Below are 72,089 nucleotides of genomic sequence, written 5' to 3' on the forward strand. Positions count from 1 at the left end.
TACAAGGTGTCTCTATATATAACACTAGTGAGACACAAGTTTTTACAAACCAAGCGATGTGGGACTAAGCCCACACAAGTTTTACAGACCAAGCAATGTGGGACAAAGGAACTAAGACCACAAACTCTAACAAAGCCTATTTAAGATACTTTCATTCATTGTTTACTTCTGTGTTGTGCTAATACTCAACGATGTCGCTTTGTATAATTGAGATTCATTTGTAGAATTTATGAAGGTTTGTTGTTTATCATGGATCATCGAGTTTTATTTCGCTTCAAGCACTGCAGTTTTAATTCTTTTACACTGGTTTTTTACTATGTTCTTCACTTCTTCGAGAAATGTATTGAGTTTCATAAACCTGCAAGTTTTGATGTGCTTTTTTGGTCTTCATGGCTTTATTTTTGGGACAAAACTTGGATACAATTATATAGTTTCTTAGGTGCTTCTTAGTACAATTCTCCATTTAGAATTGGAGTTTCAACTTGGTAATATGCATAATAAAGGTCTACATTAAAGATTTACGCTCATTACTGAGGTGAAACTCCAACTCTAATTAAAGAATTGCACCAAAAAGTACCTATGTAATTGTATCTAAGTTTTCTCCTTATTTTCATTTTCACTTAATTACTTTTATGCTCTGCACCAGTCCTAATAGCTATATGTTAACTGTTAAAGGAATTCTTAGGTTCTGGGTATGTCTTTCACTAGATACCTAGTGTCAGCATGCATATTTTTGGATGCTTGTAAAGTAACAACTCATTGCAATAGTGAAAGGGATATTCAGTCTCCTATTTTGATAAGATTTTAGATCTTTCTTATCAGTTCTTTAATTAGGGGTTTTTTTATGGTTACTTGTTAAATAAGATATATCTTTTGTGAGTTCATTTGATGTGATCAACACAATCGTTTCAGATATCAAGAATTGACTGACAAATATAATGTGGAGTACATTGCTGGAGGTACTGCACTAGATCTGGAGTATTGGATTTCAGATAATTGCTTTAATATTTAAATATCATAAGCAAACTTAATAAAATCAGCACTTGAAGTGCATATTTCATAATGATAGCTTCTACAATTTTCTTTTTGTTTATGTGTTGGCAAGTGCCACTTAGAACGACTATACATTTACAACACCTTATTGTGGAAGTGGCACTATGGAGATTGATAAAGATCCTGTATGTGTTCCTTATTTGTTTCTCCACAAACTAATCTGATACCCTATATGCCATTTTTCATATATTTGAATCACGTGTACAATTTTGTTGTATGAGTTTTTTGATGCCCGCAGCTACATATTGGGCCTTTTGTTATAAGAAAATAAGGAAAATTGATTTAATATTTTTATTTATGCTTTATTCAAGATATTTATTTTTTTGTATGGTAGAATGAGGGGGAGAGAGAAACTTCTAAGGAAACCAGTGATATCCATTGGGAAGACTACAAGGTAGGTTTTTTAAGCTCTATTTTGTTTCTTCTTTTTACTTTTTAGTGTTGATTAACGCCTATTCACTGGTTTATGCTTCATTTTCATAAAAGTGGGTGAAAATTTGTTCAAGCATTTAACGTTGTAGCCATAACATTTTACAATCATCTCTACGATTCACCTAAAAATGGGTTGATGTCTTGAGTAAGGACTTTTACTGAGTTTTAAATATTGTAACATTCTCAACATTATTTTGCTCCCTTATTAATTAAAAGGGCTTTTGGGAAACCAATTCCGTAGACTCTCTCTACTTCGGGTAATGAACTTGTCAGCATGGAATATGATTAGTGACTATATTTTTTGTGACTATATTAGTGACTATATTTTTTGTCCATTATTAGTTAATGTGTAGATTTTTTTTCTCTGAACCATATTATGTTTGCATTCAAAACAATAGTAGAAAGCAATTTCTTTGGAAGTAACACCATTTTTTAACATAATTCAAATTATATGTATTATACATTAGAAACTAATCCCTGTTAATGAAACTTAGGTAGGTAGATGGACTCATTTGCTACTGTTAGAGGTGCCTCCCATGAAGCCCCTTTCTCACAACATGAAAGATCACTTGTGCTATTCAAGTCATTCTTGGAAGGCATGCCTTTACCTGATGTTTCCTGACACATCCTTTGTGTTTTCATATTTATTTTAGATTGTAATTAAGCATTATCCTTAATTAATAACATATCATTAGCAAAGGAAAGTATTAAGTATGCATAATTTCAAAAGAAGAGTTGGAAATAGCATTTATTTTTTCTTTTGGGTTTTCAACCTTTGTATGTTAGTTTTTGTGTGCTTGGTTCTTGACGTGTCAAATGTAATGGACCCTTAGGTTTAAGAGATTCTGTAAAAATGTTGTAAGAGAATATTGTTATATAATTTCTTCTTATGCACAAATCTTTTGTACAAATATAAGTTCTCTTTTTTAAAATCAGTTTTCATTAAAGGAACAACAATTATACATAATGTTGCATGTGCTTTGAACCACAATTTGTAATTTATTTCTAATTAGGTCCTTCCTAGTGTAAGATGTTCAATTTTTTTAATGATAATATTTTTATTATTTTAATTTTTAACTTTTTCTTTTTTTAAAAAGAGACTTTCTAAGATGGTTCTCAGAAATCAAAGGACTGTCTTAGAATCCTCACTAATTTTTTAATTTATTTTAAATAATTTTAAGACGATTCTTTAAAAAATCGTCTTATAAAATATACTTTCATGGATCTGTCACAACTGTCACGGAAGACCTTTTTCCGGTAGTGATTTGATCTCAACTTATATTAAAAAATTCAATTTAATCCTTAATTTTTTAAAAGATATATTTTGATACTCAAATTTTTTTAAAATATATCAATCCGATCATTTTGGTCCAATTAATTTCATTAGCATTGTGAATACCAGTGAATTATATTTAAAAATAATGATGACTTTTAACCCGAATTATATTCATTGTTATTTAAAAGTAAAATAAAAAAACAAATCAAGTCTACCAGATAGGCATCGACTCTTTCTCAATGCAATAATAGCAAGTCTAGTGACTTCTTGATAGCATTGGTCTTGGAGAGGCAGATATCGGAGAAGTCGTGGAGGAGGAAGCGGTTGTAGTAGTTGGGATCGAAGTCGACGTTGGCATTGGCAGCGGAGTAGAAAGACGATGGTTTGGCGACAGGGTCGTCGAACAGGGGGGGAGGGGTAGACGAAGTTGGTGCCGTCCTTGGCGCTGCATATGGCTCGTGTGACGCAGTCATAGGTGCATGCAGCCTCCTCCACCATATCGAAGGTGCCAAGCCAACGCCACTCCTTTGACTGTAGGTCGCGGACCTCAACGGCGTACCGACCCCAGCCAGGGGCATCGCCGCCTGCACATGGCAGCGGTGTCATGCAAGGCACGCTTTTCTTGGGGTGGTGGTCGAAGACATTGGTGTCAGGGTCTTGAGTGAGGGCCATTTCGTTGAGACGATGGGTGCTTCTTCCGTTATGTGATTGGAGCGTTACTGAAGAGAATATGAGAAGCGCAACGGTGGCAAAATCACCATATTGGGTCACTTTTACAAAATATTTACCAGAATGGGTCTGTTCCATTCTTATTTATCAAGGGGTGCTGTTTTGGTAATTGAAAGTGCTTACCTGAGGGGCGCTTACTTGAGGAACGCGACACATGGCGTTTCTTGCAGCGGGTTGCAGGCGGTGCTGACAGGGGCTGGAAGCGCCCTGCAACCAGGCGCGTACGGTCGCGCCCTGCATGCAGGCGCTAAGGGTCGCGCCCTGCACACAGGCGCGTTGACTGGTGACCTGCCCCGAGGTCCAGGCGCCCTTAAATGGTCCCTCCCTCCCCCAAACCCCCCCCCCCCCCCCACCCAGGCTGTCCCCCCTAGCATCCCCTTCGCGTTTTGCTTCCCCCCCCCAACAGTCCCCTTCCCTGAAGTTCCCCCCTCCCCAGCAGGTTTTTTTTTTGTATTTTTAATTTATTTAATTTATATAAATTGTTATATTTTAATATATATATATATATTGTAGCAAGCTTCTCCCCCCTGTTTGCAGGTTCCCCTTCTCCTGTTTGGTTAGTTTTTATTTTGTGTTTTTAATTTATTTAATGTATATAAATTGTTATATTTTAATATTTATATATATATATATATATATATATATATATATATATTTTTTTTTTTGCAGATAGGCAGTTTATATTTTTTAGTGGATTTATTTGTAGAGGTAATTATTATTAGTTTGATAGTGTGTTACATTTTTAGTGCTTTGTTATATATTTTTTTGTAGGTAGATAGGCAATTTAAATTGATATATATTTTTAGTGCTTTGTTTTTTATTTTATAATAATATAAAATTGTTAATTATTGTTGAAGATAATTATAGATAATAATATTGTTATTTAAATACTATATAAATTGTTATATTTTAATATTTGTATATATATATATATATATATATATATATATATATATTTTACATATAGGCAGTTTATATTTTTTAGTGGATTTATTTGTAGAGGTAATTATTATTAGTTTGATAGTGTGTTATATTTTTAATGCTTTGTTATATATTTTTTTTATGATAGATAGGCAGTTTAAATTGATATATATTTTTTGTGCTTTGTTTTTTGATTTTATAATAATATAAAATTGTTAATTATTGTTGAAGATAATTATAGATAATAATATTGTTATTTATTATTTGTTATTTAAATATTATATTATTATTTTTGTTAATATTTAATTATATTAATTATAATTGATGTTATTTGCAATTGTAAGACTTTGTTGTTGTTGGGTTGATAATTTTAATTTCTAGAATATAATTTTAATTAAAATTAATAATAAATATTACTATAATATTGCTATTGAGCGTATTTAAAAAAGAAAGGCATATTGAGTTTGATACAATATATCAATAGTTTAAAATTAAAATCAAACTCTAAATTATAATTAATAACTTTTAAAATAAAAAGTTAAAATTAAGAGAAAAAAAATTGCTGAAATTGCTGCTATATATATATGTGTGTGTGTGTGTGTCATTATAATTCATTTACTTAAATTATGTGTTCATTTCTAAAATTTAAATTATGTATTTTTTTAGAATATTATTTGCGTACGTATTTAAAGTGTATTTAAATATATTGTAATTTATTATTAATTATTTATGATATGTGTGATTATTAATTTTTTTTCTTTTTATACAGGAGTTTTAATATGGCAAATTCGTCATCATCTAATCATTATGATGTGGCATCTGGACCATTAGAGGATGATTTATTGTGGAGGCAAAAAAGTCATATATCACAACATATTTGGAATGGTGCTAATCAAAGGACGTTAAAAATTCAACGAGTTACACCATTGTATAATCATAGAGAAGCACCGCCCGAGGAAATTATTCCTTTATTACAAGTTTCGGGTTTGTACCCGATAATGAAATTGGCGCAGTTGAAGGTAAATGGAGCATTAGTTAATGCTTTTATTGAAAGGAGGAGGCCAGAAACACATACATTTCATTTGAAGTGTGGCGAGACAACTATTACACTTCAAGATGTTTCTGTGCTACTTGGTATTTCTGTGGATGGAAGACCTTTAACTGGCAAGTTAAAGGTAAATGGAGCATTAGTTAATGCTTTTATTGAAAGGAAGAGGCCAGAAACACATACATTTCATTTGAAGTGTGGCGAGACAACTATTACACTTCAAGATGTTTTTGTGCTACTTGGTATTTCTGTGGATGGAAGACCTCTAACTGGCAATACAAATATTGACTGGTTTGAGTTGTGCCATGAATTATTGGGTGTCATGTCTGACGATGATGCAGTTGACGGGAACTCACTTTTATTGAGTTGGCTAACTTCTCAATTTGCAAATATTAATGATTTTATAGGCAACCAACAAGGGCTTGAAAGATTTGCTCGAGCTTGGATCTTAAGATTCATAGGAGATGTGATGTTTGTTGACAAAAGCAGCAAAAGGGTGCCAATGAGAAGCAGAATCCCAAAATGGAGTCTGACTTCCACCTACAAAAACAATATACCAAAAATTTATAATTCAAGGGTAGCGAATTATTTAAATATTATAATATTTATTTATATATAACAATAAATATACCTTTTCCCGATTGCACAACTGTAAGTGGTTCGATCAAACGGGCAACTTCATCATCTGTGTCAGACATTTCATCAATATCCTCATTCTCATCTAATGAGTCCTCAGCGTATGAATTAGATATTAAATAATCATCATCATCAAAATCTTCTTCTGAATTTGTTCCAGCTGTTGCACTACCCGATTCATTGTGAGACATATTATTTTCACATGATAACAATGAATTTGTCAAATTAATTGCAGAAGCACCCGCAACATCAACTTCAACACATAATTCTATGACAGACATTTCTTGTTGTTGTTCAAAACTTTGAATCATTATTTCAACATCTTCATCGTCACAAATTTGCAGTGCAATATACTTACCTGCAACTAAAAATCTACAAGTGATAGTAGATATACTTTCATGTTTTTATAATTTTACCTTGTCGTGTATCCTTTTTTTTAAACTCTCAAAACTTATACCACGCTTTATTTGAATAGTTTTTTTAGGGCCTTCAAATGTGATACCATCATCAGTTTCGTACATCTTACCATTTAAATAGACGAGTGTAATAATTGAATTCATTTTTCAAAAATATACCTACAATAAATAATTAATGTCGTCAACAAACAATAATATAAAAAATATATTAACATAACATAAATTATTAACCTAAAATAAATTAACAACAACAAATTACTCTAAATAAATTAAATTACTGTCACAACAATTTCCTACTTCGCATACTCATGACGCAAAACAATCGGCATTTATTTTTAATGTCTATGTATAAATTTTGGCTATTAAAAAAATATACCAACAACATCAATAATTATGAGCTTAACTAATAATAATAATAATGTGCTAGACATAAAAACTACTACAATAAATAATTATTGTCATCAACAAACAAATATAACATAATTATAACCAAAAATTACTAATTATCACACAAAAAATATAAAAAAAAAAATACTATTTCATTTTATAGTTCGTGTCAATTTGTTTATGCACCTACAAAATAAAGTCATTATTATCATCAACAAAATAAATATTAATTAATGCTATAATGTATGGAAGATAAAAAATATTTACTAGTTTTGAGCAAAATTTCTAACCGGTATAAAGCACTTCAACACGTTTCAACTCAACGGGCCACCACTAGTGGGCGCGTCTTACCACTAGTGGTCGCGTCTGGGGCCCCACCACTACTGATAGCGCCTGGCAGGCCACCACTAGTGGTCGCGCCTGACAGGCCACCACTTCCACCCCTGTCTCATCGTCCTGTCAAGTCACGCCACGTGTCGCGTTCTGGTGGAACGCGCCCCTCAGGTAGACGCTTTGTAGTAAAATAATAGACCCCCTTAATAAATAAAAATGAAACAGACCCATTTTAGTAATTAATTTATAAAAGGGACCCAATTTGGTGATTTTGCGACACAACGGTAAGTTAGCACTATGGGCATCGTGTAATTTGAAAACTAACAATAAATACAGTGACGGCTTTTAGCAGTCACTATTCTTAAAGAGAAAACCGTTAAAATTCACAATACTAACCACGCGAATCCAATTTCATCCAATTTGCCGAAAATAACTAAATTAATCCATTTTAAAAAATTTAAAAACCAAATTAAATAATTTAAAGATCAACATTTTTTTTCTCCAAACAAAAAAAAATATTCTTATGCATATTTTTCTTCCTTCCAATTCACTTTCATTCCTTTGAAACGGACCCTTAAGTATTCTACTAATTTTTTTATAACTTTAAAAAACAAAAACTAGTTTATATTTATTTACAATCATGAATTTACCTACAAAAACTGATTTTTATAAAAGAATCCATTCAAAATAACTTGACTTCAGTCAATTTTTTTTTTCAAACTTCTTATTACTTTGAAAAGATAAAGCACATGCATGAAAAACTTTTAAAAGTAATTTTTTTAAAAAAAGTAAATCTTTTATGGAAAAAACTAAGGTTGCCAATAAAATAAAAGATCACTTCAACCAACTCAACATAGAGTTTAGTAATACATGAAGCTTTTTAACTTTAATTTTTTTCTTGGTTCAACAGATACATACTTTAGCAGTACAAACAGTAGTCTGTACTTTACTTAATCATACAAAGGTATTAAATGTCATGTAACAGCTACAAAGCATCTTCCAGGGGATAGATACCACAACAACCATTTATTCACCAACAAAGGGTCTCTCACTCTCAACAACACGCTCCCTTTACTTCCCCCAAAACATGATGATGATTCACTTTCCAAGCTTACGCTTCACGGAAAATCTGCCAAAACCACACAGCTGGCACACCAAAACCTACCTATTTTGCACATTCATTCTTTGTTTGATTCTTGCTTATGCTGCTGAACCAGCTTGTTCACATAGGTCCAACAGATCCAGAGTCTGCAATATCCAATAACAATAACAAATTCCACTCCATCAATGACAGAAACCAACAGGGACAAATCAATGTCATGGAATGATTCTTTTTAGTTTAAAATAGCAATATTCCTTCATACCTCTGGAACTGACAGTTCAAGACGAAACTTTGGCCCGTCATAATGATGCAATACTGGCCTGAAAGAATCTTCTTCCAATGCCTTGCAGAGCTTCCTGACACGGATTCTTACCTACAAGGAAGAGGAGGCACAAATTTTTTGTTTTATTCATTGATTTACAGATAAGCTCATACATGGTCTCCACCATTTCAAAGTCCTATATTCTACTACCTGAGCTGGAAACCTTGATTCCCCTTTGCATTTTTTATCCTCCCAGGCAGTTGGATCTATGTTAGAGCCACCAAAACTTGCTGCCTGCAACACAGGACTTTCAAAGTAAGCAAATAATCAACTAAATTTAATTTTGTCTATCAACAACTTTTTTCAATTTTAGTCATTATATTTAAATTCGAATAGTGGTTAAAAAAAATAATACTAAAGAATGCAAGAAAGAAACTATATACATCTTTTCAAAGATAGAAGATTATTCCCAATCTCTAATCAGACAAACATACCCAAGCAAAGGAGAAACCAAAAACAATGAGACCAAATTAAAACACAGTCATTTTCATCCTATGCATTGGGTAACCCCATCACTAGCTATGCCACAGCAGCTGAATACAATTTTTTTTAACATTTAACCCCACTAACATCAGCTTTTTTCTATCTATTAGATTATAATACAACAACAAAAGCCATCTAAACATGCTCTAACTGTATGAGTAAAGACAACAGAAGAATGTTCATCATTTCTGAAATACAGACAATATTTCCATGCCTATAACATATGTTTAACACAGATTCTAGCTATTGGGGAACACAAATAGGTTTCCTAGCTGTTCTTGGGTGCAATGTTTCTCCTTGAGAAATTATAATTAGCCTCACTTTTTACCAATATCATTTAAACTGGGGACATGATTTCAATATTTCATAGCCAAAAAAATAAGGTACATTCTGCATAGTCTGAAGCACAACACAATTAACTGTAATTGGAAATTTAGAATAGCTTACCTCAAAAATACCATGCAGCTGATGAGTAGTATAGTTATAAAGAAATAAAGGTAGCCCTGGTGTTATTGCCCTAACAGAATCTCGATACCTTGGAGGCAAACCTATCAAAAAACATAGAAAGAATCAGTCATCATGAAGTATTTGATTAATAATCTTCAAGATAGAAAAATAGATGTCATTTAATAACTAATAAGTACTCACCAAATAGCTGACGTTTCAAGTCTTCCTGCATTGTGTCATTGTTACAGACAAAGATGTATCCTCCAAGCACCTCATTGCGGGGGAGTGTCTCCGCAGCAGGCAAGGTCTTAAACCTTTTGTCAGTTGCATTTGTGTTGTTGCTTTCATTGGTGTTGATGTTGTTGCCAGTGTTGTTGTTGATCTCTTTGTTATGCTGAATACTGCCATTGTACTTGTTACTGATCACATTACTCACCAAGTTTGCATTGTTTTTCTGATACACTGCATTCATACCATAAACACCATTTCGAAGTGAGCTTTTGCTCACATTCTCAGTAAATTTAGAGTCCAGGTTCAACATGCTCAAGTTAAGAGAATCAAATTTGTTCTCTTCCTGGAACCCAAATTTATCCCTTGACCTTGTTTCAATGGGTCCCTTTGAAAGATCAAGGTTGTTCACACGCTCCCCCTTCAATCTTGTCTGTTCGGCCAGTTTCGAGGCAACCATTAACCACTTGTGATCCTCCGATGCTTTTGAGTGCCCACGGAGTTCATCACCCAATTGCCAGAAGCTCTGCATGTTTTCCATCCCTTGAAACCCTAAAAAGTTATCATAAACAAAATATAGAGCTTATTAAAGGAGTAAATTAACACAAACACAGCGAGAAACAGGGCATAGCAAACATGCAATTAGGGAAAAAGAAAATGCTTCAACAACATCTTCCTTTTTTATCCTGACACAGGTCAAACGCCTGACTAGATTTATAATAGTTCACAAAAGCATAATTCCTACTTCAAGTTTTAAATTACACCAATTTCATACCATTTCGTAGTATTCTAGTATAGTGGGGCTTTGCTACTCCTGATAACCCCAAAAATAAAAAGGGAAAACCATAATTCTAATAATTTCTAACCAACACATACAAAGCAAATAAAAGAGCTCCCAAATCTTATTTATCCATTTTAAAGAACATGGATTTGCACATTTGACTTCAATGCAACTCCACACAAAATCGACGCTACCAAACCCTTAGCAGCAACACGCCATCACAAATCTGACATCAAATTGCTAGGTAACAACTCAAGTTCAAAAAATAAAAAACAGAAATGGAACAAAAACAAAAACCTTCACTCACATCTCGCACAAACACCGGCACACACTGAAACTTAAACAGCAAAAGCAAGATCACAAAACGAAATCGAAGATCCGAAGCGAGCATTCACAGATACAATAAGAGCTTACCAAAACCAGCACAGTGAAGTAAGCACAACACAGCTTCAACGATGGAAAGTAAACAAAGACGAAGATTCGAAATCGGAAATTGATGACGAAAATTAAGACAGTGATTCAAGAAATTTTCGCAGACAAGAAGAAGAAGCCCTAGATTTGGGGATCCAAAGATGAGAGGAGAGAGAGTACCTTTTACGACTTGGCTGTGAAACTCGAAGAAGCAAATAAGAGAGAGAGAGAGAGAACGAAAGAGGAAAGGCCGAAAGAGTTTTTAATGAGGTTCATTTTTTTCGTGCTTTACGTAAATGTCCATTGATGTTTCGGGGAATTACGGAGGTGCCACTGTTAATTTTGACTTTTTTATTTATTTTAATTTAACTTTTGATTTCAGTCGGTGGCGATGAGAGGGTGTGGTGTGTACATTGAATGTGTGTAGTGTACTATTGAGGTTTCACGTGGCCCTCGCGCGCTCAGAGGTTGCCGGAGATGTCACGCCATAAATTGTGTTAGACCTACATAACGTGAGCGAGTGAGGTATGGTATGGATAAACTTCAACACATTTTTTTAATGAAAATATAAAGAGAAAAAAAAAATAGATAAACACTCTTGAGATTTAGTGTTTTTGTAAAAAAAAAAAATGGTCCCCACAAATTCCAAGTGATTTACCTTTAGTTTTGTCGGTTTTTGTTACAAAAACAATGACAACAAATAAAATATTGATACTATCATGCCATACTAATGCATGATGTAAAATCATCATTAATTTATAAAAACAAATAAAAACAAACGTACTAATTTAAAAGGAATAAAATAAAAAAATAATATTATATGTTCCTATTTATAATTAAGACGTAGTTTTAAAAAAATTATTCATTTTTATAAGATATTATTAGGATAGTTAAATATCTTAAATTATCTCTAGATAAATTTAAAAAAAAATATTATAATTATAGGTAAATTTGAAAATTAATATTTAAGCCTCAAATGAATTACTTCATTAGTCCCACAATAATAATTATCCTAAGTTATTTTTTACAGACTAAAAAAATATAATAAATAGATGAAAGTTGTAATTTTACAGATTTAATCTTAAATCATCATTATTCATTTTTAGATTTTATAATTCATCATTAATATATAAGAGATATAAGTAACAAAAATAATTAATATTACATTAAAAAATTATAATAAAAGTTATATTAAGACAATTTTTTTTCTTATAAATAATTATAATGAAATAATGGAAATATTAAATAAACCCTCAAATTAAATATTAAAATTCATACATTTAATAATGTGACACACTTAACACCATCAAGTTTTTGTAAATTTTTATCATAAAAAATGACTTATTAGCCTTGACACTATTTTCACCGCCGTTTATTGTATTGTCATTGAATTGAGACTCTAGGTGTATTTTCATCCTTGTATTAGTATTAGTCTCATAGGAAGTATTTTGCTGTTAAAATTATGTGTAACGGGAAGTTTCGTTTTAATAGGACGAGACGAGACTCTTAAAAGGATCATACCACAAGTCCTTTGGAAGTGGCTGCTAAGATATGTTGTATCTTGCGATGTTTTGGTATTTAGTTTTTGTACTCTTCTTAGTGCATCTTGTGAACTCTTAAGTTAAAAAGTGTGATAGCCTTGTGTCATATATAGAATTGGCTGTCACAATTTCGTTTTCTTTTGTCACGGTCTTCCTACTGATTTTCATCTTTGTCAATAATACTGAAAGCCAAGGTAAAATGGCAAAAGTGTGTTTTATTGGATTCTCACTGCATGTTCTTTGCACCTTGTTTCTTTGGTATAATTTCCTGTGTATATGAGGGAATATGGAACCCTGCAAAAGTTGTGCTTGTATAAATTGCCAGGAATCATGTAAAAATGCATGGTTCAGATATCGGCTGTTACATTTGACCACATGCATGAGAGTATGGTTTGACTTACTGATCATGGAATTTCATAGTAAAGCTAAGCATAATCCAATTATGCGCATTTTTGGTCCATGATTTTGGAATTTTACTGAATTTTGAAAATTTTGGTCCAGTAAACATATGTTCTATTAGTGAATCATGAATAAACTAACACAATTAAAGTGATCATTTTAAGAATTTTTTTTACTGAAATTTTCATATACACTGGACCAGACCAGTTCAACCACTAACAACTATTTTTAAGGATCTTCTGCTTCTTCATGTACAGAATTATTATTTTTTTTTCTTTTTTGAGGATACAAAGATAACACTTAAAATTTCATGTTGTCAATTTCTCTTTTTTTAATCAATTAATTTGTTAATATATAGTATGTTGTTTTGCACTGAAATTAAGTATTGTGTTTGGACGCTCTTTCATCTATGTAACATTGTCCAAATTTTTTTTTTCTTTTATTTTTTTGATAGCCAAATTATTCTTTTTTTTATATAGAAAATTAAACAATATATACCATGCTTTCCGATTGCGCACACAATTGTTGGCCAGTGTTTGCTGTGTGTTTGCGCCTCACATGTTTGAAAAGTAAAGGTTTTCTAGTGCACATTTTTTATGAGATTTATTCATATTGTAAAGGATATGAGGAACTAGTTGACTTAAATATCTGGCTTTTAAGGTCAGCTGATTGCTGCTATGGCTGGAAGTTTGTTGAGCCAGCTTGCAAGCAATTCATAGCTTGATTCCACAACAACTCAATAAGCAATGATTACAAAAGCTAATGAGTTGTGCTTACTGCCTAGCTAAGCTGAAAATTTTAACATTTTTTTTAAATGGACAAAGCTTTAGTTTTCATATGTTTGACTCATAATATATATATATATATATATATATATATATATATATATATATATATATATATATATATAATTTAATTTTTTTTGTATTATTTTACACCAAAATATATAAAAATTAACGAGAAAAAAATTTTGAGTACAAGATATGAGCTAGGCTAATCTAGCTCTGGAGTTTGGAGTTAGTTGACTTAAGACCATAAAATTCCAGGCTTAATTGGAAAATAAAGGGTATATATAGGATGGTTTCTTTTCTTTTCTATTAGAATTTTGTGTTTAATCATTTGGATTAACTTGCAATTTAACTTGATAGATTTCTTGTAAATAGGTTCTTAACGTACTGCATCAAATAGGCTAAATGCGTGGAACTTTTTTCATAACCAGTGTATTTCTGGCCTTTGAGATTGATTGGATTAATGCCCTTGTGAATTCTCCTTTTCAAAGGGGATAATGTTATATTTTTAAAGTATCCAATTTGTTAGAGATTATGTCACTTTCCTTTAAAGATCGACTACGTCTCTCTGTAACCAAGTAATTTTGATTATTTATGGTCTAGATTAAAAAGGATTGATTGTCTAATCAGTGAAATCATTGTTTTTGATTCCTCATATTATTCTTCTCTATTGACGATTCTATTAAAATATATTTAGACATTAAATATGAATATTTCTTTTAACATAATTCAACTTTGAATCATTATGTTATGAAATATTATACCCTTATTCTAAACTCAACCCCATAAATACCAGCAGTGATCATTGCTGCTCACTAGTACTCCCTAATTTTATTAAATTTTGGAAGGGCAACTGGGTGGAGGTTTTTTTTTTTTTTGGAAGCTTTTTTTGTCTTTCATCTCCCATCCGTTGATCTATTATATCAATCCTAGGCCATGCCCATTCCTTAATTGGGCTTTTACATAAGCTGCTTCATGGAGTTGCTATCTCAAATATGCATAGTGATTAAGTCATAACTACAGGATTAGCCAAATTCTTGTGAATTGTACGTGTACTGGATTCACCCTTTCATTTGTCCATTTTCTATCTATCTATATATATATATATATAAAAGAGTCTTGTAATATAATCACTAGTGGTACGGGTACCTATACTGCATTTCTGGTTAGTGACCATGGCTTATTGGCCAACTCCGTTGCATTCTTTTATTTTCTCATATGTATATATAGAATTTCTGTTGTAGAGGATTCCTCATTCTCTTCCAAGTTGTACTTCACCTTTTCTCTCCCTTGATAAATTTCTTTTTTTTTTACTTCACTCTTCTTAAGATAAGTGATTATTCTGTCTTGTTGAGCAAATCTTGAATTTGTTTTTCATTTGTTTTCTGACATCTACGTAGCATGCTGATGTTGGACATATTACATGTCAAGTAATACAATCCCAGGATATTCTTGTGTTGTGTTAAAAATAATCAAATTGTAGAAGAGATGCTATCAAAGTAGATAGAAAAGAAGCTGTTTTCTTCGTGTTTGAGTTATATGCATTTTTTTTCCTAATCATTTTGTTATTTTTTTCAAACTAAAAAAGAAAAGGAAGAACAATGATCTCTATAAAGTTGTACAGACATGTTTGGACGTATGATTCTGGGCTCTGGCTTTGGGCATTATTGCATGGGCTTGGCCCAAATATGGCCCATCAAGACTTCTGAGAATACTTTCCAAGAGCTCAATATGTGATGGACCATATTTTATCATCTTTTTTGTAAATAAAAAAATTGGGTAAGTTATGGGATTCCTCAAATTAGTACAGAGTTGAAGATCTTAAGTTCGTATTTGGTTTTCCGTTGAAAAATTGATTCTGAATTCACAATTAATATATGTTTGGTTTTATGTTAGAGAAAAATTTAGAATTGATTATAGATTCAAAAATAATTTTGAGTTGAAGTAACTTTGAGTATGTGTTTGAATGAATGTTGACAAAATTAATTTTGAAGTGATGTGGTTTATGTTTGGACATTTTATTATAAAATCAAATTAGGAGTAAAATTTAATACAAAATTTTGGATCTAACACAAAAGCTACTTAATATTACTTCAACCCCATAATCAATTATGGACCGAGAGTTAATTTTGAATTATTTTTCGATGTGAAATCAAACATGTGAAAATATATCAAAAATTAATTATGAACTTAGAATCAATTTCCCAACGTCAAACCAAACACACACATTGAGTATCTTCTGCATTGGATCCAAAATTTTGTACTAAATTTTATTCCTAACTTGAATTTATAATAAAAAATCCAAACATAAACTACATCACTTCAAAATCAATTTTAACCAAAATTAATTTTGCAAAATCAATTTTATTCAAAATTAATTTTGCCAACGTCCATCCAAACACTTTAATATTTTAAAAAAATATTTATAGATTAATTATCAACAATATCTTTACATTCATAGAAAATTCAAAATTTTAAATTTACATTCTTATGAGAAATGAGTTGTAATTTCTGCCAATTGAGTAGATAAAATGGATACCTCAAACTAAATGTGAAAAGTACTTGTTCAATTCATTTTCACTTGTTGAGTCTTGACTTTATTATTTTGTTAAATTAGGCATCAAAGTCCTTGTAAATGGTATCATCAGTATAATTGCCCCTAAAACATTATATTTGCCATTGTGTTTGATTCCTCGAATCCATGATTCATCTCTTTGAAGTCTTGAATGCTCACACTTGAACAAATGTAATTTGCAAAGTCGTAAATGCCATCTCCTCCATCACCTCATTGATAAGTGAAGCTTTAGATTTGAGGCTATTGCTAGGTACTTTGTTTACTAAACATGGATCACAACAGTAGATGTGTTATGCAAAATCACTTTTGGCCTACCCTACTGGAAAAAGTGCATTTTATGTCAGTTAATTTACACATACGATGACGATTATTGACCGTCGTTGTAGCCAACGTCGTAGAAAGTCTTCACTTTCTACAACGGTAAACCATCTTAGAAAAATGCATCATTCTAAGACGATTCTTACCTAAAAATCCTTCTAAGACGATTCTTAGTTAAAAACCTTCTTAAAAGGGTAGAATTCCTATGATGGTTTTTCAGAGAATTGTCTTAGAATGTCTTTTTTTAAAACAAAAAAAAAGTTAAAAAATTACTAGATTCTAAGACGGTTTTCCCAAAAATCGTTTTAGAAAATAGAGATTCTAAGACGGTTTTTCATAGAATTCGTCTTAGAATGTGTTTTTTTTAAATATTATTTTAAAAAATTAAAGATTCTAAGACGGTTTTAGCCTAAAAACCGTTTTAGAATGTCATTTTTGTAAAGAAAATAATAAATTTCTTTCTTCACTATTTTTAATACTTTTTTATCTTTTAATTATTATTGTAATGTAAACCACTTATTATTTTATTTTAACATGTCATTATACATTGATAAAAAAAAATCACACTAACTACATATACAAAAAAGTTCATTTCAAAAAAATAAAAAACACAAACAAGAACGATAATGACTACTTTTATGCTAGTTTCAAAAAAAAAATCTCTCCCATAACCCATATTGCCTAAACCTGCCAATTAAAATCCACTATAAGTCTATAACAATTATATAAACCCCTCTCTCTGTTACTAAAAATGTTAAATGAAGTTCAACAAAATAACTAGAAAGGATACAAAATTGTTCATAAAACTCGTTCACCTCAAAACAAAATTTATAATACTTGAGAGAAACTATTGAAAACAAAAATCAAGACTTCATCCTAAACAACCATGGGCCACACCCCAAGTTACACAATGGATACAAATAACAATTTATCAAAGAAACTTAAGTTGTTTCCACGAGTATAAAAAAGATAATGAAACTAGCAAACATGGACAAGCACTCACATTCTCTTCAATGTAGTTCAAGCAACCATCATTAGGGACAAAAGCGGCAATCTTCTTCCAATTCTTGATAAGTTGAACCCTGGCACACTTACGAATGGTAGAGTTGGACTACTTAGCCTTAATACCTCAACTAGAAAAACACATTAATTTCTTAAAATTGTATACTCTAACCAAATCAAATAAATATTCTAGTGAAAGATATACAAATCAAGTTAACCTAATCTTACATCTTTTCAAGAACAATTCCCTTGGCATGGGATGAACCAACAAAAGGATTCTTCCAATCATTTCCAAGATGGGATTTCTTGTATGACTTGTCTGCCCACTTTTGCCTCCTGTGGTGGGACTTGAGCTAGATTCTATAATTTAAAATTATGCACAGATTAATTATACTTTTTATTCTAAAACTCTTGTAATCTATTATTTTGAGACTAACTATGCTATGTTTGAATAAACTTCTTATAATAGGAGAAAAAAAACAAAATACAAAATAATCTTCTTCTATAAGCTAATAGCAATTTATAAGTTAATTTGTAAAAAATTTCTTATATCAGCTTCTCTAAAACACTTATTTTTAACTTATGAATAAGTTAATTTTAATTTTTGAAAGTAGTTTATTTTATTTTTTCTGCTATAAATACTTATAGATAATCAAGGAATCTAACTAGCTCATTTAATTAAACATAATGTGTGAGTGTTGTAAATTATTTAATACATATTTTTTATTCCTATGAATTAAAAAGAATATAGATAAATTTATTCAAACAAGACCTACTTAAAACCAATAAAAGAGTGAGAAGTGAAAGAGAACTTGAAGAGTAAGGTCGGGTATAAAAGGGCCTTGTAAAGTAACAGGTTTCATGAGGAACTTGAATTGTGCTAGAATTTTAACTATAGCACCAGCAACTTTACATGCACCATTCCATGCAGCAACTTTACCTGAAGAGTAAGGTTGTTATAATGGTTAGCAACAAATAAATTAATTCTCTTGGTTGACATGCTTGCACAGTTTGTGACATATCCTGCATAGTCTTATCAGACATTAACCTTGATAGCCAATTCAGATAGGCTGGGGTGAAAATTACGACAAGTTTGTCATTGAATAATGCCCCAAAGATTATGGTACCAAATCCAAGAAATGAATTACCTTGGAATTAAAAAGTAAGCATGATAAATTATTCAAAAGCATTTCTTCATTCACCCCTTTGTTGCGGCCTAATTATATCATTCAACCTGTCTTACTCTCCTACATCATAGACATATTATCTATTAGCTGCACACCAGATGATCCATAATTTCATTTTTCATGATACCTAAATTAAAATGGAAGTAGTGGACATAATACTATTTTCTAAGCATTGAGGCCTATAGACATGTAATGTTATGGGAAAGTTAGTTGCTCCTCATAAATGTACACTAGATTAACATTCATGTGATGCAATTATATTAAAAAAAGAATTTAATATTTAAAAATTTGAATTATGTATTAATATATTAATAAATTATTTCCGTCAGAAAGATATTAATGAAGATTTAAATTTTAAATTGATTGCAATAATTTATAGCTTTGAGTTGAGTAATCAGATGTTAATGAATTCATTCTGTCAATAAGATATTAATGAATTCATTTTTTGTTAAAGAAGGCTATAGTTAAAAGAACTTTCCACGGTGACATCTTCTTTACTAGACATTAATAGAATTTCAAATATTAATTTTAATTTATACCTTCTTAGATCTTCTAGTAAGCGTCAATCGCTCATCCATTGCTCGACATCCCAGCCTCTAAGTTGCATTTCCAACTTCCTGTAATAGGGATAAAAGAAAACATATCTAACATGTTGCAACAATAAAAACATTAAAACTAGACTATCAGAGTTTAATTAAAACTTGCAGCATTAGTTAAGTACATGCACCAGAATATTTACCTTCACAAAACTAAGAACACAGATCAATAGAAACATCGAATCAATGACAGAGCTTGACTATATTTTTCAAATGAAAAATAAGGTATCATTCTATGATTATAAGGATTTGCACAAATTAAAAGCAAGGGGAAGAAGAAGGAGTTAAAGAGAAGGTAGTTAATGAGAAGTTACCTGGAGGAGAATGTTAAGGAAATAAACAAAATCATTCATGAATTTAGAAAAACATCCAATACATACGTTTTTGTGTCATATCAACAATTTTAAATCAAATACTGCAATTTAACTTGAAATGTGAAAAGGGAGAATATAAATTATAAAATAGTAACTAGAAAGTGATTAGTGATTTAGTGCAATATGAAAAAACCAAATACTAATATACTGTACAGAAGTAACACAACCAGATTGATCGTTAACCAAATCTCAATTGGCAGCAATTTATTTTCCAGATGACAACTTATAAGTTCTAACATTTCGGGACCATAAAACAACAATAAGATAATGAGGATTTGTAATCATACAACGATTAAACGGAGTAGCTATTCTAGTTTTGCAAATTACCAAAACAAATAGTGAAATATAGTTATGAAGTTAGGATCTCCCCCATACTTACTAGAAATAAAACTTTTACTACCATTCAAGATAAAAGTAATGAATTCCCTTATCTAAAATCCTCTCGAGCTTGAAAGAAACCAATTAGAGAACCACTTACCAAAACCTTTAGTACAAAAACTTAGCATTACCTATCACACCCATGATCAATTTATGGACTCTCTGCGAACTAGCAAATCAAATGGGGGGATGCAAAAAATTCAGACACAACAACTCAAACCGCACAAAAAAGTATATATAGGTATATATCACTGAATTAAAAAATTGTATTTGATCTATCATTATTAAAAAAAAAGTAGTAATATTATTCATCTTTACGTGGAACATTGGAGTTAGATATATAGGATAAAAATAGGAAGAAAAAAAGATTGGGAGAGAAAGTGACTCATGTAATGAGTAATGTAATAAAAAGAAAAAAAAGAAAAATAATTATTTTTGTAGTCATGTTGCAGTCATGGTGTATTTTTCTTGTTCCATTTCAAAGACATGTTGCAGTCATTTAGGGGGAAAAAAACAAAAAACCTCAGTTATCCAGGATTTTTTTATAGAATATAGACCACAAATTTGAACCAGAAATCACCAAACCTAATTAAAATGTTGTTGCAGCTTCTCATTTGTAAAATCAATACATAACTGCTCAAAACTATGAAAAAGAAATTTATGAGATTCAAGGCTAAATACTAAACCATAGGGGCTAGATGAAATCATTAGCTTACCTATTGAACTTAAAACTTTCAAACCCATAGATATCAAGAACTCCAATAATGGATTTTGAATTAGGATCTTGCCCAATCAAATTGTTAATCTTCAACACATTAATGCAAGAGAGCATCTATATAGAACTTGCAATATTATACATTAAAGTAGTGCTAAAGGTTCATTACCAATCAAACAAATGGGAATAAATAGTTTTAGCTAATGCATCCCTGCTACCAAGAGTGTTAATGAGAAGTCACCTGGAGAAGAATGTTAAGGAAATAAACAAAATCATTCATGAATTTAGAAAAACATCCAATACATACGTTTTTGTGTCATATCAACAATTTTAAATCAAATATTGCAATTTAACTTGAAATGTGAAAAGGGAGAATATAAATTATAAAATAGAAACTAGAAAGTGATTAGTGATTTAGTGCAATATGAAAAAACCAATTACTAATATACTGTACAGAAGTAACACAACCAGATTGATATTGATGCAGCATGGGGGTATCGGTATTATCTTTCCCTTGCACTTATAATCCAAATTGATTGTTAACCAAATCTCAATTGGCAGCAATTTATTTTCCAGATGACGACTTCTAAGTTCTAACATTTCAGGACCATAAAACAACAATAAGATAATGAGGATTTGTAATCATACAATGATTAAATGGAGTAGCTATTCTAGTTTCACAACTTACCAAAACAAATAGTGAAATATAGTTATGAAGTTAGGATCTCCCCTATACTCACTAGAAATAAAACTTTTACTATCATTCAAGATAAAAGTAATGAATTCCCTTATCTAAAATCCTCTGGAGCTTGAAAGAAACCAATTAGAGAACCACTTACCAAAACCTTTAGTACAAAAACTTAGCATTACCAATCACACTCATGATCAATTTATGGACTCTCTATGAACTAGCAAATCAAATGGGGGGATGTAGAAAATTCAGACACAACAACTCAGACCGCAAAAACAAGTATATACAGGTATATACACTAAATTAAAAAATTGTATTTGATCTATCATTATTAAAAAAAAAAGTAGTGATATTATTCATCTTTACGTGGAACATTGGAGTTAGATATATAGGATAAAAACAGGAAGAAAAAAAAGATTGAGAGAGAAAGTGACTCATGTAATGAGTAATGTAATAAAAAGAAAAAAAAACAAAAATAATTATTTTTGTAGTCATGTTGCAGTCGTGGTGTATTTTTGTTGTTCCATTTTTTTCAAAGACATGTTGCAGTCATTCAGGGGAAAAAAACAAAAAACTCGGTTATCCAGGATTATTTTTTTTTATAGAATATAGACCACAAATTTGAACCATAAATCACCAAACCTGATTAAAATGTTGTTGCAGCTTCTCATTTGTAAAATTAATACATAACTGCTCAAAACTAAGAAAAAGAAATTTATGAGATTCAAGGCTAAATAGTAAACCATGAGGGCTAGATGAAATCATTAGCTTACCTATTGAACTTAAAACTTCCAAACCCATAGATATCAAGAACTCCAATAATGGATTTTGAATTAGGATCTTGCCCAATCAAATTGTTAATCTTCAACACATTAATGCAAGAGAGGATCTATATAGAACTTGCAATATTATACATTTAAGTAGTGCTAAAGGTTCATTACCAATCAAACAAACGGGAATAAATAGTTTTAGCTAATGCATCCCTGCTACCAAGAGTTGCAACAGGATCACGGTTCTTGTAATAACCTCCTCTGGCATTACCATCACACGCTTGCTCAGTGCATCTTCCAAGCTCTTACAAGGTTAAGTATCTCAAGTTAAATTACCAAAACTGAAAATAAAAAAAAGAAAGAAAAAAAAGGTAATTGTAATGTATCATCAACAATAATAGATGGCACAAAGAATAGAATGATAAGCAGATGATTTTCAATGCTTTGTCCAGTCTGATTCAAATTCCATAACAGTTGTTATGCTTCCACAGTGATTCTTCTTGCTTGTTTTCTACCAACTATTTCTTAAACTTCCTAAGTTGCATTCTCCCTCACACATTGCCCAGATACCTATACATTACGACAAAGAGTTATGATATTAGGAACTTATGTACAAAAATTAATCAATGTTAAATTGTTAATCAACAAAATTATAAAGGCATACCAGAGTAGGCCATAGAAGTTGCCAAGACTTAGCCAACTATAACTTTCATTTTCTTCAAGTTCATATAGGCTGAATAGATCAAACATGATAAAGAGAAGTTAACATAAGTATTAGAGATATTTAAGCTATACCAATTTAATGGGAGAGAAAAAGTTCAATCTGTAGGGTTAAAAATGTAAATCTCAGTTCTTTCTAATGCAAACATCACTTGGACCAGGTATGGCATGTTATGCATGATTTGAAAATGATTTTCATTTTCTTTTAAAAATAATAAATAGGTTACAACGAGGCCAAAATAATACACTGAGCCTGCCATTTCTCATACTTTTTTATTTGAGATTAAATAAAGATTAAAAAAAAACTACATTTTTCATGTTTTTTTTTTAATCAACCAATCAATATATTATAAAATAAATGGTACCAGTGGTACCTAAAGGTAAAGCGTACATAGTGTGGCATTATAAGAGAAAAGGAACACAGAGGTTAAAATTTACTTATACCAAAAATAGTTTGTTTATAAATAAACTCTAACCTCCAAAAAGAACTGCCTTTCCCTGTACCTTTGTAAGTGTGTTCTCCTAGTACACTACACATTTAAACCCTTCATTAAGTCCCCCACAACAACTTCAGCAATACACAAACTAATTATAGAAAATCATACCGCTAGACTTAACTAAGAAACCAAAAAAGCATAACTCCACTTACTTCGATATGCCCCTTGAAAATTATCACAGCTTGAGTAATATGACTACTCCAAGTCTGATTTTGAAATTCATTGTGACTCCATCTTTGTTAATTTTGTTGAATATACAAGTTCCACCTTGTGACAGTTGATGTATGGCTCTTGTTTCATAATTAGCTTTATATTATAAATCCAATCATACATGGAACACTAGAAGTGCTTTAATTTGGCTGTGTTTCATTTTCAAGATCTGACTTTGATGAGTTGCATAGCCTTTTCCACATCAAGAGGATCGTCATTGAAGAGCAAATTATTTCTTGTGATTCAAATAGTCCATAGAGCTGCTAACCACACATTCCACCATATTAGTTTTGTTTCTTTTCGTTGCACCAACCCAAGAGAATTCCTCCACAGACTAGACGAGATGCTACAATAAAAAAATAAGTGAGTAGCAGTTTCATCCTTTATCCTACAAAGAGGACATAGGACTTGACTGCCTTGTAATGAAATTTCTCTTTTTGTCAGATTATCTTTTCTTGGTGACTTATTTAGAGCTAACTTCCAGGCCAAAGCAACTCATGCCTCTCCTCTGAATACGACCCCATAATTGAGCTCATGTGTGGAAGAAACAAGTTTTTCCAGAGTTTAGGAGCAAAGTCAATCCGCAAGAAAAAAAAAGGATCAACAATGAACATCTCAAGAGCATGAAAAACACAATTTTGAACGTTGTTCCTCAACTTCCATAACTAGGATAAATTTAGGTGTGCCCAAGCTGAGAGGTAGTAGTTTTGCTCTCCAGCAGTATTTTGCTTAGGATTCAACAGTGCACACACTTGCAACATTTTTTTGGCATAATCTAGTCTTGCAAGCTTAGTTTCCATGTTATAGGTATTGATAGCTTCTTCAAGGGCTTCAATACCCCAATCAAGATATGCTAATATTGCTTGATTAGAGTATTCCACCTCAGTGTCCTTGTCATAACTTCCATCTTCAATTGCTAACCTCTCTGCACACTGCTCCTTGTGTTGGGTTCTTTGTTCTTTGTTGAATAACCGATCTTGAATGAAACTATCAATAGTTGTAGTCAAGAATCTAACAATATCTTTCTGGTCCATTGTGAATTTCAAGTTCCCTGCCATCTGTCAGGTGCAATCACAATAAAAGAAAGCTTAATAGGACTTCATAAAAAAACATTAAAAATTAGCATATAAAGAACCAAATCCATAATCTGTAGACAATTGGAAAGTACAAGATCAATCTAACAAGATTTCATATTGCAACCAAATACTTGAAGGAGAAAAAAAGGAATATAGAGAAAATAACCTATAGGTTGAACTCAATACTGACTTCATTACGGCAATTAGAAGCTCATTTTCTATTGCTAGGAAAAGGCTGACTTCATTATGGCAAGGAAACAAGCTCCAGGAATATAACCAAAAGAAATAAACTCTCACCAGTTGTAGCCTACATAAGGTAAGATAACAAGCTTACATATATCCTTCTCTTAGTATATCTTCATCTGTCTCAATAGTCGGATATTGTCTGCGATTGAGGCCTCGAATATCTACCAACAAATCCTACGAAAAAAAACATCAGTAAACTACAATGAGATAATAACATTGACGCCTCAAATATGCGACTGATACTACCTGTGATTGCAATTAGGTTATTTTTAGGGTTACAAAAATCCAATCAAAATGAAGAGAGAGAGACTCAATACTCACTTTTTTTTTTAAATGGTGGATTTTAGAGACCCAAGAAGAAGGGGCTCCCCAGGAGAAGGGTTGTTTGCAATGAAGAGAGAGAGAGTGTGTGTGTGGGGTTTGGATTGGTTCGAGCTGCTCGTAGTTGGAGCCCAAGAAGAAAGGGTTGCTTCTGACCCTTCACGGGATTGGGGCTTAGGGTTTCCTCCTAGTGAGAGAGACGATGCGCGAGTTAGAGAGTCACATGCCTTTTAAATAAGTCAGATGTGTTTTCAAAGACTGTTCTTTATGAAATGATATAGTAATGCATTTTCAAATACGGTTCTTTCAAAACCATCTTTGAAAAATTACACTTAATTACAAAAAAGTCACCATCCTTTTTTTTAAGACGGTTTTTATATGACCATTGTAGATCCATTATCGTTGTAAACTTTTATTTTAGTAGTGTCACTACTTATTTCTTAATCTTTGAAAAGTAGTAATGTTTTGGTAATGGAACCATTTACTTTACTTTTATCCTTCATTTGATATTCTATGTCCATGCTAGTAGCTAGGGCTATCTGTCATCAAAAGTTCACATTTAAAACCGTCATGTGTGGCTCAAAAGCTCAATTGTGCCAATTACGACATGTTTTGAATGAGGAATTTTGAAGAGAGGCAAAAGAAGCGATGGTTTTTCATTCCTAAAATTATATAATGTTTGGCTTTCGGCTTTCATCATCCTTTTCTTCAACAACTACTAGTTCTTGGTCATCAACTACTCTTCCCTCATTCTCAACCATGGTTGCCATTCTACCTTTGGTCATCACAGCTTTGCACTCTTCTTTTTGGATTCTGCTCATTGTTCGCTCCAAAAGTACTAGAAGATTTTTCTGCAATATTTTTGGTCAGCTGCCCCACCTAGATTTCAAGGTTTTTGATGGTTGACTTCGTACTCTTGTGGTTGGACATTGAAACCTGCATAAACTGAGCAAGGGTCTCCTCCAGCTTTGTGGTTCTCTCATATAGGCTAGGCCCCTGTTGCTGAGGCCTATTAGATGGTCCACCCTGCTCTTTGTTGAATTGATTGCTAGGGTGGGATCTCCATTGCCCTTGCTGCTGATTAAAATTCAAACCAGGCTGAAAACCTGAATATTCGCCTGCATTATAACCTTGTCTGGGCTGATTCCCTCCCATGTAGTTCACTTCTTGTGCAGAATCATCAATGGGAATGCAACGGCCAGACTCATGAGCTCCACCACAAATGTTGCAACCTCCTACCTGCAAAACAACGGAATGGGAAGGTTGATTAACATTAAACTGGTTTGGCAACTTACTTAAGGTTTTGGTCAATGTCTCTAGCTACTTGGACAACAACTTGTTCTGTGCCAAAAGTGTATCTTGGGAAGAGAGCTCTAGTAGACTTCTTTTGGTAGGGATATGAGTCCTATCATGCAGTATTACGTGATCACTTGCAGCCATATTCTCAATTAATTTCATGGCTTCTTCAAGGGTCTTTAATTTTATTTTGCCATGAATATGTTGAGTTGCTTCGATTATGGCCTCAACCCGTCAATGAATATGTTAAGCTGTATCAGTTCTGAAAATCCATGAGTAGGGGTCTTCCGCAGCAAGCTAAGGAATCTTTCCAAGGCTTCACTTAAGGATTCATCTGGAAATTGGTGGAAGGAAGAGATGACAGCATTTCCTTCTATAGTCTTGGACTCCGAGAAATATTTCTTCAAGAATTTTTCAACCACTTTGTCCCAAGTCTTTAGACTGTTGCCTTTAAATGAATGAAGCCATCTTTTCGCCTCTCCAGACAATGAAAATGAAAACAGGCTCAACCTAACAGCATCTTCCGGTACACCAGCAATTCTGACTGTATTACAGATTTCAATGTGAGTGGCTAAATGTACATACGGGTCTTCATTAAACAATGGAATAGGTTGCCCTGTATTAGCTGGATTAGTGAATGAGGATAGGTAATATTCTGCACTTGAACCTCTGGCAGCGCAATGCTAGTGAAAAATTGTGGCACAGTAAAACTTAAGTAGTCTTCAAGGGTTACTCTTCTCGGTTGCTGTTCAGCCATTATGTCGGCTTCAGGCACTGCAGTTTCGGATTCCCTTGTTTCTGGAAATCTAGAAGACGACTCAGATGATTGAGGTTCTTCAAGAATTGGTAACGATGTCCTGTCATGCAAAAATTTTCTTCTCCGTTCTACGTTGTTTCGTCTACAAGTTGCTTCAATTTCCAAATCTAATGGAACCAGTTCACCTGCAGAGGACTTTCCACGCATACAAAGCACTAGCAAGAGCAGCAATTAACCAATCCAAGAGAAAAATAATTTATGAAATAACTAAATATTCACACAAACAAATAATCAAAGAATAAAGAATTGATGCCTACAAATTGAACTAGACTTCCCAAATGGAAAGAAGTTCCCCGACAATGGCGCCAAAAACTTTGTTCGAACTCTAGGACAGTCTCAAACTTTATCGGAAAGTGTACCGAGTCGTTAAAGTAATAATAAAACGGTAAGAAACCGAGTATCAAACTCAAGGAACTTTTTTCATTTGGTGAAGTTTCATTCAACAAGCAGACATTGATATAAAGTCATGTAAACAGAATTAAATCAAAGATGTATGTGTTGTAAATCTAAAAGAACTACAAATACGCTTATCAAAACAGGAGAGAAAATAGATGATTAAAATGTTGGGTCCTTCTACTGAACGCTTGATGTAATTAAAATATTTTTCTCTATTTAATGTTATTCTCAGTGTTCTATGCTGAGGACTAAAATACCAAACACTGATTCCTCGCGTGAATGGACTAATTCTAATTAAACCTCATTCTCGGATGTCTCATCGAACTTAGCCTAACCGAACAACATTACAATCACAACATATCAAAAGCTAAAACCCTACACTCTATGTCTAGCAATGCAGTTATCTAGCCTTGCTCTATCCAGTTCTAAGGATTAATACATTTTCCAATGCTAAAAATCCTAACTTTACACACCAATGGATGATCAGACCAAAAGCATGCAATAATTAAGTGCAGATAAAAGCAATGAACACATAAAAACAACTTTAAATAGATAGTTAAGAATTTACATCAAGTTTCAGTAGAATTTCCCAACAGAGATACTCAGCTTTTCGTCACAAGATAGCACCTTTCAGCCACAAGATGAGGGTTTAAGAAGAAAATAACAAATTACACAGTGGTGGGGATGTCTCCTCCACCTCTAGGAACCTAGAAATTACCCCTAAACCTAAGATCCTCTTGAAAGCTGAGGTTTTTGGCTTCCTTGCTCTATTTTACGCCTTTGTTCTTAACCTCCCTCAGACGAATTGCTTGATTTTTCCAACTTCAGTCTTAAAAAGGGTTTTCTGTCCTCAAAGGCTCGCTTAGTGCCATTTTTGCGCTTAGCGCGAGTTAGTGAATATCCGCTGAGTGAGCTGGGTGCGCTTAGCGTGGGAAGAGACAAACACTTCACTGAGCGAGCTGATGATGCGCTAAGCGGGCAGATGCTTCTAAGATTCTCCTCCAGATTCTCCCAACTCGCTAAGTGGGCTGAGTGCCTCGCTTAGCGCATGATTCTCGCTAAGCGCACAAGCCTCACTTAGCAAGACACCAGCTGTAAACCTTCACAAATTTCATCCTTTTTACCTGAAATTGAAGTTGAAACACATTAAATTCACAATGTTGGGCATTTCTACTGAACAAAATTAAACTAAACCTAAAAATATGTACAAACCTACCAAAAGAACCATAAATTGGGGAAAAGATAAACATTTTATAAAAATTTTCTATATAAAAGTTAGTCGTAAATGACGACTAACAGAGACTTGACGACCATGTCATCTACATAAACCTCGACATTCTGGCCTATCTAATGTTTGAAGACCCGGTCCATGAGCATCTGGTTTGTAGCTCTAGCATTTTGAGTCCAAAAGGCATGACCCTATAACAGAAATTGGCGTCTTCAGTGATGAAGACAATTTTTTCCTCATCTAGGGGATGCATCCTGATTTGGTTGTACCCTGAATAAGAGTCTAGAAAGTTTAACAATTGGAAGTCGGACACACTGTCCACCAGCTTGTCGATGCCAGGCAGGGGATACGAATCTTTGGAACAGGCTTTGTTGAGGTTGGCATAGTTTGTGCACATGTGCCATTTCTTGTTGGCCTTCCTCACCATGACAACGTTGGTCAACCAAGTCGAGTATCTGATTTCTCTAATAAATTAGGCTTTGAGCAACTTGTTGATCTCTCCTTGACTACTTTACGTAGTTCTTCTCCCATCTTCCTTTTCTTCTGTGAGACTGGTTTGGCCTAAGGGCAGATGGCCAATTTATGGCATATGATGCTGGGATGAATGCCTGGCATATCAGATGGCTATCAAGCAAACAAATATGTGTTCCTTCGTAGGACTTCAACTATATGTCTATGTTCATGGCTAGTGAGGTCTTTGCGAAGTTGAGTGCACTGCCTAGGCTTAGGCCCAAGCTGTAGCTTGACAAGTTCTTCTATTGGTTTTGGGCCTTTATCCATGGTGTCATCCCAAGGGTCCACGTCGAATGTATCACCGGGATTTCCCTCGGTTGTCTTGTAGATGGTTAGGGTCCTTATTGGAATTCTTTGACAATGCTCATGACTTGACTATTGTTGCCACCAGAAGGGGAATAGGGCTTGCTCGACTCTCTGACAGAAGGATAAGGGGTCATCTTCAGGCTTTTCGCATAGCATTGTCAGGCTTGCTTTTGGTCTGCCTTGATAGTGAAGATTTCTCCCGTCAAGGTAGGGAACTTCATTTTCAGGTGTAGTGTTTATACTATGGCTCCAAGCTCATTCAATGTTTTCCTGCCAATCAGAGCAAAATAATAAGTGTTTGCATCAACAATTAAATACCTTACACTAAAACTCCTTGAGAGCTTTCCCTAACCAAAGGTGGTCATCAGGTCCACATAACCTCTGGTTTCCACTATCTTTCCAGCAGAATCTAGGAGTGGTTCGTAGTGTGGTTGAATCGTGGTGGGTGAGATTTCAAGCCTTCAAAATGTCTTCCAATAGGGTATGTCTATGGAACTTCCTTGGTCAATAAGGACCTTGGCCACCATGAAGTTGGCAATAACGATAGAGACAACCATAAGGTCGTCTTGGTTGATGGGATTGATGGCTTTGAAATCTTTGTTGGTGAAGGTTATAGGAGGAAGACTTCTTAGTGGCTTGACATCGACACAATTGACATCAAGATCTTTGATGGCATGGAGATGACACTTTCGGGACTGGTTAGATAGTCCTCTATGGGAAAATCCGCCTGCAATAGTGTTGATGACACCTCGTTGTTGAACAGGTTCATCTTCTTGCTCTTGTTGGGGTTGGTGCTCATGTCTTTGTTGGTGATGCCTCAATCTCCTTCTATCCTTTATTTTGTCTCCCCTTCTATCTTGTCCATTATCCCTTCTCCTGTGATGTTCCTTATTGTGCCCTTTGGGTCGTCCTCCAGTCTGGTTATTATCGAGTTTTTTCATGAACTGAGCTAGGTAACCTGCTTGTATAAGTTCCTCGATCTTGTCCTTGAGGGCCCATTAGTCTTCGGTGTTGTGATCATGGTTACGGTGGTACTTGTAGTGCTTAGTTCTATCCAAAGTAGGTCTAGGGGGAGGTACATGGGGTAATTGTATGGAACCTCTACATTGAAGGCTTGCTCAAGGATGATGGCCCGATTTGCTATCAAAGGTGTATAACACTCATATCTTGGTCCCCTTTAAAGAGGCGGATGCTTGTCCAGTTTGTATCACTTGTCTGCCTTGTGTGGGTTGATCCTTGGGCTACTTTCCCCTTTTTTATGTTTTTTTCCAGCCTATCGAACTTTGTTTTGGAATCTTGACATTTCTTTCATCTGAATGTAGCCCTTGGCTCGCTCCCATAACTTGTCCATGTTGTTGGGAGGCTTCTTGCATAGATTGTCAACAAACATGCTAGGTGGTAGGGTCAGCAACATAGAATGTAGTTCCACCTCGTGATTAAGGTTCTTGATTTGAATAGCAAGTCGGCCGAATTTGTCTATAAATTTGTGGAGTGGCTCGTCATCTGCTTGACATAGACTAGCTAGGGTGGCAGAAGTCGAGCGATGCGATCAGCTTGTCGCATATTGAGAGCTGAAGCGGTTAACAAGAGTGTCGAAGCTATCAATTAGTGTAAAGGTTGGTCTGTGTGAGGAAGACATCCATATGCTCATTTGGGTCGGTGGTCCCATCATAACGCTCAGGTTGAGTGGGTTCCAACCTAGAGGTAGGTCGACCTCCATGATTGGATCGATGAAAGTATGTCTTTCGAGTCATCTGCTCTTCATGTCGGTGTGCATGCAAGTTGTTGTTGTCATCCACAGTATTGTTGGTTTGACGGGGGTGTGACTCACCCTGGGTTTGTTCGTTAATCGTGTGAGCGGAGTACTTGTCTCCTTGGGGGCTTCTAATGCGAGCCTCCAATTTGTTGTGGTCGGCTTTTAGTTTTTTGAATTTTTCCTCATGGTGTCTTTCTATCTCTACTATGCGGGTTTGGTGTTGGCATAGTGCATCATTATCCATCATGGTGGTCATCAGAGGGGGTTGAAATTTTTCGGGGGTGTCTCTCTCTTGAGACCAAATCGCGTGCAGACCATATGTGCAGGTGGCCGTAGGGGGAGTTTTATCGCGACCCCACGATGGGCGCCAAATGTACTTGTCAAAATTTGGAGTCAGGATTGACCGCCGTCAATGTGGACTCTGATGATCTTTGTGGTGTTGTATTCACAGGTATCCTTCGTTTGAGGAATGGGGGCTACCTGCAAAAGGAACTTAGAATATGAGTGAAAAGGTATGAGTTAAAGTGAATATGGAACCTAGTTATTTATAATGATGAATGAAAACCTTAAAACGTTGCCTGGAGGGTTGTTGGAACAATGTAACAACCTTGTTAGTCAGGCTTAACTGCATTGTAACAACTTTGTAATAAAGTAACTACCTTGACAATTAGATAGTCGCGAATTAGAATCTCAACGGCTTAATCGCCTAGCCGTGTGGCGTTAGGGTTGGCTATCTGAAGGGCATCCGCGCTCAGAGTCCAGGGCTAACTAAGAAGGAGGTCTGACAGGACCTGCTTAATGTTGCGCCACATATCATGTCACTTGTAGACCCCGAACAGCACACCGAAAAACATTTTCGATGATGAATTAATACATGAGTTATGTAATGCTATGAAATATTTTAGTACGAATATGCACAAAAAGAAAAACAACCAATAACCAAGATAATAGTTAGACATAATCAAAATACCAATAAGATTGTCTTAGGAATTTCATTTTCGTACTAATTAGCATTTTTGTTAATACATTTGTGTTAGCATTTATACTATGTTGGTTGTGGGTTCCACTTGCATGACTTAATTACTAATTCTAGATCATTAGATCTTTGAGGAGCTAGCAATGAAGATGTGTTTTGAACATTTGTCTTCCGGATTGGGTTGAACAGATTTTTTCCTGTGGAAATCTTATCTTGGGTTGAGATGTATGATAGATATCCTACTTAGAACAGTTGCAAGTATGGTCCTCAGATTAGGATTTTATTGTGATATTATCGCCGTAACGGAGTGATTTTCTTTTCTTGTTTAAAGCAAATTTCTGCATGAAGAAAAGGACAAATTTGAAATATATGCATTTGAAAGAGGAGTGGTGATGATAGTTTTTTTTTTCTTTTCTGGATAATGGTGATGATAGTTGTTTTTTTATAAAAGGAGTAATTTTTACATGAGTATTATTATGCGTTTAAAATAATGTAAAGATAATTTCAAGACGGGTTTTATCATAAATTTTATTATTATTTTATTGTATTTTAAATTATTATCTATTGTGTTTATATGATAATATTTACTCTAATAAAATGGATTTTGACGAGACATTTCACATGCAAAGAAATTTCCTCTTTATACGGATATACTCCATGATTAGTTACAAGATTTAATAAAAGTCGGTCTTTTCTCAAATACTACATCATACCCCATTTATTAAATAATAAATAATAGATGATCAATATGTTCGTGTTAATCAAAATTCTATAATGATGATAATTAACAAGGCAATATTGTTGGGCTTAAGGCCCTACTGATTTTTTTTTAAAGACAATGTTAATAAAATTAAAAATTTAATTTTAACATACAGTCAATATAACATAAAAGTATCCATTCATTAGAAATTATTATATAACTTTTTAAATAATTATTATAAAACTTAAAAAATTTATAATACATGACAAGTTATAATTGGATAATAATATTTTACAATGTAAGTGTTTTAAATTAAGTTCAAAAGTTAATATATTTTGTTATAATTAATTTGTATCTCTTGTTACATAATCAAAGTTAAAATGAGTGGATATTTTTTCTTTCTTCACTCGTGATTTTCTCTTTGAATTAAAAGTAAAACAAGGAATATTCACTATTTTTTTCTCAAACAAATAATTAAAATTATTTTGATCTTATCTCACAATTCTCCATTTCCTTAGGTAAGTGATTTGTTTGTATTTTTTAATCATAATAATTGAAGTCCTTGGCTTCTCGGTAGAATATGAAAAATCCTATGGTAGAATATGAAAAATCCTATAATTTTTGTTTTTTTAATGAATATAAGACTAATTCTCAATCTCAAAAACCTTGTTATTCTTAAGGAAAAAAATGATTATATATAAAAAATATAATTTTTTAAAATAATCATACAATCATAATTCAAACTATAATTTATGATTAAATAATAATATATTAAAAATATCAAATATATTATCGCTTAAGATGAGGAGTAAATTCTTAAATAAAGTAAACTCAATCAATAAATTGTGTTGTTTCAAGTGATACTCAACTTTCCTTAAGCAACTTTGGGTCTAAACCTTGCAAATAGAAAGAGTTATTAAGAAGCGAAAATCCTACTACAAGTTATAAGCTAAGTTTTAATCACCAACAAAACTACTAATAGATATTTCGTATTAGGAACCTGGAAGGAAAAAAAAAAACAGAAGTAAACCCTTAAACGGCGTCGTTGGAATAGATGACGATGATGATTCAGACAGTTTCGATCAAACCAGAAGTTTCTTTAGCATTGACCTCTGAAACTAGAAAGGCACACAGCACACAAAAAAATCGGTTGGCGAAGCAGAGCATGCCCCACATTCCATCACCTCCAAATTTATCACCTTTTTCTCTGTAGCGGGTTACACTGTTGACCCAAAATGCAAACGGTTTGCGTTTGTGGAGATAAGTTATGGCGTTACGACGCCGTTTCATTCTTCGGCTCTCACGTGTCGTTTACGAGTACCCGTGTGTCGTTTTGCCCACCCCGAAGAAGAAGCGGATTAGTGTCCATGGTTGCTAAGCGCAGCCCCAAGCGTCTCAAGTACACCTCCGCTTCTCGCTTCACCAAGGTTTGTTTGTTTTTACGTGCCACGTGTTCGTTACGCAACCGTTAACTTTGATGATTGCTAATATTAACAGAAAAAGAAAATAGTCCATGCACTTGCAAAGATATGTTGTATTTCAATCGCAAATTGGATGACATTGTGTTAATTTTTACACCCATTACTATTTTGATTTCTAATTAATGGAGAGTGTGAAATCTTTGCATAGAAATTAAACTCTAAATGGAATAATGGATAATGAACAGGAGGATGGTTTGGTGTACATTGAAGCAGACCCATCTGCCTCTGATTCTTGGAAATTGGAACCAATTGCGAATCTTTTGAAACAAGGTGCTGTTGGAGTCATTCCTACTGATACTATGTAAGTGCTCTTCAATCCTTGCGGTAGAATTTCGGAATTGTTTCCTTTTGGTTTGATTCTTTTTATTTATATATTTATAAGCAGATCAAGTGCTTAGAGTTAGTTGGTCCAATATTGTTCATTTGACATTCATTTTATACTTTCTTGTTAAGATTTCAGATACAAAAGTAAAGTACAAGTTGCTGTTTTTGTTATGTTTTATAATGCATAATGTTTGCTGATGGAATAATGCGTGGAGATGGTTTTAAACTTGACTTAAATATGTCTTTGATTCCTAATAAATATCCGATTTTTGTGTTTGCTCCCTAATAAATTTTTGTTTTACATTGAGTTCCTAATAAAATAACATTTTTATTTTTTATCCTTGATATCTTGTTTTAGTTCATGATAAATTAGAAAATTTTGTGTTTGCTTCCTAATAAATTAGCAAATTTTGTTTTAGTCTATAATAATAACAAATACGAAATATTTATCATGGAACAAACACAAAATTTACTAATTTATTAGGGACTAAAAATAAGTGTCAAGGACCAAAACCAAAATTGTTGTTTTATTAGAGACTCGTCGCAAAACAAAAATTTATTAGGGAGCAAATGCAAAATCAGATATTTATTAGGGATCAAAAACATATTTAAGCCTTTAAACTGTAAGGTCTTTTTTCACCTAATCTTCCCCTCCTACATGCTCTGTACTTCACATTTGATTTGGGTTTTATGTCTTTGTTGTTTCGATATCATATGCTGCCCATTTTTTAGCACTCAACACTTTGTTTAATAAAATTGCAATATCATTTGCATATGCTATTGCATTAGATGGACTGGTTGGGGTGCACATGCTACTTTAGGTGGAGAGAAAAAAATGAAGGAAAATCACATTTTTATGATTCATACTTTCTGACAAATGTTTATGATGAATTGATGATGAAACCTTTGTTGTTGCTATGTTTGAACTCAAATGAAATGGTGTCACTCCCGTGGAAGGTTTGCAAGTCTCCTTCTTAACTTACTCTGAATGGTGTTTATTGTCACATTAATTAGGACTATGTATGCACGCCTCTCCTGGGGTTGGCGATTCTTACACTTACACGTTTAAGTCATACCTGTTTGGAAAATTATACCTAGTTCTCTTACTTTATATATTATTCTTACACATTCATACCTTTTTTAAAAAAAATACACACCTTGCATACTTTTATGTATGAACCATACACACAATACCTTAAAAATAACAAAAGGTGTAATTTTCTAAATAAGCAGGGTATAAGGGTAACTAACGCTGATCTCAGGGATATCATTGTTATCTCTACTAATAATTTTTCATATCATTAATCGTTGTGGCAGAAAAAGAAAATGTTTCTACATGTCAACTATGATTATGATCATATGATATATATAAGTTACAATCCTATCATCCATTAACATTCATTTTATTCTAACCATCATGTAAATAAATTGGTGGAGGTCCATAATTACCCAGCATTGGGTTTTCTTTCTTTATGTAGGTATGCAATAGTATGTGACCTTAGAAGCCAGTCAGCCATTGAACGTCTTCGTAGGTAAGTAGCATTTTGCCATTCTTACACACATTTTTGTTCCTAGATGCTCCGTTTCCATCCCCATTAACATAAGGTGTAGTGTTGTGTTGCAGAATCAAGAATATAGAAGCTTCAAAGGTGAGGGATACAACTTGGCTTAGTCAATTGTGCACGTGATTCCAATTGGCCTGTTACTTTTCAGTTTTCACATTATAGTGCATGCCACATGATTGCATTCACTCTTTACATTTGTTTTGGTTGGATTGTGTTTGGCACAAATTAACAACTTTCTCGATGCATATCTGTATCTGGTAATATTACTTCCAAGTTCCAACCATTTATGATTATGATAACTCTATACTTGCAGCCTCTTAGCATCTTGTGCCACTCATTTCGGGACATAGACAAGTACACAGCTGGATTTCCACGTGGTGATGGTCAAGGCCATGCAAATTTATTCAAAGCTGTTAAGCATTACTTACCTGGTCCTGTAAGTATGTTCCCTGGTTCTGAAGAAAAAAAATGATGAATTTGGGACATTTTAATGATTTTTGGAGGGGAAAAGTTAATTGGTGTAACTTTCCATTTCCTATAGAGACCACGAATTATCACTCTACTTAATATAATCAAGTAGGTTCTCATTTATTTCCTGGTTTTTTTCTGTCAACTTGAATGACCTTGATAAAAATTATGTGTTTGCGTATATTAGCATAAAGAAAAAAACTATAATTTAAACACAGTTAGTTCCTCATATTTATTTTCTGAAAATCTAAAGGACCAAGGAGCTTTACATTTTAGTTGTTAGGTGAAAGGATTTCTCTATCAGTTCATTTATCTTCAATTGTTGCGAATGTGTATTTAATAGCCTAAGATGATTACTTCCCAATAATTATTATATTATTCATTCTTACACAGTAGTGTCTATGCAGTATAATTGTAGATAATTATTTATTTATTGTTATTGAGTGACAGTACACATTCATCCTAATTGCAAGCAAAGAATTACCTAAGCAATGCATAAGGTTTGGAACTTCATCTGCCAAGTATGCGTCAAGAAAAAACGTGGGTGTCCGTATGCCTGATGATGCCATTTGTCAAGCAATACTAAAGGAGATGGATGCACCGTTAATATGTACAAGGTTTGTTTAAAGTCTTTGAACCCTTTTTTTCCTCTTTCCATGGGTAATAAAGGCTGTTTTCTATTAGCCAGAATTGTTATGAGGCAAAATGTGGATTGAGGCAGCCACCCCAAAAACCACATCACTTTGATATGACAACATGATTTGGTCTCATCATTGAAGTGATATGGATACTTAAAAATAAATAGAAGTATTAATATTACAGAAAATCATGACATTACATTAAAACATCAAGTAATCAAACTTAGTAATGCTACGAATATAACAATGGAAGTGCACATCTAACTCAATGCAAATATCTGAGAATAAGGGGAGGTAGATGGAAAATCTGTTGCTTTAGTCTAGATTAGTTTGACGCTGTGTGAATAAAAGCATAGAATAAGGATAAATGAAGTTTCAGCCTTCTACATTGTAAGTCACCAAGGGCAGGTAAGTCCCAATACTGTATTTATGGGGGTTTTCCCTTGAATTGGTAGGTAATGTAAAGTTCAGATGTTGGATAATCATCTGAACTTTATATTTTTCATATATTGTAACAACACCCATTCGCTACCAAGCATTTTAGTGAGGGTAACTGAAAATTCATAATCTGGCAGCACCAACCACCTTACACTGATGCAGCCACATCCGGGCCAACTCATCTAACCTTTTTAGCCTTGGGCCATCTGAAGCAGGGGGGCTGTTTTCCACTCCATTAGTCCATTCCCTGCACCTAGGCAGCCATACTAGCCATTTTTGACAACCATGCTAGTGTATGCTTGGTTTGGTATTCAGTGCTCTCAACCCACATTTGATATGTTGTTCAACTGGATTTTATTTTAACCCCCCCTCCCAATGAAAAAAAATAAAACCCTAGTTGTTGGATAGAATATGAAAACAATCGAAAAAGAATTACCTTATGCTTGTTCCTTAACATTACTTGAAATTTTTCATCTTTCTTTTAGCATTAAGTTCCAGAAGGAAGATGAATGGATGATTGATCCAGTTATGATAGCTGATACATATGGACCAGAGGTATTACTCTTTCTATTAAGGGTTAATGAACTTTCAGTATAAATAACTATGGAAATGATAATTTTGGCACCTACTCTAAAGAAAAGAAGAAACATTACTGTCATTTATGCTTGTTAGAAAATGGACCATATCACATACTTGGGAATCTTATTTTACATTTTCCCATGAAGAATGTGACTGAACACATCCTTTGCAGTCTATTTTTTATAAGACTATTTCGGTATCTTTAGCTCTACCAAACCTAAAGAATTCGCAAGTTGAGAAGGAAAATTTTAAAAGGAAAACTGCTTAACACCTGCTTCTGGGGGAGATAAATTTGCACATAAAACCTTTACTTTGGTTGTTCAGGGTCTTGATTTTGTTGTTGATGGTGGTGTAAGAGTGGCCGATCCATCCACGGTGGTTGACATGACAAAATTGCCTCCCAAAGTACTACGGCAAGGAAAGGTTGTAAGCTGTCTATTTGCTTGTTCTAAGTTTTAGATGGATGAGTTACTAAATTATGAACGTCTAAGGAATGTGATGCAACTCTTTCACTGTGGTGCAATGCAATTAATAGTAAGGGTCTGAGGATCCTAAGAAGACTAGCTAAGATGAAATACATTTTTTTTGTTTTAAATATGATGAAATGTTTTTCTTTTCATTAAATGCTTTTGATTTTTATTTCCCCAATCAGGGTTTTATGGACACTTGTTAACGTTATCATTATAATAAAAGAAGAAGAAGAATACACCGACATAACAATTTTTGCTAGTCCTCACATGTTTACACTTCAATATGTATAGCATATCATATATTGTTTATTTACTGTTCGTTATAGTAACCTCAAAAATCAATTAGACTATGTAACTAATCAGATATGATGTTCAGGGTCCTATTTTACATTGGATGGAATTGGAAGATGATCAGAAAACTGATGTTGATAAGGATCTCATCCCTGCTGGCATTTGATAGTGACCGTTCATTTCATTGAAGATTTAGCTTGCTAAAACCTTTTCATTACTCTTTCCAACTTCGGTCCAATCCTCTCGATGAATCTTACTCTTTTTTTCTTGTTGTTTGGGGGAAAGGGAGGCGCATAAAAGGAAAAGAGGAAAATGTATACACACAAGATCAAACATGAAAATGTAAAGTACATATTTCATGTAAACAAAAAATCATTTTGCCAGTCTTTATTTGTTTTATTTGAAATGAATTCCCTTGTTTAGATAGTGCTTTTACTCAATGAACGATGGAAAGGAAGAAATTTCTTTATTCCGGGGGTACAAATTTGTAATAATAATTTTGTTGTAAATTATTAAATTAAGTTAGCAAGGAGCCTTCTGGCATTGGGGTATTTTGTCTTCGTTGTTTGAATGTTGAGTAAGATTAAAAGTTCCTTAATTTATTGAATTACAATTTTCTTGTCAAATACTATATCCCTTTTATGTTTATTCCATAGTTTTTTAAATAAATAAAAGAAAAGAACAATACTTCTATGGTGTCCTGTCGTTATTTTTACAAATCAAAAAGACCTGGAATGGTGGATTGTGTGCTGGATGTTTGTAGAATATGGCAATTATTATATTATGTCTCTAGATTTTTAGTTTAGTTTCTCTCAGAAACAAGGATCGGATAGGGGAAAAGAATAAATGCCCATATAAATGGAACAGGAATGGTCCCTCATCTCCAAGGACAGGATCTTGATTTTGAAGCTTGGACTTGGGACCATGATTCTCTGGATAAATGATTTGTTCATATAAGTTTATTTAAAAAAAAAAAACAGTCATATTTTATTAAAAAAAAACACATAGAATCTTTGCCATTTAAAATTAAAAGAAAAAAAAAATCAACATGTAATTTAATTTTAAATTATGGCAATTTTAATGTACAGAAAAAGATTTTTCTTTTTGAATGGTTAGATTATTTATTATACATCTGACTGGCTACAGCTGTAGCAGATCCATTTCTTGATCACATTGTGTGATATGTCAACATTGAGTTGTTACGTAATCCTTTTACTTCTTTTAGTACGATTAAATTAATGACGTAAAGAATTTACTGATTGTTGACTATATTTGATCAACTTTCTATTTTTTTTTTTTTACAAATCTTTCTAATTTATAACTACAAAAAATAATAAGGAATTAATTAAATGTTTCTCATCAGATAAATCATAAATGTTTTATTTTTTTAAAATGGCGGATTTATAGTCATCTAACAATGTTATTCCTGTCTAAAAAAAAAAAACAATGTTATTCCTATATTTAAACTTGATTTAAAAGATTACTAAGCTATGAATTATTTGAGAATTTTTAGTTAGATTTTTAAACAAAAATTATTATTAGGTCTTCTATCTTCTACTATTTTTGTAATTATGTTCTAGAGTGAGTAAAACCACTACAATTTGTTATTTTTCCAACAGTTTTAAGTCAATATAAACTAACTCAAAACACTCATTTACAAAAATTATAGAAAATCAAGAACCTAATTATATATATTTTTTACTTTACAAATCTAATTAAAAAATTCAAAAAACTTTAGAGACCTATTGATTATCTCATATATTAAACATTTAAACTTTGTCACATATGAATAGTATTTTTATATGGCTGTTCAATCAAAATTTATATTAATATAAATTTTAAAGTAATTATTATAAAAATAATTAGATAATTTGCACTGTAAATTTATAACTTCTTTTCATATAAAATTTGTCGGCCATCGTTACAATTACCCGTGTTAATATTTTGTGAAATATGGGCGTATTATTTCACCACTTTGTTTATTTTATTCTTTCATTCTCTTTTTCTCTCAGCTCATGCAGAGCACAGACGCACTATCTAGTTTTAAATATTTCTATAGAAAAAAAAAAATATAACATTTTTCTCTTCTCTTTCTTGTTTCCCTTCCTATATTATTTATGGCCCCTAGGCCCTAGGCCTAATCTCCCAAGGCTTGCAAAGTACAGCTTCATTTGCTTCCTCTCGGTTTTCATATTCTTGCCTTAAATTGTCGACCAAATTAATGGCAAGTGATCTATAATATCCTTTGTTTTCTTCTTCTTTCTTTAAATGGTTTTGTGCATTTTAGAAAATGGAAGTTATATAATTTTCTTATTTAGACGGGTAAAAAAAAGTAACATTAGCTCCTAAACTTTTTTTATTTTTAAATAAGAAGAAATTAAATTATACAAAACTAGTTTACTTGCCAGAAAGTTAGGAAAAGAGTTATTAAATTGTTGTGCAAGATTTATACCGAATTGTTAATTAAATAAAGACTTCATTGTATTTTTGGTCCCCAAAAATATTGTAATTATTTGATTTTAGTCGATTGGATTTCAATTATATCAATTAAGTCTTTGTGCAACTTAGTTCTTAATATTATATAGTTGTCATGAGGATTTAATTCGCACAATTAAATTTTATAAAACTAAAATCACACATTTGTAATACTTAGAGACTCAATTGATCAACATAATTCAAACCTCAAGAACCAAAATTACTCCATTGAGATATCTAAAAAAACCAAAAGCTAAGTCTTAGATAAATCAGTAAAGACATCCAAAATTATAAATGATGGCGTATGGAAGAAACTTCTAAAGGCATTAGTGGTGCTTAACCATACCACAAATGAATTAGTTAAGTTATTCCCTTTAGACTCATATATAAACAAAAAAGTAATCCTATATAATTTAAATATAAGCAAATCTAATTAGTTTTGTCCAATTTAATATTATTATTTATAAAACACTCTTATTTTAATTCTAATTTTATTTCCAACGATTTCTTTTTATTTATGATAGCAAGCTTCAACGAAAGACATTTTAAAAATAACCTTAAATTTTTACTTGAAATTAAAAAAATTAAATAATATTAATTAATTTTTTTAATTAATGAAAAAATAATTATTTTTATTTATATATGAATTAAGAGGAAGTACATACCATAAAAAAAAAAGGTGGAGGAAGTCCACAACTTCTAGGACAATTTGCAGATCTTACGAGTAAGTTTTTGTATATTTACTCTATTAACTAACTTCTTGCAAATGTTGAATATCACGGATTCAATCATTTAAATATAAACTATCAAAAGATGGTCGAGGTTCATAAAACATCATCCAATTAATTAAAGAAATGACAATTATATTTTACGTGTTTGTGTTAAATAAAATTAAAAAAAAATTCATATTAATTATTATAAAATTGTGTGACAAGATTGGATGACAATGAAAAAAATAATGCTATGCACTATCAATTTTATTTCCATTAAATTCAATTTAATTTTTGGACAAATATTAATAGTATCCTTAAAGTATTTGTTAAGAAACTAAGAGTTGAAAGTTTTTTTTATTAAGATGGGCTAAATTGTAATCTCTATGATTTTTTTTGTACTGATTTACACATTAAAAACTTTTTTCTTTTAATTCTTTAACTGCTTTGCCATAAATTTTTATTCTTTTTGCCATAAATTTTGCTGAAAAAAAAATCTGTTCTAGTTTGAACTTTGAATAACAAGCGAGCAGTTAATGAGGTATGTAAACCAATGAAAAAGAAGCAGTTATGAGGCTGACAGTAATAGTTGAGGTAGTTGTCTGTAGCTTTTACTGATGTCTCTTCCATTTATAGCTGCGATGAACGTCGGACACTTAAATGTAGTGCCACCAAAGCACCAACTGCATTATGTTGTCTTACCTACACACCCTCAACTCGAATGCCTCTTCAGTAGCCTTTTCTTATTCTCACGATTTTGTCTTTCAATGTTATAGTAATAGTAATAGCACCTTGTACTATGGCTACACTACTTAAGTTTCTTCAGCTGTATTGTGCTTATTGTGTTGGATTGATGGTGGTGGGTGTGCTGTTTGTCTCAGCTGAATCAACACTTTTGGTTTATTTCAAGCGTGCTCCTTCACCAAGGTCTAGGTCTTCTAATGCTGTTTTCCAGTACCTAGTTGAGAGGTTGGATGGTTCCAATGCATGTAAGAGAAACACTTGTTCGTTTTCATGTGAGGTATGCAATTCCTCTAGACCATCTTTTAAGTTGACTTGTAGCTTGTAAGGCATGTTTAGAGGTTAATGGTTTGCGTGGACATGATTTACAATAGTAAGACATGGTGTTTTGATCCATGTAACCTACCCCCACCTATTAAGAAAAGATTTATAGCATATTTGGAAACATGTTGAAAACAAAGAAATCATGTTTGGAATGTGAAAACCATGAGTATTAACTTTTGAAAATCACATCTGAAACGTGAAACCAAACACGCTAATCTACTAGTTGTCGATTATTTGGTTTCGAAATAGGTGCTTTTATTTGCAGTTAAACTATGACATGTGTACTAACAAGTCGTTGGTTCGAGTGATCTTGGGCTTAGTCTCTTTAAATAAGGTCTTGGATTCAAGTCTTATGAATAGAAAAAATATGATTGGGAGGGAAGATCCCACTAAAGACTAGTCAGGTTTCCTAGCGGAGATTAATAATCAGCAAAACTAGTGGATACTTTGTACCAATGTCATGGCGATAAAAAAAAAATGTGTTGGTTGCTGATGAATGTATTTTGTTTGACAGCTTGATGGCAAAGTTTACCCTTGCCAGTCTAATGGCATTGTGTTAACGAACTTAACACTAAATCATGAGCATAGATTTCTTCTCAATGTCAGTACAATCACAGGAGAAAGAAATTCATCAGTTTACTCATGGTTCATCGGTGAGCATTCATTTATTTACATTACTAGAAAATTGAAGAATGAAGAGAAATGGCATTAGCTTAACTTTTTTCCTTCTGACCCCATTTAAGCTCGATTCTGTCTGATTATAATACTAAACTTCAGTAAAGCATTCTGGGGTTTTACTAATGATTTTCTTTTCACTGAATAGATACAATTCCCCCAACTGCAGCCATTAGTAGTGAACAGACCCATACAAATGAGCAAAAGATAGCAATTGATGTCACATTCAGTGAACCGTGCACTGGACTAGGCGGATTTCATTGCCTAAACTCATCAAACTGTGATGTAAGTTGGTTTCTAATGACCAGCATTGTGTTAAAAGTATTTGTTGCTTGAAAAAGTTGACAACATTTGACTATGGTTTCACATGTAAGATTATGGTAGCTGGTCCTGCACAAGTGGATGCATCTTCTTTACAAATTATTAGACCAGGTGCCAAATACAGCCTTGAAGTGATTATCTCCTCAGAAGTTACTTACGGGCGCGTTGTAATCACAATGGCAGAGAATACTTGCACTGACCAGGCAGGAAACCAGTTCAGAAGAACCAATGGTTCTACTTTGATTACTCATTTTGGTGAGGTTCTGGTTGCCAAGTTCAAATATTAACCTATGATCAGCTAAAAGGTATTTTTGGGACACTCATACATTCAAATGGTTTGTCTTAGATAGAAGACCGGTGATGGTGGACTTTTGGACGTCTGTTCCTTCTTATGAGTTGAAAATTAATGGCATCCCAAGAACAGTAGTTGCAACAAGCAAACCAGAGGACCTGATAATTTTCTTGGACTTCAGCATTCCTATAACAAACTCAACTGAGCAAGTTCTAAATGCACTACATGTTAACTCTGGCGTCTTAATTCCTCTCCATGGCAGAAGCAATGGAACCCGCGGATTTAGTTTTAAAGTAAGAGGGAAAGTGTTGTCTGATATACTTCTGCTGTTTTCTTATTATGAACATTAGTAGCTCAAGATTAGAATAGTAACAAAATTAGAGTAACAATTGAATTCTGACAATTAAATTCCTTTCTATTAATTGGTCTCATTTTGTAGCTCAAGAACATATCAGGAACTGAGATTATCACAATTGAATTACAAGCTGCATCCATACTTGGAAAGACAGGCACTCCTGTCTCTCCTGTTGCTCCGATCACATTCCTTTATGGTATGCTATCATCTGTGCTTATGATATTAATAAGGTTAAATTAATCAGTAGGTTGCTAAACTATTTGAAAATTTTAATTGTGTCCTTAAAACTAAAATATTTGTAATTGAATCCTTGATGTTGTAAAAAAGTGTAATTGGATCCCTTAACTTTGTGTATGGCAGCTTGAAACCGTCAGAAAATGAGAATTTGTGGCCGTTTTAAAAATTCTTGAGACTCAATTTAGTAAATTACAAGATCAATAATTACAAATGTGTTTAGTTTGAAGACCTAATTAGAAATCCTCAAATAGTTCAAGATCTATGGATTAATTTAACCTTTTAATAATCACTTCTCTTAGTAACTTTAACTCTAAACTAATAGCTAATTTTTTTATATAGATCCTATGAAACCCAATGTGGTACTAAGGACCAGCTCCCTCACTGAAACAAGGGATTTCAACATCAACATAATGGCTGAGTTCACAAAGCCAGTATTTGGCTTTGGGACATCTATAGTAGAAGTCTCGGGAGGAAGACTGATAAGGCAGGTGCAGCAAACTAACAATAAGCAAATTATTCCCTACAGATAATTTTTACATAATGGCTCAACAAATAAATTTAAGTTATTAAGATTATATTCCATTATGGTTCAAATAATGTAAAAATTCCTTACTTTGTTCCTTGTAGGGTAAAGGAACTATCAAGAGCTTTATACTCGTTGACTGTCCAAGCAGTGACAAAGGAGGTGTCAGTTACCATTCCTGCAGGGAAGGTAACTGATATTTCAGGGAATGAAAATTTGGCATCTAACCAGCTTGCTATCAAGCATTGTATGAATATCTCTTTTTCTTATTCAAAATTAAATGCTATTTGTTAATCTCAGCAATTTTGGCTGAGCATTGTGAACATGAATGATACCTGCATGGACTTAAGAATTTTCTCTATGTTTGACTCAAACTCTAATATGGTATGTTCAGACTCCACCCCAGCAATATCCATTGCACTAGACTCATTTATCAGTGCCGGAACAATAGCAACATCACTAGTAGCTGCTATGGTTTCACTTTCCTCAGCAAATTTAGAAGCATTAAGCATACTTGCTTTGGGAGGTGCAAGTAGTCCTGCTTCCAATCCATCAATTAATCTACATGTAAGTAAAGAAACTAATGTATGGTATTATAACTAGAATACTAACAGTTTTCAATATCTGATAGTTCTTCTATACAATATCTCTATTTAAGGGTTATCTTGTAAACATTTGATACATTTTACAGGGAATGATTGGACACCTACAAGTCTTTGCCCTCACAAGTTGGTTTTCAACTAATCAATTTATCAAATACTCTGAGACAACAAGAGGTCTTAGGTGGCTCATACCTCATCACAAGCTTCCCTGGAAAAAAATTGATACTTGGAAGAAACTTGGATGGAGAAGTAACGGCCAATCTGCAGGAGAGAGAGATCAACAACAAACTGATTTAATGAGCTTGTCTTATATTGATCCCAAACTATCATTTCAAACTGAAAATACCACCAATTTTGGTCGGTTTCACAATCAGCATGATTTAAGTAAGACAAGTACATTATATGGTCTACCTCTCAATTCCATCGAATATTTCACTTATTTCTTGGTGAGTTTAACATCAAATTTAAAAGAAGTACTTGAATAGATACTTGTTTACGACTGATTCATTTGCCTTGTAGAGAGGAGAACCATTGTCTGCTAGCAATGTCATCAAAGGAATGGAGAGTTACAAAGGGTAGTTAGCATTACAATTAACCTTTATGTTCATCAGTGACAGTAAAATGGAGTTTCTGAATTTGCAGGATTAATTAAGAAGATTTGATATTTGTTTTCTTATCAACAGGTGGCAGGACATGGAGATGAACTTATTCTGGCTTGGTGTGGGAGGAGGCTGTTTACTTTTATTCCATGTTTTCATGATATTCTTCCTAAGACACAGGACTGGGAGATCACCTCAAGGCAGTTTATCAGTTCCTAGGTTTGAGCTCTTTCTTCTGATCCTCATGCTACCTTGTCTTTCTCAGTCATCAACATTTGTAATAAAAGGTAAGCAACTAGCTACAACACTGTCTATTTCAGTCACCTATATTTACAGGATTCCAAAACTGATTATTTAAGACTAAATTCATGTGGGTTTGAATCCGCTGGCTAACAAAAACTAACATTTGCCGATAAAATAAAAAGACTAAATTCACGTGCAAACTTATTTCATCCTTTAAGAGTACATGTATATGCAGGTCGTACAACTGGGGGAATTATTACTGGGGTGTTGCTACTAGCAATCCCTGTGGCATTCATCTTATCAGCATTGCTATTTCTTATTATTGCAATCTACGCGGGAAGCTTTGCCCAATACAAACAATTCAAAAAAATAACCAATGAAGAAAAATGGTACACCAAGTTATTGTTCTGTTTTATCGGGAGGTCTACAACTGGGAAGTGGTTTAACAGGGAAGGGCTACCTTCCTCTTTCCTCTCGCGCTTTGGAATTCTCTTTGATGATTGGAAGGGTCCTCCAGTGCTCATTTTAGGTGATCAAAATGAACAGAATAATACCATAACCAAGTGGAGCGAAAGTGGCAAAAGTGGGAACGGAAGAACGAAAACAGTGTGTTCAGAGGACAGTAATGAGGAAATCAAAATCTCCACATTCAAGAAGGTATTGGGCTGCATGAGAGCATCCTATATCATCCTTGACTTACTAAGAAGAGTTGGTTTGGGAATAATATCTGTAGCTTACCCATCAGAAAGCTCAAACAAAAGCCTTTTTGCATTGATAATCACATCAATGCAGTTCATTTATCTATTCACTACCAAACCATACATCAATAGAGGCGTCCATGTTGTGGAAAGTGTTTCTCTCTTGTGTGAGACAGGTGTGTTTAGTATCTTAGTCCTCCACAATGGTTCACACTCAGTTGAATCCAAAACTTGGGAATTGGTTATGCTGTTTCTTCTGATGTTTACCTTCATTGCTCAGCTTACCAATCAATGGTATGCTATGGTAAATTCCCTATGGAAACTCTCACAAACTCAGAATAACTCTTTAAGGGATGGAGTAAAGTTAGCTGCCAAGGGCCTCATCCTGCCTTTCCTTCCAAGCAAGCATTGGTCGAGCGTGATATCGACATTCTCCCAGCCGGAGACGAACCAGCTTTCAGTCAATCCTACATGCTCAGGAATAGATTTTGAAAGAAGAAATAGAAATGGATATATGGATCCAATTAGCACCATGACGGCTACGGTAGTCCCCGTGCAAAGTCCAAGCACACCCAACCACAATGTTGTTGAAAGAAGAGATCCTACAACCTGGGAGACAGGTGCAAGTTCACATATTGAAGTGGAAGGTAAATGGCTAAAGGGGCACAAGGCTGGGCTTAAGAAAGAGCTAAGGATGTTGAGGGAGCTTGCAAAAGCTAGCTTCTCTGGGGATACCAGGTTTGATGAAGCCAGTACTAGCTACACTTTAGGGGAACAACAGCATTCATCTGGTGAAATCTATTTGGGTAATCCAAAGCGAAGATATTGCTGACACTAATGCACAAGGGCCATACATCACCACATCCTACTTTGGAAGATTTTGGACAATGCACATTACTTCAAATTTCTATCTTTATTCCACAATCATTATTTGTATAGCTTCTTCTGTAGTTTTAGTGACCTTAACTTGCTTCTAATGCTATTCTAAATGACTCACATGCTGTAACAACTCCAATCATTTGTCTCAGGAGAAATGTACAACAGATTCGGATATTCTCCAACCATTACTGTGATGTGTAGCTTGCAAATGTTTGGTACTCTTGCTTACTCTTCTTTCTAATATGTATGCTTTTAATTGGATGGTTTTTTGTTTTTTTTTATCTATATAAATTAAAATAGGAAAAAATGAACTGTATGTACTATGTACCATGTGTCAATGCTTTTAATTGAAGGAGTGCAGGACTTCAATTTTTTAGAAATAATAACAATACATTCTCTTTTATTAGTTAAAATTTATTAAAAAATTTATCCTACATCATATTCAATGTTTTTCTCATATTTTTATAATTTTTAATAAATTTTAATCAATTAGAAAGACTATGTTGCTAGGAGTCTAGCACTCCTCTAGATTTTTAGTGGTACCATTTAGTACTATATTTATATATTACCCTAAACATCTGTTTTCATTAGTATGTATAAAAGTTTTCGAAACCCCTCAACAATATATGTAGTTTCATTTAGCACCCAGAAGCCACGTAGTAACTAGACATGACAAGAAAATTCGTACCCGTGGGTATCCGTCCGAATCTGTCCCGACTTTGACAAGTAATACCCGAGTTGACCGAGTATGGGTTCAAGTTTGGGTTTTCTCCAATAACCAAAAGTCGGATACGGGTATGGGTATGAGATTATTACATCCGCCCCAAACCCGGACCTGTCCCGTCACTTAAAATTATTTTTCTAATTTGAATTGGGTACGGGACGGGGTCGGGGATACCCAATACCCAACAGGTACAAGGATGAGATAATAAATTTTAACCCGTTGAGTATCGAGTACAGGTATGAGGACATGTTGGAGAGTTGAGGTCGAGGATTTGGGAGACAATACCCGTCTCCGCCCTGCCCCATTGTCATGTCTAGTAGTAACGTACCAATCAACTACACGTTGTGCTATTGAGTGAAGAGTTAGTGAGGAGAAGTCATGCATTGGGGGATTTCTTCCATAGGAATTGGGAAAGGGAAGTTTTGCTTGTTGAGCTTCTTGTTTTGATTTTGAAGGAGAGAGATGTGAATGGAATGTTGTTTGTTCCTTCATTTGGGCGGGGAAATGCATAGAACCAACCAGCAAGGGAGATACATTGTTTTGTACCCTTAAAGTTGTAGGGCAATATTATTAAAAAAAATTTAAAAAAGCCCCAAAAATTGAAGGTGGTGGATTAAGTGTGTGTTTTGATGGGCGTTGGTAAAATTGGTTTTGAATTAAATTGATTTTGAAGTGATGTGATTTATGTTTGGATGTTTTATTATAAAATTAAGTTAGGAGTAAAATTCAGTACAAAATTTTATATCCAACGCAAAAGTTACTCAAAGTTGTTTCAACCCAAAATCATTTTTGAATTCTTCTCCAACATGAAACCAAACATGTGGAAATGTATACAAAATCAATTTTGAACTCAACAAAACCCAACAACATTATTAATAGGACAAAACAAAACTTAGTTACTAATTATATGATTCATTGTCCAAATTATTATTAGTAAAGAGTGAACTAATAATGAAATAAACAAGTTGTAGTTTAGGCATCCTGCACTCACACATTGTGGGGACAATTTATTTAGTAGAAAATTTCGTGTTCAATCCCCACCATATATGAAAACCTTCGAGTCAGCAAGTGCGACAGTACTGCGAACGAGATTAGTCACTAACCCTGAGGTAACCATGGCATGACAAAAAAAAAGTTGTAGTATATATTAGTTAGGTAGTAGAAGAATAATAGTACATGTAATATTCAACGCTTATTTGAATAAGGACGTTCTTTTGGTTGTTCATCGAGACAACATTGACATGCCCCCTCAAGCTGGAGCATATATGTCATATGAACCAAGCTTGTTACAAATGTCGTAAACCAAATAGAAATGAATGATGATTTCAGTCGCGTGGTTGTGTCGGATAAGCATGGCTTGGTGGTAGCCAATGAAGGCCCATAGTGGCGAAAGGTGTTCACCTGTGAATAAAGCATGCCCTAAGGTGGAAAGAGGTGGTTCCAGTGCGATGCTCATCGAAGATGTGTCACGTGTCGTGTGCATAAACAAACAATTAAGTCTTAATTAAATCCTAATCAAACCACTCATGTATCAACTTACTGAGTTGTAAATTTTGAGGTGTTACAAATTTTATCTATAATATAATAGTTGATAAAATTTTGTCTAATTGTTATTATGTTATTTTGAGCTTTCACCGAGTGCAATTTTCTAACTGTTATGCTTTGCTAATTTGAAGAATGAACGTAGATCCAATTATAGGAAATGATGTCAATCTGAATGAAGGTAGTTTGAAATCTCTAGAGTTTTTATTATTTTGAGCTTTCACGAGTGCAACTTTCTAACCACTATGCTTTACTAGTTTGAGGAATGAACATAGATCCAACCGTAGGAAATGATGCCAATCTGAACGAAGGTAGTTTGAGATCTCTAGAGCTTCTGTTATTTTGAGCTTTCACTAAGTGAACTTTCTAACTATTATTTCGTTATTTTGAGCTTTTGTTAGGTGTGACTTTCTAACTGTTATTTGATAAACTCGTATTTAATGGTATTTTTGAATGAGTTTTCATGCTACTTTCATACATTTTGATATATTTTACTTGACAAAACTCGTGGTTTGAGATTAGTTTGTGTAAGATAGACGCCTAACATAATTTACTTGAAAATGGCTGGATTAATATTGTGTTAACAGAATTCTAAAGAGAGAATATTTGAGAGAAAAGAAAATCTTTAGAAAAGAGAAGATGATGACTTATTAGGAAGAGTTTTTACTTCAATTTCAAGAAAGTAATCCAGTAGACCAAGTTGTTTGAGAGAAAATTTTGAATTGAGCTGAGATGTGAGATGTTGAATCAGTTTATTAGAACTACCAATAATTATAACGTCACCTACATATACTAGGAGATAAACAATATGAGAGGAAATCTTGTAGATGAACAAAGAAGGATCATATTTACTAGCAACAAAGCCAAATTAAACAAGGGTAGACTGAAGTCTTTCAAACCATTGTCGGGGAGTTTGTTTGAGACAATATAAAGCTCTATTCAGTTTGCACACCATAGAATAATTGGAGCTTTGAAAACCAGATGGTTGAGACATATATACAATCTCATTAAGCAGGTCATTCAGAAAAGCATGGTTTACATCTAACCGAGCAAGTTTCCACTGATTGGTGAAAGCCAATGGAAGAATAAGTCAAATAGTAACAGGTTTCACCACAGGAGAGAAAGTTTTAGAAAAGTCAAAACCATGAACTTGATTAAATCCTTTTGCAACCAATCTAGCTTTGAATTTATTGATAGAACCATCTGCATTTTCTTTTACTCTAAAAACCCATTTATAGCCAATTTCTTTTCTTTTTTGGTGGAAGAGGCACTAAATCCCAAGTGTGATTATTCATCAATGCTTCATATTGATGTGCCATCATTTTCTTCTATTTTCTAAACCCTTTTTGCACCATTTTAATTATTGATTGGTCTTAATTGTCAATTAATTAGGCAGTTTTATTATTTGGGCCCATTCAGCTAATTTGATGTTTTTAATCTAATTTCAGGAATTAATGAAGCATTGGGCTTGAATCTAGCATTGGGCTTGAATCTAGAATTGGGCTTGGACTTGAAGAGGGCAGACTAATTTATTCTATAAAATTAGATCTTATCTTATCTAGATATTATTTAGATTTGATTTCATCTAGATATTATTTCATCTAGATCTTATCTTATCTTATCTTATCTAGATTTGATTTGATTTTACTTATGGGCTTGGATTTAAAACATATTTGTAAGCTTTGGGGCTGAAAAAAACTATATCACAGCACCAAGGTTCTAGTTTGGCCCCCCCCTCTCTCTCCCTGGCGGGAGACTCTCTCTCTCTCTTCTCTCTCTCTTCTATTTTTCGTTTTTAGTTTTAGTCTCTCTTCTCTTTCTCTTTTATTTTCGTTTTTTTTACAATTCCAGTTCAGACTTTTAGTTTTATCAATAAAATTTCATTCTCTATTTGATTAATGGAAGGCTAAGTCCGCAGCGTTGTTTTCCCTTGAGGATCAAGCACAGTTCTCTTTGAGGTTCTATTATTACTGTTAAATTCTGTTTAGTTTTTCCTCTTCACTAATTACTTTGAATTTGTTGCTTTTAATTCATGCATGCTTAGTGCTTGATTAATTGTCTCTGCGCTTAATTTACGTTCATGCTTAATGATCGTTTATGAGTAATTGGTGTATGTGATGCTTAATCACATAATGAATGCCTTATGTTGAATTTCGCTTAGTAATTTAATTTAGGGTTGGATTAAGTGGTTAAACTGATAAAGGATAAACTCTCGTAACCTAGGATAAGAGACTTGCTTGTGAATCAAGGGGAAGCAACGTGTTTTAATTCTGATATTTTCTAATTCACATATATTCGCTGTTTAATTTACAAAAGCAAACAACCCCCCCCCCATCGTTACTGTTACTGTTACTGCAAGTATATTATGAACATTTGGCTTGTCACTGCTCGTTGGGAAACGACCTAGGATCACTTCCTAGTTACTACATTTTAATGTTTATTTGATTCGGGTACGGCCTCGATCACATATTCTTGTTCATGGCTAAAAACCAATTGGGATCTGTCAAAGTTTGTTTCACACTCTTTGGTTCACAATGAGCCAATAGAAGTGAAGGATTAATCCTAGGTAAGTGAATACCAGATTTAGATATGGTTTGTATGTAGTGAATATTGTATGTTCTAGGAGGAGGAAAGGAGTTAGTGGTTGAGGATGAGGATTCTGAATTTGATGATATGACAATATTAGAAATAATAAGTTGATCTATCTATTTAGGATTAGAGGATTGAATAGAAACAGACTAAGGTAAGTCTGATTGAAAAGAATTTGAGAGTTGAACAAGATCACTTTGAGGTAAGTCTGAGTCTGACTAAACAAAAAAGATATGAGACTGAGTAGGAGAAGCATACTAAGATGAGGAAGAAGAACTGCCAACAAAGGTTTATGTGTGCAAAGGAGACACATGGGGCTGATTAGTAGCAATGATAGGAATAGAAAGGAAATTAAAATTAGTAGGGAATGAACAATTTTGACTAAGTGAAAGAGATGACTCAAATAAGTCAACATATGGAAACTTAGACTTATTAAAAAGAACATCTTGAGAACTATAAATTCTACCAAAAGGAGACAAACATTTATATCCCTTATGAGAGGTAGAATATCCCAGGAAAAGACACTCATGAGATTTAAAATCCAATTTATGATTGTTATAGGGTTTAAGTAGAGGAAAACAAGCATAACCAAAAGTTTTTAGAAATGTATAGTTTGGGAATTGTTTGAAAAACGCATGGTAGGGAACTGAAAAATTTAGGGAAGATGTAGGAAGTATGTTTATTAAATAAAGGCTTAAATATGTTTTTGGTCCCGCATATATATTTGTTTTTGGCATATAGTCCCTAATAAATTTTTCCTTCAAATTGGGTCCATAATATTTTAAAAGTTTTGTCTGAGGTTTCTGTCGTTAGTTGGGATCTGTTATCTGCTTATGTGGTTGTTAACCAGACACATAGGCATGCGACATGTGGTGCCACGTGTACTCATTGCCTTAGTGGGATTACACGTAGGAAAAAAGTTTTTTTAAAAAATGAGATCGTTTCTACAAGCTCCTTCTTCCTCTTTTCTGCAACATCTCCACACACCACTGCCACTATCAAACAACAACCCACACCACCAAACCATAGATCACAATGCCAGCGCACCACTGTTAGTCGGTGAAAACGACTAACTTTTGTGTATAAATCTTGTATAAATTGTATCAAACTCTCCCAATTTATGGTTATTTTGTAGTGTTATAAGTATTTTCTATTAAGTATAGGTAACAAATACTTAGTATTTTCATTTTGTGTGTTTAATAATCATTTTCTCTCAATTTCAAAATTAATTAGGCAATTTGGAAAAGTGCTATTTTTCACCTCCTCGCTAAGCCAATTTGCTGGCTTAGCGAGCATCCGCTAAGCGCAACTGTGACACCCTCTACCCCTCACATATATACTAATAAAGGAATAAAAATTCAAATATTAATTAAAAGTATTTTTAAAACATTTTTAAATACAAGCTTTTCAAAGGGATAAAAGGCTCACATTCACTTTCTTCTACATCATATTCAAACTTGTCCAAATAAATAATAAAGTCATCTCGGCTCAAACAAGGTCGTCTAAGCTTCATACAATTAATATAGAACCTATATCCTAATGTCACATCCTATCAGAGCGTTGTGTTGCCCGTGTCCTCTAGCATGAGGTTCTTCATAGTCATCCACCTATTCATCTGCTCCCCCGAACACAAAGTTCAATATCATCACAGGATCCAAACACAAACAGCAAATCGGGAGTGAGTTATCACATTCCTAACTACTAGAGAGAAACAAGACAACATATAGTAGCCAAATACAATTTACTTAGCATATCTCACATTATTTCATCACTTTGTCATTCAAAATTCACTTTTCAATCATCAATCACAATACACAAGAATCACACACTCCGATCAAGACATAATAAACAATTAGCAAGCGTATGCAACAGCTATGCTAAGACTCAAGCCTATATGCAATGTGTAACCATGTCAGTGAAAAACCTCGTCGAGCGCCTAAGAGTACATGACAAGACAAACCACACACTAGCAAGTCAAGTCACTTTCACTAGGTAATATCATAGGGAGACCAGTCAGGGTCACAGTGTTTTGCGAGAATGCTCCAACCATATGGGATCAACATAGGCTTAAAGGAGCACTCAAACCATGTGACCCCCAAGGCCTACACTCCGAAGAGTCCGTCAGGGCCTCTCCCTCCTGATTCAGGTCCAACCCAGAAAATATTTTAGCACACAGACTCTATCTATGAACTGTACAAAACATACGACTCCTCAATTGTTCTCAAAATAATTTTAACTCGTCGCCCTTAAAGGGACTTAATATTAACTCGTCGCCCAAAAAGGGACTTAATATTAACTCGTCGCCCAAAAAGGGACTTAGCATCAACTCGTCGCCCTTGAAGGAACTTATGATCGTGTGATTGTACAATTCATAGTTCACAACTCAATGCACACAACACCTCAATGCACGTATATATCTCAATCATATACATACTCAATTTATCACATACACGTAATCCCAATCATATACATACTCAATTTATCACATACACTTAATCCCAATCACAATGGTATAATCTCAATTTAACATGTTATCACACGTCATGAATCATATACACTTTACCTATGAACTATGCAATGCACACATTTACTCAATTTTTTTCAAAATCATTTTAACTCGTCGGATTCCCACAGTGGATCCCATCACAATACTCGTCGCCCTTAAAGGGTCTTACAATTGTGTGATTGCATAGTTCATGGTTCACAACTCAATACACACATCTCATCTCAATACACATGTGTTTCATCATCCGTCACATGTTCAATTTATCACATACTCACAGTTTGAATCATCATTTCATAACCCCAACATAATAATTTATACAAAAGATTTTATCACAACATGGGATGTAAAACCTCTGAAATAGTTTCTCACAATTGTATCAAAATCATGGGTTAAACACAAAGACATCAAGAGCACTCAAGTTTATCAATCAATTCTCATCAGAACATCAATTGGTACATAGAACACAATAATATTGTATTCATAATCATAAAGAAAAATTATAATTCAATAAACATCCCAAAATAAACCCAAATTTAGTTCTCTAATGATCCATACACATGTTCTCACTAACCCCCAATTGTGAATAACTCATCCCTTACCTTTGAGTGGACTCACGTGTCTTCCGACAGCGATAGCGGCATCTCTAGCGGTTCCCTAAGATTCCTCAAGTTTTTCCTCCGACTGCTCCGATAGAATTCTCGAACGTCAGAGAGACGGAGAAGAGATTGAAGTTTCCACTTGTACTGTCTTCATGCGATTCCTTTTCCTCACTCCATGAATATTATATCGCAAATCTCAACGGTGAAAGTGTGCACAATTGAATTTCTAACAACATATCCAAATTTCATGAAAATCCAACGGTTAAAGAAATCGGGATCGTAGTTTTAACGATACAGTTTTGGGTTTCTGCGGGAAAATAAAAGGCTACAATGCGAAGGGTTTTCCTCTAAGCTCAGACATGATTTTGCAATTCCCAACGGTCCGAATGCTCACAATTGGGTTGCGAACGTGGTACTCAAATTTCACGACGATCCAACGGTGAATAAGTCCAAGATCATCGTTTTTCTGAGAGAGGTTTTGTGGGTTGCGGGAAAAAGAAAGGATTTTGGAGAGAAGAAGAGAGAAAACGAAAATGAGGGAAAGAAAAGGTATCGTGAGTCTAAAACTGACCTAACATCTCTATTTATACCTAAGGTACACACAACTTATTATTACTTTATTTATTTATTTTTAATATTTTATAAAAAGAAACTCTATTTTATTCCCTATCAAATGAATAAATCAAATATTTTTTTTTCTTCAAACCATTATTTTTCATTATTTATTTCTTTATAAAAACATGATCATTTTTTTAAAACTTTATTTAATTATAAATAACAATTCTTTTTAAATTAGTTTATGAAAAATGGGATGCTACAGCAACACTCAATGGTTAAGCGCGAGGAAGAATCCAAAAGAAGATGAGCTGTACAGGTTCGCTGAGCGTATCACTCCAGGTCATCAAGCGCACTGCTTCAGCTCATCCGCTAAGCGAGAGATGCGCGCTACGTCAAAAATCACTAACGTGCGCTAAACGGTCCATAGGTGCGCTAAGCACACGAGCACGAACAAGGCCACCTATTTAAGCCTGAAATTAGATTTTGTGAAGAGAGTTTGGACTGGGATTCAGAGCTTTGCATGTCTAGGGTTTCTAGAGAGAGAAAGGTCCAAGTTCCAGAGAGTTTTGAGAGATTTTGTTGTGTGAAGATCTGCAGAGACCAGAGCTTGAAGCAGGAGCCGGTTTGAGAGCTTGAGATGAGTTTGTGAGTGATTGTGAGATCCTAGAGGTGAAGGAGACATCCTCACCACTTGTATTTTTGCAATCTTTCATCTTGTTCTTCTCTTTGTTGTTAAGAAGGCTTCTTGGTATGGAAAGCTAAATCCTCTATTGGATCTTCCCTGTAGGTACCTGATCTAAATATATTTCTATCTATTTAATGATGTTTTGTGTGTTCTCTGTGCTATCTGCTTTTCATTCAAGTATGCCTTTACCTTGATCACGTAGATGCATGCTTTGTTAGGGTCATTCAACAGTGGAAACTGGTCTGACTCTAAAGTCCTTGATAGTGCAGGGTTGAGTTGTCGTGCTTTCACGAGGAATCGGGTGCGATAATTTAGTTGAGTATGTGTGTCTTAATGCGGTCCTGGTTGAGTTTAGTCTTACAAGAGGAATCTGCGGACGATGCTTGATCAGGATTAGGCTAAACTATCATGAGGAATCGGGGTTTAGTATCTCAGGAGACACCATAAGAACACATGAGCATTGTTAGATAGAGAATATCTTTTTAGCATCAGGCACCTACTAGGAAGACCAATGTGTTCTCTACTTATTTTTACACATCATTTCTCTCTCGTGATTTTCTTTCTTTTTGCACAGATAGTTTATACACCTGTTCATATTCACAACTACCTTTACACACCAGACACCTATTTGTTGAAATAGCTTACCAAATAACACAAGTCCCCCGAGTGTTCGATACTCGGTTCTTATCGTTTTATACTACTTGTGCGATCCGGTACACTTGCTGGAACCAGCGAACAAGTTTTTGGCGCCGTTGCCAGGAAACTTATTTTTATTTGGGAAGTTAGTTCGTCTTTAGGTGTCTATTCTTTATTCTTTTATTACTTGAGAATATTTGTTTTTGTTTATGTTTGTTTTTCTCTTAACTTGGTGACTGCTGCTCTTGTTAGTGCTTTGCATGCATAGTAAATCTTCTACAGATGATTTAGTTCCATGAGATTTGGAGCTTTTTAAGGGTTGAAATGAATATCTTGACGGCACACGATCAAGGGTGGGAACAGGAGTTAAGTCCTTACAATCAATATGAAGAAGAAAAAAAATCCTAATCTTGAAAGTGTGTTTGAAGAATTCATGGCATATCATGCTAGCTCAACAACTAATCAAAATTCAATGAAAAATCATGAAATTCATTTTGGTAAGAACTACTCAATAGAAAACTTTCAAGGGGGACAAGAATTGCAACCTTACTATCAAAATGAAGCAGAAAGAGGTTCCAATATGAATAAACTATTGATGCAATTCATGGAAACAACTAAATCAACTTAACAAGCACTCCAAAGTGTAGAAATCCAGGTTGGTGAGCTGGCAGAAGCAGTAACTCAATTTATGTCCAGACAAGAAAAATCCTTTGTAGAGGCTGAAGTTCAAGAGAAAAGCCTTGTAAAAGAGCATGAGTCAAGAGAAAAAGATTAGGAGAAAGATGAGGAACAAGCACAACAACAATGGGAGAAGTACTCAACAGTAGAAAACCAACAAGAAAATATTCTCCAAAGCAATAACCTTCCCCATCAACTGATTGACAAGAAAGGAAGGCAAGGAGAGCATGAGGAAACCTTAAGTGGCGTTCTTTCTTTAATAACTAACACCTTTCTTGAAATGATTTGGAATGTCCTTCCAGATTATATGAAGTTTATGGAATTTCTAGCTAGAAGGCGAAACTTCAAGGAAGATGTGTTCTTTGTGACTTTCAAGCCACCTTGAAGGTATTAAGCTATGCGTCAAGCTAATGACGTTAAAGAAGCGCTTCCTGGGAGGCAACCCAGTTTATAATTGTTGTTAACTTTGTTTTTCATGCATTTAATCATTTGGAACTTGTTGTATGATTTGTACATACGAGTATATCAGCCTATCTTTTGCTAAGCGCAAGCCTCACGCTAAGTGTATCTTTGTTCATGCGCTATGCCGTGAGTCTCAAGTGCTTAGCGCCCAACCCTTGCATCTGAGCTAATCCAACTTCAATTCGAACTGAATTCGGCTAAGCGACAGTCAAACCGCTAAGCGATACCTTATCCTTGGCTAAGCGTGACTCAGTGTCGCCAAGCGCAATTCCTTACGGCCATAACTGAGGTCAATGAAGCTAAGTGTCAGTCATGGCAGCTAAGCGAGATTCATTGCGGTAATATGAACGCTAAGCGAGTCCTTCTCAGCTAAGCGCATGCTCCTCTGTACTTAAGATGCATCATTTTAGCTAAGCTGGCTAGAGCCTGGCTTAGCGAGAGTTGCAGCTTTTCTAATATGAGGACCTCGCTAAGCAAACTTACCCTCTCGCTAAGCCAAGTCTCTGTTAAAAAAAAAAAAACTAATTTTGAATTTGAAACATCGACTAAGCGCGCGTATCCGCTAAGCGAAAGTATCGAAAAACTGCTTAAGTGAGTGTAACAGAAGTTACACTCACATTTGCCAGATTTCAGAAACTTCGTCTTTGCATTCTCTCTCTTTAAAAAAATTGCACATTTTGCATTTGTGCTTTCTTTGTGCATTTTCAACTTCGAAGCATCAACCATACACCATCCAAGTAAGTTCCTTGATTCTTTTTCTCTTTTTCTTGTCTAAACTTTAGGATAGAAGACTTCACTGTAGTTTTAGATTTTTAGGGTTTTTATGTTTTGTTAGAATTAGTTTAAGATTAGGGCTATATATGCTTGTATACTGAATTGAGTATGATGCACACATTGCATGTCTGATATGCCTTTTAGAGACTTGAAAAGTGCAAGAAAACGAACTGCGTTTTCTGGAAAACGCGATGAACTCGCTAAGCGAGCATGTTGCGCTAAGCGAGTTCATCAATACTCATTTTGTATAAAGGTATTCTCGGAAGAACTCGCTAAGCGAACCCACCGCGCTAAGCGAGTTTGTCCTGTGAGGATGAACACTCATCCTCTTGCTGGACTACCTGTGGCTAAGCGATGCTGAGTCGCTAAGCCTAGGTAACTTAGCCAACTTTTTTTGGTGATAGCCGCGTGCTAAGCCGAGCTTTCCTAGCCAAGTGCGATTGGTTGCGGTATCCGCTGAGCTAAGCGAGCTCCGCTCACTAAGCTCCCAACACTTAGTGAAATTTTTTAAGAGTTGGTGCCGCTAAGCGCAGCCTTTAAGGAGCTTAGCACATATCCTTACGGCAGATGTTCAGCTGAGTGGGCCCTTTCCTGCTAAGCTAATTCTGCAGAAGCTAACATTCTGCAATTTCTGCTAAGCGGCTCCACATGTCGCTAAGCGGTAGTGTTTTTTTTTACAAAGGCCAGCTAAGCGGACCATGTCTCGCTAAGCGGCCAGTATCTTTTTCAGGTTTATTTTGCAATTTTGAAGTTTGAATAACTTGTGTCCTGATTAATTGTTTGGTTCCTTTGTCTACAGATGGCTTCCAAAAAGAGAAAGAGCATTGGTACAAGGCTCACATCTCAGTATGACACAAGGAGATTCTCTTCATTAGATGTTTGGACCAAATACACAGATAATGTTATGGGGAGAAACATTTTACCTGAGAGAAAGGTAGAGCTTTATCACACTGAGCTAGATGACTTCAAGGCTGAATTGGAGATGCGTAATTTCCATTAACGCCTCACCAATTTAGTCGATGAGAGCATAGACCTGGCTTTGGTGAAAGAGTTCTATGCAAATTTATACAGTTCTGAGGACCGTCCACCAAAGCAGTCCAGAGTCAGAGGTCATTTGGTGAAGATTGATGCTAACAGTCTCAACACATTTTTAGAGACACTTGTGGTATTATCTGAGGGGGAGACCTTACCCGCTTACTCCAAATACTGCAGGTTGCCCACAGACTACAGACATAAAGACTGCCTTATGCATACCTGTCTGAGGGTTCATCTTGAACTCTTAGGGCCATCCTGGGAAGATTCTCAGGAAGGATCTGACTACACTAGCTCAGGTGTGGAGTGTCCTCTCATACTCCAACTTGGCCCCCACATCACATACTTCTGATTTGACAATGGATAGAGCTAGGTTGATCTTTGGCCTGGTCTCTCGCTTGGATATGAACATAGGAGCACTGATCTTTGGCCAGATGACCTCTATAGCCCAGTCTAACACCTCTAGACTTGGGTTCCCCGCTCTAATCACCACATTATGTAGAGCCAGAGGGGTTTTCTCTGATAGCCTCACTTTTGAGCACCTGAGCCCGGTCATTAACCTGGCCTACATCAGGAACAACTGTTGGAACCCCGAGGATCTAACAGTCTCTATCCAAGGGGCTAGAAGGGCAAGGGCAAGGCCAGTTGAGCTTCTTCTACTTTTGTAGCTCCTATTCCAGCATCCACTTCAGCAGTCCCCTCTATCCCAGTCCAGAAAAATTTTCAGCGTTTTGAAGCTATGCTTCAGAGCATTCATTAGGGATAGATCACTTTACTGCAAAGTTTACAGATGGTGGCACCTCCAAACTCCATTTCTTTAGTAGACCAGTTTAATGAGATGGTAGCCTGGCCCGGAACCCAACCTTCTCTTCATAGGGAAGACGAAGGTCCCACGGCCCAGGTACCTCAGCATATGGAGGATGAGTCATCTGAGGCCACCATCCCAGAGCCATTTGATATAGGAGAAGAGGCAGAGGAGACACAGGTGAGACAGGTAGCTGCTGCTACTCCTGAGCGATCCCTTAAGGCTACTTCATAGCCTTCTGCACCAATGGTAAACCTACCCTCGCCTCAGCCTGCAGCAGACCCCTTCACTCCTCTTCTACAGATGCCAGAGGACCCGACTACACCAGTCCTAGCTGTGGACACTTCTCCTCCAACTACTCCAGTGCTTCAGTTGACAGATTAGGAGGATGGTCAGACACAGGACACCCAGGACCAATCACAGGAATTTTGATTCCTAATGATACTTTTTGCTTTTTGATTTATTATTATTATTATTATTATTATTATTATTATTATTATTATTATTATTATTATTATTATTATTATTATTATTATTATAATTTTGATTTTTGTACAGTATTTCCTTTAGGTCTACATGCACTGCTAGTTTTATTTATGGGTAGTTAGCTTGCTCATCTTGAAGCATCTTGAACAGTTTAACTTAGTTTTATGACATGGCAGTAAAACACTTTTATCTTTTTGTGAAAATGGTTGTATGCTTTCATTTTGAATTGAGTGCATGATTGTGATGGAGTTTGTGTTTCTTATCATGAGTTTGAGCAAGTGTGTATGATAGACAAAGAAAGAACAAGAATGTGAACTTGCAATTAGAATTGTTAGTCAGTAGACAGATTGATTGTGAAAGAAAAGCTTGAACCAAAATTGGTGAGAGTGTGACCTTAAACTGTGAGTGAGCGACTAGCTGTGAGTAATAATCTTTGCATAAATCTTTGAATTTTAGAATGAAATGTATAAACGAGAACATGATGAAGGCCATGATTGTACATACACAAGCCTTTTGACCAAAAAGCTTACCTTGAATGATAATTATATCCTTTGTACCCTTTTTAAGCTGAATGATATTGTCAAAAATTTGAACCCTGAACTTAAATAAATATCTCCTGATACCTTGCTTAGATTCTAAGAGAGCATATGGTTCAAGGAAAATTTACCCCAAATTTGGGGGAGTGGAACTAATTGGGATGCAAAGAAAGAGAGAAAGCATGAGCACACACAACAAATAAGTTGTATGTTAAAAAAAAAAGAATAAAGTGTGTTGATGTAACAAGGTCAAAAGCAAATGAAAGTAAAAAGCTAGTGAGCAAGCTAAGTGTATTAAAAAGACCATTGGGATAAATCTGAGATTTGTGCTCTCTGAGAATCTAAACCTTTGAATCCTAGAAAAACCAATGAATTTTTGTAGCCAAGCCTCACTACAAGCCTGAGAAAGCCCTTCTGATTCTGTTTATACATTTCTGACTTTATGGCGTGAGGTGAAATTCGAAGATTGGACCTCTTGCTAGTTGTTATTAATGAATAGCTTAAACACTTGTGCTTGAGTGAAACAATAGCCGTGAGACTGTGGTTTAAGCTACTTTCCATGATATTTGTCTTATGCCTAACTCTATATATTTGTTCATGTTACATTTCATTCTTCTCTTTGGATAACTGCATACCTTATGAAAGACAAGTGATGAGGGCATTTTACTCCATTCTCTTATTATGAAATCAGTAACTTTTGTTGCATACACCTTTGTACATAGTCACTGCATGTCATTGTCATTTGAGGACAAGTGACTTGTTCTCTTTTTGCTTGAGGAAAAGCAAAACTGTAAATTTGGAGGAGTTGTTAGTCGGTGAAAACGACTAACTTTTGTGTATAAACCTTATATAAATTGTATCAAACTCTCCCAATTTATGGTTATTTTGTAGTGTTATAAGTATTTTCTGTTAAGTATAGGTAATAAATACTTAGTATTTTCATTTTGTGTGTTTAATAATCATTTTCTCTCAATTTCGGGATTAATTAGGCAATTTGGCAAAGTACTATTTTTCACCTCCTCGCTAAGCCAATCTGTTGGCTTAGCGAGCATCCGCTAAGTGCAACACTCAGTGGCTAAGCACGAGGAAGAATCCAGAAGAAGATGAGTTGTACAGGTTCGCTGAGTGCACTGCTCCAGGTCATCAAGCGCACCGCTTCAGCTCATCCGCTAAGCGAAAGAAGCGCGCTAAGCCAAGAATCACTAACATGCGCTAAACGGTCCATAGGTGTGCTAAGCACACGAGCACTAACAAGGCCACATATTTAAGCCTGAAATCAGATTTTGTGAAGATAAATTGGACTGGGATTCATAGCTTTGCATGTCTAGGGTTTTTAGAGAGAGAAAGGTCTAAGTTCCAGAGAGTTTTGAGAGATTTTGCTGTGTGAAGATCTGCAGAGACCAGAGCTTGAAGCAGGAGCCGGTTTGAGAGCTTGAGATGAGTTTGTGAGTGATTGTGAGATCCTAGAGGTGAAGGAGACATCCTCACCACTTGTATTTTTGTAATCTTTCATCTTGTTCTTCTCTTTGTTGTTAAGAAGGCTTCCTGGTATGGAAAGCTAAATCCTCTGTTGGATCTTCCCCGTAGGTACCTGATGTAAATATATTTCTATCTATTTAATGATGTTTTGTGTGTTCTTTGTGCTATCTGCTTTTCATTCCAGTATGTCTTTACCTTGATCACGTAGATGCATGCTTTGTTAGGGTCATTCAACAATGAAAACTAGTCTGACTCTAAAGTCCTTGATAGTGCAGGGCTGAGTTGTCGTGCTTTCATGAGGAATCAAGGTGCGATAATTTAGTTGAGTATGTGTGTCTTAATGCAGTCCTTGTTGAGTTTAGCCTTACAAGAGGAATCTGCGGACGATGCTTGATCAGGATTAGGCTAAACTATCATGAGGAATCGGGGTTTAGTATCTCAGGAGACACCATAAGAACATATGAGCATTGTTAGATAGAGAATATCTTTTTAGCATCAGGCACCTACTAGGAAGACCAATGTGTTCTCTACTTGTTTTTACACATCATTTCTCTCGCGTGATTTTCTTTCTTTATGCATAGATAGTTTATACAGCTATTCGTATTCACAACTACCTTTACACACCAGACACCTATTTGCTGAAATAGCTTACCAAATAACACAAGTTCCCCGAGTGTTCGATACTCGGTTCTTACCGTTTTATACTACTTGTGCGATCTGGTACACTTTCTGAAACCAACGAACAACCACCACGGCGCAAACACGATACACAAACATTGTCGTCGTGCCCTTGTTCACATGCGCGAACACGGTGTTGCAACTTGCAACCACCATCTCCATCCTTCTTTAGATCTGGTTCACCATCATTGCACTGTTGCCTCCTTCCTCCTTAGAGATCACCACAACCTCCAATACCACAATACCCAGCTAGATCAAGCCTACCACAAAATCATCTGGTTTTCATTCATTCTCTGCATTCTCGGAAAAAGTCATAACCCACCTTTGCAACTCGAGAATACAACTCCACCCGAGTTGCGCCACCAAGTTCACTTGCTCTAACTTGTATCCCATTCTCAGGAAGCAGAATTCTATCGTCGAGAACCACTCCTCTACCTCCAACAAGTGCCCTGCCCCTGGCTTCTCCCAACACAGCTTCGACGTTGTCGGAGATCGAAGTGGGTGGAGGGATATGTGGGGATGATGAAGAGATTTTTGCCAAGAAAACCTCTCATAGTAGAAGACGGTATCATATTGGTGGTGGTGAAATGGCAAAACAAAAGCTTGAAGAAATTCCAGACCTTAGGTTCAAAGTAAGGCTTGGGGTTAGCTACGGTCTTGTTGTCTCTCTCTTGTTCGGGAAACAACAATGTCTTTTGGTGTTTCTTCTTTTTTTTCTTTGTGAAAGTGGTGTTGTAGATGCATATATGAAGGGGGATTGTGAACTGCAATGGAGAAAAGAGTTTCAAGTCCACGTGTTTTTGGTTCTTCCTACGTGTAATCCCATTCGACCAGTGAGTACACGCAGGGACCTCGGACAATGTGTTTGGTTAATGGCCATGTAAGCAAATAAAAGATCCCGACTAATGGTAGGGATCTTAGACAAAACTTTTAAAATATTAGGGACTCGATTCAAAAGAAAAATTTATAAGGGACCAGATGTCAAAAACGAGTATATATTAAGGACCAAAAACATATTTAAGCCTTAAATAAACAATAGTAGTGAATGTAAAATCCCAAAATTTTAGAGGTAAGGTAGCATGATATAACAGGGTGAGACCAAGTTCCATAATATGTCCATGTTTTCTCTCAACAACACCATTTTGATGATGGTTGTAAGGGCAAATAAGTTTATATTTAATGCCATAGTTGGACAAAAAGGTGTTAAGGGTCTAAATTCCCCTCCCCAATCAGTTTGAAGGTTTTTTTATTTTAGAATTGAATTGTAACTCTACCATTGCTTTAAAATTTTGAAAGATAGTAAAAGTTTCAGCTTTACTTTTAAGTAGATAAAGCCAAGTAAACCTAGAAAAGGCATCGACAAAAGTTATATAATAAGGAAAATTATTAGTGGAAGTTATATAATAGAGAAAATCATGAGTTGGTCCCCAAAGATCACTATAGACTAACTTTAGGGGAAATGAATAAACAGATTCAGATGGAGATGAAAGAAGTCTGTGAAACTAACTTTCCTATATCACAAGTAGAGCAAAAATCAATCATAGTTTTATTAGAAATGAGTATTTTGCAATGATGTAAAACAATTTGTAAAACATGATGATTTGGATGACCAAGTCTATCATGCCAAAGAACATTGATCCTATCACATGAATTTACAATCAATTTTCTAGTCTTATTACATGGATTTACATTGGAGTTTACAGAACTAGAAAAGCAACAAGAAGTAGAACCAAATGAAGGATGATGAAACTAAATGTTGGGGAATTTATAGAGATCATCAAGACCAACAATACCTTGAAGTAAGACCTCATCGGTAGCCTCAGATTTCACAACATAATAATTAGAGTGAAATTCAACAAAAACTCCATTGTCCCTTGCAAATTGACTACCACTTATGAGATTTTGAGTGATGCGAGGCACATGTAAGCCTTTTGCAAAATAATTAGGCCTAAACTAGGTATTTAGTATTAATTTGTTAGGTAATTTTAATTTGTTGTAATCGCCTTTTAATTTATATTTTTAGGAATCATGTTTGAATTGTCTTTTTAAAAAAAATATATAATAGTCACAACAATAATGACATTTAATTTTTCTTTAGCATTATTGTGATGCATTTTTTTATTATCAAATTCATGTATTTTCATTTGTTTAACATTTAATCATAAATAAAAATTAAACTTATACTCATTTTTCTATTTCTTAATATTTATATATTTTTTCCTTCAATATTTTATTAATTTAATTTAATTACTTAATTAATTATATTTAATTTAATAAAATATTTAAAAATAAAATCCATGTAGAACTATTAAAAGTTATGTAAGATCTCACACTAAGATCTACTACTAAAGAAAAACAAAGAGAGATCTTTAATCTCATTTAACATTGTGGATTCACTAAGAAATTTAAAATATTCCATTTGAAGATGCTCTTATAAAAACATGAAAAATTACTTGGTGACATGTACATCCCTAGAGCAGTAAAGCATGCTCACACGTGCCTTGTTTTATCCTAACTACAGACAGTACGGGCACCCATTGATTAAAATCGTGGCCACTGTTCGATCTTAATGGATAAGTATGAACATAAAAAACAAACAAGCGCACCCTAGGAAAGTTTTGAAAAAATCAAATAATGAATGCTGTCCATTCGATTTAATAATTTAAAAATAAAACGGTTCAGATTTTTTAAAGGCAACCCGTTGTATGGTTCTTAATAGGGAAATGTGTTAAACTTTTAATATTGTATACATTGAAGCACAGGCCGGTGAATTGAGTTTGACGTGTCAGATTCTCTTCCTTACCTGCACGTTCTTTTTTATTTTTTTATATAATATTTCTAAAAGAACATATAATACGTATACGTGTTGTTTATGAAGGATCCTGTGGTGTTTAAATAATTAAAATGATTTAAAGAGATTGATTTTTTTCTATATGTTATAAATAAATTTAATTCAATTTATATTTTAAATTAAAAATCATTTTAACATACAAATAAATGATAAAATCAGAAAAATAAAATATTAAATTTAATTAAATATTTTATTTTTGTATTTTAATTTATGTATAACTTTAATTTTTGAATTTAAATTATTTGTATCGAATTGTTATAATTTTTTTATTTTGACATGTTGGACACTTTTGTATCATATATTTATAGATACATTACAAAAAATGTCTTTAAATTACACGGTTAATTATTTTTAATTATAAAATATCAAGTTATTGAAGAGTAATTATTTTTTGAATAATTTTTTTTATATTAAATATTATTAATCCAAATATTGAATTTAATTCCTCCATTCACCAAAATTATATTTTTACCATATTTCAATTGAATTATATTTCAATTTTTTAGTTAAATTAATGCTAAAATGATTTTATTTTAATGCATCTCAACTAATAAATTAATATACACTGAAAATGATTCTCAATTGAAATTTAGGGTAAACAATTAAAAATAGATTGTAAACAAATGTTTGGTTGACATTTTTTTTAATTAAAATACAAATTGTATATTGTAAATATTTATTAGTTATGGATTTATTAAAAATACTTATTATTACTTTTAATGATGACATAATTTAAATATTTAAAATATATATATTTATGATGCATTGTAATAATAATTGATCTCGACAATTGTCGATCAGAAAGTATCCCTTCACAAAAGGATTTAAGATTTTCTCTTACTCGAAGTTTTTCGTCCATATTTCTTAAGTGATGTCTAGGCCAAAGAACAAGATTGTTACAAAACATATTTCGATAAATGGTTATCATATCTTTGGATGGATTAAAATATAGAGAGAATATAAATAGAGACATTAAAGAGGATAAAAAAATGATAGTCTCTCAAATTTGGAGTATGTATTTTTTACTCACATTTTGTAGTTAGATATTGAATATAATCTCTAAAATCAATTTACATTCATATAAATATTTACATATAAATAAGACAACTACAAAAGATAGGAACCATTTGATTTGAAAGACATGATAAATTTAGAAAATTCATTCACACGGTCGTTCAATGTTATCGAGTTTTGGTAAACTTGCATGAAACTCGTGTAATTTTTAATTTTTTATGTATATTTTTTAAATATTACTTATATAAAATAAAGTGATAAAATAATTAATAAATTGAAATTTTGCATTTATTATATGGCCACGTCCCTTTCTTGTCACATGTTTGCCTAAAATAAATAACATAAGTTATAACATTTTCAATGATAATTTTTTTATTAAAAATTATTCTATAAATGTACCTGCTAGTTATGATTCAAGTTGTTATATATTGATCAATTCTAAGACATGAGATGCATTATTAGGTAAAGACTCATTCACTTCTTTACAAGAGAGTGGTCTATGGATTAATCATTATAGACTCTTTTAGAATTCAATATCGATGATTTCATTATTTATCAATTAGAACGATTAATCATAAAGATAACATATAAAATACAAGCTAAATTTATGTATAATATAAACTATAATTGTAATCAATCAACAAATTTTGAATATTTAATGAAAATTTATATTTAACAAATTTCAAGAGTTAATTTGAATTGTATATAAAGATAAAAATGAGTAATCAATCAATTATAATAAAGAAATGATAAGTTATTCTAAAAGTGATTATCTAATTATACTCAATTACACGTGTTCTCAATTACAATGACATTAAGGGATTTGCTTATTTATCGTTTCAATTATATGAACACATGAATTTTCTTTTATAGAATTTTTATACAATATTTACAATATACAATTTGTATTTTAATTAAAAAAAATGTCAACCAAACATTTGTTTACAATCTATTTTTAATTGCTTACCCTAAACTTCAATTGAGAATCATTTTCAGCATATATTAATTTATTAGTTGAGATGCATTAAAATAAAATCATTTTAGCATTAATTTAACTAAAAAATTGAAATATAATTTAATTGAAATATGGTGAGAGTATAATTTTGGTGAATGGAGGAATTAAATTCAATATTTGGATTAATAATATTTAATATATAAAAAAATTATTCAAAAAATAATTACTCTTCAATAACTTGATATTTTATAATTAAAAATAATTAACCGTGTAATTTAAAGACATTGTTGGTAATGTATCTATAAATATATGATACAAAAGTGTCCAACATATCAAAATAAAAAAAATTATAACAATTCGATACAAATAATTTAAATTCAAAAATTAAAGTTATACATAAATTAAAATACGAAAATAAAATATTTAATTAAATTTAATATTTTATTTTTCTGATTTTATCATTTATTTGTATGTTAAAATGATTTTTAATTTAAAATATAAGTTGAATTAACTTTATTTTCATCTAAAAAAATTTATAACATATAAACAAAAATCAATCTCTTTAAATCATTTTAATTATTTAAACACCACGGGATCCTTCATAAACAACAGGTATGTGTATTATATGTTCTTTTAGAAATATTATATAAAAAAATAATAAAAAAGTTCGTGCGGGTACGTGAAATTCAATTCAACGGCCCGTACTTCAACGTATACAATATTAAAAGGTTGGCACGTTTCCCTGTTAAGAACAATACAACCGGTTTGCCTTTAAAAAATCTGAACCAAAATCCACATGGGTGTCAAATTTCACCCATCGCCCACCAAACTCCAAAACTGTAACACACACAACCAGCGTACTACGCACTCTTTCTTTCCAATTCCAATTTTCAAACCCTAAAAAATCCCGCGAAACCAAAATTCCCTCCCTCCGCACCGCAACACAAAAGACTTCTCCAACACGCCCCACGAAATCCCCAAACTACCCCTCTCACACAGTTCCATCTTCTCCCGCAAGCTTAACCCTCAAAATTTTAAAATTTTCAAATCCCCGCTCCATTTTTTCACTTCTCCCTATATAAACCCTCCGCTCCCAAACTCAAACCCTAACCTTAACCTTCAATCAAAACTCAAAACTTCTCTTTTCTTTCATTCTCTCTCTTTTATTCTTATCA

At 33.7% G+C, this 72,089-nt stretch overlaps 4 protein-coding genes and 1 pseudogene across 5 annotated transcripts in view; 3 read left to right on the forward strand and 2 right to left on the reverse strand.

Annotated features, from left to right (window-relative positions):
- Nucleotides 1–8,046: 8,046 nt before the first annotated feature.
- On the reverse strand, nt 8,047–11,341 carry LOC114400180 (B2 protein-like). Of its 2 annotated transcripts, none has more exons than XM_028362499.1 (6): nt 11,186–11,341; nt 9,787–10,365; nt 9,586–9,686; nt 8,806–8,889; nt 8,596–8,706; nt 8,047–8,479 (listed from the first exon to the last, which is right to left on the reverse strand). In XM_028362499.1, the coding sequence occupies exons 2-6, from the start codon at nt 10,352–10,354 to the stop codon at nt 8,432–8,434; spliced, it is 912 nt and encodes a 303-aa protein (XP_028218300.1). In that variant the 5' UTR covers nt 10,355–10,365; nt 11,186–11,341; the 3' UTR covers nt 8,047–8,431. The 2 variants fall into 2 exon arrangements, with proteins under 2 accessions (XP_028218300.1, XP_028218301.1); XM_028362500.1 differs by lacking the exon at nt 11,186–11,341 and adding an exon at nt 11,009–11,124.
- A 12,898-nt stretch (nt 11,342–24,239) lies between these two features.
- LOC114398747 lies at nt 24,240–24,824 on the reverse strand (annotated as a pseudogene).
- Nucleotides 24,825–34,452: 9,628 nt separating this feature from the next.
- Nucleotides 34,453–40,202, forward strand: LOC114400404 (uncharacterized protein YciO-like). Its single transcript, XM_028362844.1, has 9 exons — nt 34,453–34,824; nt 35,064–35,179; nt 36,681–36,734; nt 36,827–36,851; nt 37,081–37,203; nt 37,686–37,852; nt 38,797–38,866; nt 39,215–39,313; nt 39,737–40,202. The coding sequence occupies exons 1-9, from the start codon at nt 34,633–34,635 to the stop codon at nt 39,815–39,817; spliced, it is 927 nt and encodes a 308-aa protein (XP_028218645.1). The 5' UTR covers nt 34,453–34,632; the 3' UTR covers nt 39,818–40,202.
- Nucleotides 40,203–43,491: 3,289 nt separating this feature from the next.
- On the forward strand, nt 43,492–49,543 carry LOC114399373. The gene is made up of 13 exons (XM_028361560.1): nt 43,492–43,857; nt 44,416–44,554; nt 44,725–44,861; nt 44,951–45,152; nt 45,244–45,482; nt 45,629–45,740; nt 46,121–46,265; nt 46,409–46,551; nt 46,699–46,871; nt 46,996–47,352; nt 47,426–47,481; nt 47,590–47,792; nt 47,984–49,543. Exons 1-13 carry the CDS (start codon nt 43,636–43,638, stop codon nt 49,276–49,278), a joined length of 3,423 nt encoding a protein of 1,140 aa, XP_028217361.1. The 5' UTR covers nt 43,492–43,635; the 3' UTR covers nt 49,279–49,543.
- A 22,187-nt stretch (nt 49,544–71,730) lies between these two features.
- Nucleotides 71,731–72,089, forward strand: part of LOC114399946 (ribonucleoside-diphosphate reductase small chain) — a 2,158-nt gene continuing 1,799 nt past the window's right edge. The window contains exon 1 of the mRNA XM_028362176.1: nt 71,731–72,089. This exon is cut by the window's right edge and continues 510 nt beyond it. The gene's annotated coding sequence lies outside the window, so the exon portion shown is untranslated.

This window comes from Glycine soja, chromosome 19 (assembly GCF_004193775.1).
Source record: "Glycine soja cultivar W05 chromosome 19, ASM419377v2, whole genome shotgun sequence".
Lineage (NCBI taxonomy): Eukaryota > Viridiplantae > Streptophyta > Magnoliopsida > Fabales > Fabaceae > Glycine > Glycine soja.

Bases quoted from the DNA above. Each gene is read 5' to 3' on its own strand.
- LOC114399373 (XM_028361560.1), top strand. From the start codon at position 43,636: ATGGCTACACTACTTAAGTTTCTTCAGCTGTATTGTGCTTATTGTGTT. The intron at 45,741-46,120 runs GTATGCTATCAT...TTTTTTATATAG, and splicing joins TCCGATCACATTCCTTTATG to ATCCTATGAAACCCAATGTG. The intron at 46,872-46,995 runs GTAAGTAAAGAA...TACATTTTACAG, and splicing joins ATCCATCAATTAATCTACAT to GGAATGATTGGACACCTACA.
- LOC114400180 (XM_028362499.1), bottom strand. From the start codon at position 10,354: ATGGAAAACATGCAGAGCTTCTGGCAATTGGGTGATGAACTCCGTGGG. The intron at 9,687-9,786 runs GTGAGTACTTAT...GTTTTTTGATAG, and splicing joins CTTGAAACGTCAGCTATTTG to GTTTGCCTCCAAGGTATCGA. The intron at 8,707-8,805 runs GTAGTAGAATAT...TCTTCCTTGTAG, and splicing joins AATCAAGGTTTCCAGCTCAG to GTAAGAATCCGTGTCAGGAA.
- LOC114400404 (XM_028362844.1), top strand. From the start codon at position 34,633: ATGCAAACGGTTTGCGTTTGTGGAGATAAGTTATGGCGTTACGACGCC. The intron at 35,180-36,680 runs GTAAGTGCTCTT...TTCTTTATGTAG, and splicing joins GTCATTCCTACTGATACTAT to GTATGCAATAGTATGTGACC. The intron at 37,204-37,685 runs GTAAGTATGTTC...ATTGAGTGACAG, and splicing joins AGCATTACTTACCTGGTCCT to TACACATTCATCCTAATTGC.